The following is a 72,089-nucleotide window of genomic DNA, read 5'->3' as shown; positions in this document are numbered from 1 at the left end:
CCTGATTATTGGCTTTTTTTTTTATGCCTTTTGATGCCGAAAGCATCATAAAAATTCTCATAATTTAATTTTAATTTATATAATAATTTATTTGACCTTTTAAAATTAATGAAAAAATGAACGTTGATTATTTTTGTGGACGTAAAAGTTAAAATAAATTTTTTTTTATATATAAAAATGAAATGTCAAATAAAAATCTTTTATCAACAAAGGTGTAATTTTTTGTCAAAACTGGTTAGGCAGAGCGCAAAAACAACTTTCTAATAATTGGGTGGGGATTTTAGATCAAATTTGGAGTGTGTTAACATATGAAATTAAATTTGTTGGAAAATAGAGAAGGTTTTCCTTGATCTATCTTTTGAACATTTTAAGGGGGAGATATCAAACCCAAAGCAGAAACGCTTCAACTAAGTATGGGTTTGATATTATGAATCCAAATTGGATTTGATTGGAATTTGCAGCTGAGATGATAATCCTAGGAAGTGCTTTTGCATCTATCTTTGGTATTAGACTCAAAGCAAAATTCTCTTAAGCTAAACATCAAATTTTAAACATTGAGATTCTTCAAAAATTTCAACATTTTTACATATTTGAGTTGAATGTTTTATTTAGAATTAAAACTATATTCGGTAAATGTTATGGGTTAAATTTTTAAATTAAGATCTAATTAAATAGAATATTGTGTAAACTTTAAGAGTGAAATTTGTTACTATACTAATAAAAATGTATAATGGCTTATTTGGTGTTCCAATCTTACAAAAAAAAAATTTAGCCTTTTATTTAATTTTTCGCCTCTTTTAATCCTTAAATTTGCATTGTTTGTCAAGTCATCTCAAAATGGATGGAAAAATTAATGTTTGTTAGCTTTGTTGGCATGATATCCACGTGGCAGCCTACGTGTATACCATATCAATAATTAATTAATTTTTTTAAAATTAAAAAATAATTATTTACTGATGTGACATATAAGTGGACTGCCACGTGGATGCTATGTCAGCAAAGTTAACAGATGCCAACTTTTATTTTTGAAAAAGAAACAAACATCAAAATTTTCATCCATTTTAGGGTATTTTGACAAAAAGATCTAGTTTAATGGTCAAAAGAGGCAAAAAATAAATGAAAAGTTAAAATGATTTTTTTTGTAAAGTTAGAAAGCTAAATAAGTCTAATAAAAAAATTATGTGTATTTGACAAAAAATATTAACACACTGATTAATTGCCCTTAATTGTTTACTCTCGAAACTAACAATGATTAAATTGGTCTTTTTACCTATAAGGACTAACAACATAATTTTACCCAAAAATTATGTATAATAAATTATTATATACATAAATCAAGAATTTTAGTACAACTTCTATTATTAGTCCCTGAAGCATGCGTAAATTGTGGATTTGGTCCTTACACTTTAATTTGATCATTTTTAGTCTCAGTACTTTTCACATTTAAAATTCTCGTTTTGACCTAAATGATAATAGTTAAATATGTTTAGTTAAATTTTGCTACTAGTCTTATAATCGGCATAAAGTTATAGATTTAGTCCAAATTGTCCACTTTGATTATTATTAGTCTCTATACTTTTCCAACTTTCAAAATTTCAATCTTGACACAAATAACAAATGTTAAATCCATTAAGGGTATCTTTGGACAACATAGAGTAATTGAATGAAAATGTAATTACTAAGGTAGACACTATCTTGTAATTACAAAAAACTGTAATTCTATAGACGTGTTTGGTTGATAGAGTGTAATTTCATCGTAAGTCCTTATGTTAAGTTTGGAAGTATAAATTGTAATTACCAATTATAATTACACAATTACATAATTTATTTTTAAAAATATTAATTACTTTAAAAATATCATTACGATAAATTTTTTGAAAACAAGTAATAAAAACAAAAATTAAGTCATCATATGTAATATGTTAGTCTAAAATTGTAGTTAATAACACTTTTATAACATGTAAAAAATTTATAATATAGTTTTTGGTCATAACTTTATAAATTTTTAAGATTTAAATAATATAAGGTTTTGTTATAACTTTATAAAATAGAAATAATTAATTTTATAATAGAATTTTAATATTTTTACCATAATCATCTCAAAGACTCATACATGTTCATGCTTGTAATATAATTTTTATCATTTAAACTTGCATAAAATTAATTTTTAAAGTTAAATCATGTACGAGTGTTTGAAAAGCCATGAGGTGATTGAATTTGAATGTAATTACTCCACTTCTCATCCTCGCTCTAAGAATTGACAAGTATTATTGGCTACTCTACTTACACCCAATTCAATGGGACTCTCTAATTATAATATTTATCCAAATATTTCATACTGTGTAATTATAAACAATTACACTTAGATTCGATTAGTAGGTGAGTTTTCAAAAACTAACTGTTTTTTTAATGAATTATATATAAAAAATAGCAAGCTACCATATAAGATTTTGAAGAGAGTAGAATTCAACCCTGTTATGTATTTAAAACAATACACCAAAATTTACCAATATTAATAAATTTGAAAAAAAGAAATATTCATTAGGTACATATTTAAAGTATATAAATGCTTCTCCGAGTAATGTAAGTTTAAACCAGTTATTCCCCTTCCTAAGTTCTGATTAGCAATAAGGTCTTGATTCAGTCTACTCCGCAGAACAAACATTGCCATTTTCAACTAAAACGCACCCTTAAAAGAACATCTTGTCGTTTTATGTCGAAACAAAATAAAATTCATTAATCTTTTGATATCATCATTGAAGCATGAAGCAGTAACAGACAATCCAATGATATAGCAAAATTGGATCCGGTCCCAAATTTACTTCGAAATCATCGTTACAGTTGTTTGGACAACTCGATAATAACTATTGAATTTCGAACTGCTGGTGTTGCCTACCTTCAAGAAATGGGGATAAATGTCTAAAAAAAAATGACAAAAGAGATACTATAGTAATGACAGGTGATCGACATAATCGAAACGGTTCATTTCCTTGTTATATAAATCCGGGAGAAAATAACGTTTTTTTTCCATAGTCAGATACTTTTGCAGAGGGACGGAAAGTTGATAAAAAAAGATGAATAAAACTGCGTTTTCTATGCCTCCAAATCTAAACCCAGATCAAGCCAGCCCAGACTGGATGAACAAAGGTGACAATGCATGGCAACTCACAGCAGCTACTCTTGTTGGTCTTCAAAGCATTCCAGGGCTTCTTATCCTTTATGGAGGGTCAGTGAAGAAGAAATGGGCAGTAAATTCAGCTTTCATGGTGCTTTATGCTTTTGCCTGTGTTATTTTGTGTTGGGCGGCTTGGGGTTACAGATTTTCGTTCGGTGACAAGATGATTCCATTTTGGGGGAAACCCAACTTTGCGTTGGATGGGCACTATCTAATGGAGCAGACGTTTCTAGGGAAATTCCCCAACGCGACAATGGTGTATTTCCAGGGCGTTTTCGCTGCTATAACTTTGGTTCTGATAGCCGGAGCATTGTTGGGACGAATGAATTTTTATGCTTGGATGCTATTTGTGCCACTTTGGCTAACCTTTTCTTATACAATTACGGCTTTCAGCATATGGTGTCCCGATGGGTTTCTTGCTAAGATGGGAATCATTGATTATTCAGGCGGATATGTCATCCATTTATCTTCTGGAGTTGCAGGATTCACTGCTGCTTACTGGGTATATATATCAACCACCATAACCATTTCTTACGCATTCTAGCAGCTATGAAATGAAATAATTGTTTTATTTATGTTGTAACAGGTAGGACCACGTCTAACCCAAGACAGGCAAAGATTTCCTCCCAATAACATCCTGCTGATGTTATTCGGAGCAGGTTTGCTGTGGATAGGTTGGACAGGGTTCAATGGAGGAGATCCCTACGTGGTCAGCGTTGATGCTTCCTTGGCTGTCATAAACACTCATATCTGCACTGCTGCCAGCTTGCTTACCTGGCTACTACTCGACATTGTGTTTTTTAGAAAGCCTTCCGTAATCGGTGCTGTTCAAGGCATGATCACTGGTCTCGTCTGCATCACACCAGCTGCAGGTAAGTATTCGCACAATTATATACATACACATAACGTTGCATTTTAGGGGTAACAGTACAAAACCTTAAAATCGGATGACATTTTGTTCACTTTACTCAAAAAATAAGTAAATTAATTTTTATATGTTAGATTAAATTGTAAATTAGTTTTTTTATGTTAAAATTTTTATCTATTTGTACTGTTAAAAATTGATGAGCTTGACGGAATAACAATACAGTGACATATGAGTGCGATGTGTACATCATATTAACACGTGCAGGGATCAATTTTTAACCCTAAAAATTGATGAAATTTTTATTAAAAAAATTAATTTATTCTTTAATGTAACGTATAAGATTTAATTTATTCATTTTTAAAGAGAGATAACAAGATCTTGTCTAAATCTTAATTTCTGCATGAATCTCTTTAATACTTTCATCACATTTTAGATGCACAAATTTCAACATAAAAAAAATCAATATAGATATATTCTAAAGGTTAAAAGGGTATATAAATCTTAAGTTTGGCTAAAACATCAATTAAACTTTTTCAAGAATTGTACTCAATTAAATTTTTCGTCAAATTTCAGCGGTTTAGCTTATTCCAAAACTCGTATCCACATGCATAATGTTTCTCAGTTGACTTTGTAAAAGGGGGTACTTCTATGCGTTTAGTTTGTTGACACAATAAAGAAAAGGATAAGATGCAAATTAAATTAAATGATGTAGGGGTTGTACAAGGATGGGCAGCAGTAATAATGGGGCTTTGTTCTGGCTCAATTCCATGGTTCACCATGATGGTTATTCACAAAAGATCTGAAATGTTTCAAAAGGTGGACGATACCATGGCTGTACTTCACACTCATGCCATCGCTGGCAGCCTGGGAGGCATACTTTCCGGCATCTTTGCCGTACCGAAGCTTAACAGGTTGTTCTACGGTACCTCCGGCCACTACATTGGCCTATTTTACGGACTAGCGACCAAAAGAACACATGACGGGTTTCGACAGATTGGAGTTCAGTTGATTGGGGTGGTGTTTGTGGTGGTTCTTAACATTGTGAGTACAAGCATAATCTGTGTTGTGGTGCAAATATTTATGCCTCTAAGGATGTCTGAAGAGGAGATGGAGATTGGTGATGAAGCAGCTCACGGTGAAGAAGCATATGCCATTTGGGGTGATGAAGAGGAGAAGCTTGATCCTAAATATGAATTGGCCAAAAGCAAAGCTGGTGGTCAAATGGAAATGGTATGATCATAAGATGCTTTTGTTTTTGTTTTCACCTTTTAGAAAGACGTACAATAATCCTAGAGAAAAATATGATGTATCAATAAAGGGTTTTTGGACTTCTGTTTTATCTTTTCTTTTTTCTATGGACTTTGTAATTGTAAGTTATTAATACCTCACAAGTTTTCCTGTGTTGCACTTTTTTCTTTAAATTGGAGATGCAGATTGGGGATTGGGTTTTATCTTCTATAAATTAAATTAATACGCATAATTACAATGAAATTAATATAAAATACGATAAATTTGGGCATAATTTATTTATATATATATATATATATATATGAATATATATGATAGAATTTAAATTTGATTAGATTTGAATATAAGACATTTAAATTTTAAAACTTTAACTTTATCATTTCAACTTAATTTTTTAAAAATAAATTAAACTTAATTTTATTAATGATAATTGTGATGGAAAATAATTCTTCAAAACTTTTGAAATATCATATTGAATATTGATTTTAATTATGTTAAACTAGTTTGTACATTGTCCAATACACTGGGTAATTTTGTTTGTTTACATATTTACCCAAAATTAATCTTTTAATTATGAAAATGGAAGACATATATTATAAAAGTATTCAAAGTGTAGAATACATTAGGAAAAGAAATATCTTTACCTATATGTTCATAACAATTGATAAAAATATATAAAACTTTTGTATGAACAAAATTAAATTCATTACTATGATATAAAACCTAATCCCATGGCTCTTAGTTATTATTTTAACTTTATAATATAATGTTGGAATTGCTTTTTGGTTCATGGAATGACCTCATTGTCCATTTTTGTTGCTCATTACTTTCATAAATTTATTTGTGTGATAGTGAGTTATGTAGTTGGTAGTTTTTTTTTTTTTATGAGGAATTACTACTATAAATATCAATTAAGTTTTAGGTTTTTAAGCACCAAAAATCTAAAAATAAAAAATATTCTATCTAATGAGGTTTTCGAGTGCTTAGGAGATTTTGACAATTTTTAGTTTTTCGTACGGTTAAATTTGATTACCTCGCCGGTAGTTTGATGTGCTTAACAATGGTGTCATAAAATTTAGATTTTGGCATTTGGTTCAGGCAATGGCTGGAGGTATTTATGTTCGATCTTTTTTGTTGCACTATATTGTAAACCGTTATTTTGCTTACATTTATTATCCGAGCATGGTTAATCTCTACCTTGTCCGATTTTAAAAGTTTGTAAATTTCTCAAAATAATGATGCCATGTTTCTTTAAAAATAAATTTTAAATTTTTTGAGAATTTTATTGTAAATTTTGTGCAAAATCATTGGATTTTATTAAAGTGAAATTTCTAAAATTAATTATACTATAAATGATTTGAGTGAAAAATTTTAGAAATTTATTGTTTTTATATGCCTCAAGTAAATGGTTATCGTGAATTATCTAGATATTAGTTACATAAAATTTTTAGGTGCATAAAATTTTTAGAATTATTGCATAAGGTATTTAGTAATAAAACTTTACAATATATGTCTAGGGATCCAAATAATTTTATTTGATTAGAAAATTAACCACAAAAAAATTAATTAAATTATTTATTGTAGTAAGGATCTCATAAGATTTATAGACATTAAATGTTACGTAATGACTTTAAGGATTTATATCTAGCTAAGTGATTTTCATAATTTTATTTAGTTAAAGATTAGTCACAACATCTTTAGTTAAAAATCACATACAAAAAGCATAAGTATTATATCCCATTACATAATTTATTAAGATAAAATTATTGTACGACTTTTCATAGTTACCCAGAGGAATTATGAAAATTAATTTAATAATTTTTATCAAAAGTATAGTAAATAATTCTATCATAAAATGTGTCTAATTAAATTCAGCCCACGACAATTTTTATGTCGAAGAGATTCATTATTTACATAATTTACATTGGTAAATTATAATTTATGTTTGCCTCAATTTTTTGTTAAGCATGTATGGTCATTTATTTTGACGTTTTACAACCTGTGAATATGTCTAATAATAGAGTAGATATCCCTGAATTAACTAGTGAGAACTTTAAGTTCTAGAAGGAGAGTATTCTTCTCCAATTAGGGTGCTTGGATATTGACTATGCCAAAAGGAAATCTAAGCCACATATTCTTTATGAAAAATGGGAGCGATCTAATCATTTAAGTATCATGTTCATAAAGAGTAAGATTCATGCTAATGTTTGTGGCTCAATTGAACATTATGAGAATATCCAAGAATTATTAATAGCTATTGAAAAATATTTCAAAACTTCTCAAAAGTCATTAGTCATCACCCTAAGTATGATGTTCACATCAATGAAGCTCACTACCATGAAAGGTGTATGTGATTGCATCTACAAGATGAATGATTTAGCAACTTGGTTAAGGACACTTGAGGTTGAAATGTCTGAATCTTTCCTGGTGCACTTTATATTGAACACTATTCCACCTCAGTATGGGCTATTTAAGATATCCTACAATACACATAATGATAAGTGGTCTATCAATGAACTTTTGACCATGTTTGATCAGGAATAGGCTAGACTCATACTGGAGATGGGAGAGAGTGCACTAACAGTTACTCAAGGAAAGAAGACGGTCCAAGTCAAACAAAAGGGAAGGCCAAAATGCAACCCCAAACTGACATAAAGAAAAAGTCCAAGTGTTTTTTCTGGTAAAAAGAATAGACACTTAAAGAAGGATTATGTCAAGTTTAAGAGTTGTCTTGAAAGAAAGGTAAATCAATCTCACTTGTTTGATGTTAGTTATAACACTTGGTGGATTGATTCTGGTTCTACAATCTATATCTCAAATTCCTTACAAGGATTAAGAAACCTGAGGGAACTAGTAAGAGCTGAGCGACATATCTATTCAAGAAATAAGATGAAGTCACATGTGGAAGCAATTGGAATATGCGAATTAGTGCTTAAGAGTGGTTAATTTTATAAAGGACTTTTTATATTATCAGTTTTTCTAGAAATTTAGTTTCTATTTTAAGACTTGCACCTTTTCGGTATTGTTTTAGTTTTTCAAACAATGGTTTTAGTTTATTTTATCTGAACTTGTTGGAAATGATGTTTTATCTTATGGCCTTTATTATCTTAATTTGCAAAATAATGGCACTTATAATGTTATGCACGTTCAAACTAGTACTAAACGTTGTGTTATCAATGAAGATTCTTCTATTTTATGGCACCAGATATTAGGACACATCTCCATTGAAAGGAATAAGATATTAGTAAATGATGGGGTGCTCAATACTTTATATTTTATTGATTTCAATACTTGTATAGATTGCATTAAGGGCAAGCAAACTAACAAGTTAAAGAAAGGTGCCAAGTGGAGTTTGACCATATTGGAAATCATTTATTCTGATATATATTGTCTAGATATAGATGTGAAAGGTCAGAAATACTTCATCACCTTCATAGATGATTACTTACGATACATGTATCTTTACATGCTTCATCACAAAATCTGTAACACCCTTAGCCCTTATCCATCGCCGAAACAGGGTTACAGAATATTTCAGACTTTACAGATTAAATGCGGACAATTCACAACCTTTATTATACATATAAAGAATCAATTATATAACACTCATATTGTCCCTTAGATGGGCCCTCGAGGCCCAATATACACCTTAGAAGTGAATCGGGACTAAACTGGATACTTAAGGAATTTTTCCCAAAATCTTAAAAAAAAATTTAGAAGCAGGGGACACACGCCCGTGTGGACGACTGTGTGGCTTACATGGCCATGAGACACGCCCGTGTCTTAAGTCGTGTGGGCACTCGATGTGAAGCACACAGCCATGTCCCAGCCCGTGTCTTTACCCGTGTAACTCTCTAACTTAGGTCACACGGCCAATCACATGCTCGTGTGCTAGGCCTTGTGCAAAAACTTGGGCATTCTATTTCAAATTTTAAGGTGCAGGGGACACAGCTACATGCCCAGGTGCCAGGCCGTGTGTCGCACACGATTGATTCACACGCCCGTGTGGAAGAAAATAGGCCATGTTAAGGCCACTTTTCTCACCCTTTTTGATATCAACCTATACACAACATTTCAATACATCAAATAACCCCAAACAAACAATCAACACAAGCCAAAAATCATGTTTTAAACATAATATAACATCACAAAACTCATTTATCTAAACTTACCAAAATAATTCCATTCATAGATTTACCAAAATCTACTACTAATTACATGCATAAAGATTATATATATGTCATTCACAACCATACTTCAAAATTTGGTTCTTTTACAATCCAAACCTATACATGCCATATAAACCATGGAATGAATAGCAAAATCTACAAGAACAATCTAGATAGTGTGACTAATGTGTTGATCCAATCCTTCGAACTTCTTGAAAATCAAAAAGAACATTAAACGACACAAGTAAGCTTAATGAAGCTTAGTAAGTTCTTTGGTTTTAAACATAATTCTTACTGAACATACTATAATAATTCATTTAGGTAAATCATTTCACAAACAATTCTTGCCAATCACAGCTTTGATTGATGAATTCACTTATTTGAGCTCAATATCAATAATAACTTAAATTCTTCCACAATAATTCCATATAACACTCACCAATCCTTGTCAAATTGAAGAACGTTTTACGGATTTGAGTACATCGTAAATAGAAGCTCGAAGGCTGCACAAAAGCATATAAGTGCTAAATCAAAACTCGTAAGGGTTAAACGGAAGCTCATAAAAGCTGGACGGAAACCTATAAGGGTTAAACTGAAGCTCAAAAGAGCTGAATTGAAACCCAGAAGGGTTAAACTGAAACTCCTATGAGTTGATTGAAGCTCATGAGAGCTAAATGGAAAGAAAACACAAGAGTTCGCAACAAATGCTGAACCTCGATTTACTTCGGTAATTTTATCGTCAATTCCTCTTTGGCACTGAACGATTGTACTCAATCCTGTGTTCCATTCACTTCGAACACTTAATTAAATTTCGTAAATTTAATAATAATTTTATTTTCAAAAAAATGCTACAAATAAATACAAAATACCATTTATCAGTTAACATATAACATTAGAATTTAACCATACGAACTTATCTAAGCTAAATTGTAAGTTTCTAGTAGTTAGGGATTATTCTGCTAATTTCTCAATTTCTCGTTGATCTACGGGCTCTTCATCTAAATTATAAAATTATTCATTCATTAGCATATTTTTCAATTCTAATTCACTTCACAATTAATACCCTTCAATTTTTGAAATTACATAATTACCCTAACTTTTACAGTGTAATTTAGTCCTTTATCAATTAGCCCATCAAATAAGCTAATCTTTCTCAATTAACATTTTATCTAAATATTCTAAGCTATTACAAAGCCTTTGATAAATAGAATTTAATACAGAACCCTCAGGTTTAATCTTTTTTACAATTTGGTCCTAAAATCAATTTCCCTTAAAATCACTTGATAAAATCATCACATAACAAAATCAAAACTTCAAATCGATGTTAATTCGTCATAAACATCTAGAACTCATCATTGGTAACTTTCAAAATTATCCATAAAATCAAAAAATAATGAAATTAAGTAGTTGGACCTTATTGAAAAAGTCTTAAAACACAAAAATTTTAAGAAAAGAGAAAGAATTGAACTCACATGTAGCAAAATATGAAAACTAGCTTCTTAAGGGTTCTTCAATAGTGTTTTTGGCTGAGAATTTTGAAGAATTGTCTAGATATTCAATTACATCTTAATTTTTTTAACTATTAGGTTTTATTTCATTTCTAATTTTACCTCTTGTTCACGCTAATTTTGTTATTTCTTATACACACATGCTGTCAAAGCTTTGTAATAAGTGTATAATTGCCTTTCTAGTCCTCCTTTATTGTAATGCCCCAAATTTCTGTAATTTTGGCTTTTGTGGAATTGTAGCATAGGAAAATATCTGAATATGTTTTTGCATGAATTTGCATAATATCTGTCTGTTTTTGTGTTTAGGTGTTTTGGGGGTGTGTTAGGGAAGTCCCAAGTTCAAGTCTCAAATTGGGTAAAATTTTGGGTTTTTTTAAAGTAAAGCTTGGCTTTTGGTTAATGGGCCTATAGGAAATTATTGGTAAAAACTTAACAGAATTGGCCTGCTGGTCTAGTGGATAAGTGGCAAGGGTTTATACTAGAGGTCCTGTATTCGAATCCTGGCTTAGGCATTATTTTTGCCACTGAGGCCGTGATAGAATTGGAGGTAAACTAAAACACTGAAATGGTAGGTTTATCAGATTTTTCTGAGTAGTTTCCCCGAAAGAACTCTCGCTGCCGAAATTCTCTTCTATTTTTCCCCTCCACGTTCTTTTTCTTTTCTTTTTTCTGAAATTTCCCTTGCCTTCCTCCAATTCGTTTTGATTTCATATTAACGGGCTTCTGCGATTCATTGACGTTCTCTTCATTGGTAAGTTCTGCTTGTCGTTCATAAACATTGTTTTGATTAAGAGATTAAGGGGGAACTTTCTTTGGGTGTTTAGGTACTAATCAATGAGCTGTTCTTCGTTCCTGAACAACGAATTTTTAGCACGTCGTATTCGCTGGTTTTCGCTCGAGGTAAGAAATTTAACGATTCCAGGGCAAAATACCTCGTGTAGTTTCAATAAAAAATTATTTAAGTGACTAAAATGGGTCTTGACATTATCGAATATAGGTTCTAGAGTGCTCGAGATTGCGTTAGGCTTCAATCGAAACCAAGTGTGTACTCTATCGATCTAAAAACACGTTTCGACGAAAGCCGAAAACGCTACTGTTGACACCACACGGGTGTGTGGACTGCCCGTGTAGAGGCCATGTGGCAAGACATGGTCGTGTGGTTGACAAAGTAGGCCGTGCACACGCCACACAAGCACGATGGACATGGGCGTGTGGGGTTGGCAAAGCCATGTGTGAGGTACGAACTTGACCATTTGGACAGTGTGGGCCACACGGGTGTGTAGGTCACACGGATGAACCACACGGGCGTGTGGGATCTTGGGCTAGGCTGTGTTATCCATACGAGCAAGGCCAATCTAGGCCGTGTGAGACACATGGGTGTGTAGGCCCACACGGGCAGGGCATACGGCGTGTGACCCCGATTTGTTTGAAATATTCTGCAAGGTTGCACGGGTCGCCCAAGTCAACTGTAACCTGAGGGTCGGTAAGCATTACTTAGACCCCTATACTTTGATTTGATACTAAGATGTATATAAAAGCATGATAATTAAAGCATGTGTATCTGTTCTGATTTGATGATGTTATGATTTGATATCTGCACATGAGCATGCCATATTATCTATGTTGCATTGCATTGAGTTAAGTTTGCTGTTGAAGAGAAGGAAGGCTGAAAGGCTACTAGCCTATCATCTAGCAGCTATGCTGCATATATCTGATACGTGTCGTGTATGGTACCACTTGGTGTCTAGGGTTGGATGGGTTGATTCTATCTCCATACTTGGTGTGTAGGTCGATTTTATCTTCACATGGTATGTTAGGTTGGACGGAGATAGTGTGCAGGGTTAGTGGGTATTACTGTTTTGATTGATATGCATGTATGTCTGTATTGGCTAAGGCTCAAATGTATCTGATACTGTTCTGAGTGGGCTAAGGCATACACTGATTCTGTTAAGAGCTCAGGCTCGATTATGACTGGTTGACTGTTATCCGTTTACATGCATGCTTTACTGTGGGGATGTACACACTGAGTTTGCGAAAACTCACCTCTTATTTTATTTTTCTGTCAGGTAATCCGCAGTAGTAGGTGGATTGGTGCAGCGAAGGGCTCGACGGTGACCACTGCTTCATACATTCTGGTTTTAAAGGTTTTTAATGCTTTTGTTATTTTAATTGTTATAGTTGGGAGCAATTATGTAATTTCATGTTTCAGACTGTTTGGTTTAAGTTCAGAATTTGAAATACTATTTATGGATTCTGGAACTGCAACTGCAACTTTAATTGTTCTTAAGCTTCCGCGAACCAAGAAATGTTCTCAAGCAAATCAATCAATATATGTTTTCTGAGTTAAGTAAAAGGTGATCACTGGAACGGTTTTTGGGTAAACATGATTTTAAATACGTTCTCTTGTGACTTCACCAGATTTGGCCATAACGTTTAGGCCAGAATTGGGATGTTACATTTAGTGATATCAGAGCCAGGTTTCAAAACTCGACTGTGGATTTGGGTTTTAAAAAAAAAATTGGTTTTTACAAAATGATTTGTAAAATGATTTGAAATAATTTGGATAACAAGTATGTGGTACTCATAGCCTCCAGCACTGATCCTGTAAGTTTTCTGAAACTCTGATATGAACTGTTTGAAAGCATGCCTATATTGAAATTTTGTCTGTATCTGCCAAAAACACTATGTAGGTGTGATGAGACTACTGTAGGTTACTAAAACACTATAGGTAGTGTGGACTGAAATTGTAGTGAGACTACTTCTCGTGATAACTGACTTTGAAACTCTGATACTGTTCTGCATAAAATATCTGTTAATTATTATCGGAACTGTAACTAATTTGCATAAAACTCTTAATACAGATTAATTCGTTAGTTACGATGAGCACACATGGTACTCATGAACAGGGTATCAGAGGCTAAAGTAGAGGCCGTAGAGGGATTCAAGCTGAGACCTTCACATCTGATACGATTCCTAATCTGGAAACTAGCGAAACACTGGTTTCACCTGTTACTGAGACTGGTGCTGAGTTTCATGACCGTGCAGTTGGGGACGACGCACTGTCCCAGGCTATGCTATGAATTCTGGAGAGGGTTGTTGGTGCCAATATAAGATCTGGAGGCCGTGGGTCGGTTACGGAAAAACTCTAGTCAAATGGGGCTGAGATATTCAGGGGCATAACTGGAGTTGCTCCGAGTGTGGCCGAGTACTGGATGGAGGCTACGGAGCATATCATGGATGATCTAGACTTTTCTAATGAGCAAAAACTCAAGGGGGCTGTGTCATTGTTGCGAGATAAGGCGTATCAGTGGTGGCTGACCGTTAAGGAGGGCACTCAGCCCGATCAACTGATTTAGGATCTATTTAAGACCACTTATCAGAGTAAGTACGTAGGAGCCAGCTACATTGACGCTAGGTGACGTGAATTCCTAAATCTCACTCAAGGTGACCATTTGGTGGTCAAGTATGAGGCTGAATTTCTGAGATTGAGCCGTTATGCGAGGGACATGGTGGCGACTGAGTATGAGCGCTGTGTTCGATTTGAAGATAGTCTCCATGATAGCCTGCGGGTTTTGATTGCTCTACAGATGGAGCAGGTTTTCTTTACCTTGGTCGAGAAAGCCAAGATTACCGAGGAGGTGAAACACTTTGAGCGTCAAAACCATGAGAAGGGGAAGGCTAAGAGGGATTCTGAGCCTTCGAATACTGGGATGAGGCCTAAGAAAAAGGCCAAGACTGATGGGCCTATGAGAGCTGGGCCTTCTATTGTTGTTTCTGTTAGGGTCTCATTGTGTCTGCTCTGTAATAGACGTCATCCAAGTAAGTGTTGGAGGGCTATTGGAGCTTGTTTGAGGTGTGGTTCGACTGAGCACCGTGTTAAAGATTGTTCAATGAGGAGTAATTAGATGCAAGTTCCAGTTGTTGAGATTACACAACTGCCGACAGGGGTACAGCAGCCACCTAGGGGCCGGAGACAGGCTAGAGGGTGGTAACGGTAGGGGTCGAGGTCAGAGAGTACCAGGCAGAGGTGCTGGGCTGCCTGAGGTGAGGCAGGCTGCACTTTTCTATGTTGCATATCGTCGTGAGGATGGAGATGCTCCAGATATCATCACGGGTACATTTTTAACTCTTGATGTACCTTATGTTGCACTAATAGACATAGACTCTACACATTCCTATGTTATATGTTTTGTGTCTAAGACTTTGGGAATTCCGCATAAGAGCACTTCTAGTGAGATTTCAAAGGTGAGTCCATTGGGGCAGTCCATTAGGGTTAGTAAATTGTTTAAAGACATTCTGTTGGAAGTCCAATGGATGATATTTTTGGTTGATCTGATAGAACTTCCGTTTGGGAAGTTCGACTTAATTCTAGGCATGGACTGGTTGATAAAGCATCGTGTAAGTCTAAATTGTGCTGTTAAGAGGGTTGTTTTGAGGATCGAGGAGGATAGCGAGATAGTTGTGATTGAGGAAAGACAAAATTATTTGTCTAATGTGATATCTGCGCTAGTGGCAGAGAAGTTGGTGAAGAAAGGATGTGAGGTGTTTGTTGCCTACATCAGTGTTTTTGATTCTATGGACTCTTCGGTTAAGGACATCCGTACTGTGAGGGGCTTTCCAGAGGAATTACCAGGATTGCCTCCACGTCATGAGGTAGAATTTGGTATCAAGTTGATTCCTGGTACAGCTCCATTGTCTATCGCTCCTTATCGAATGGCACCAAAGGAGCTGGCAGAACTGAAAGCTCAAATTTAAGAGCTGTTGGATCGTGGGTTTATTCGTCCCAGTGTGTTTCTATGGGGAGCACCTGTTCTGTTTGTAAAGAAAAAGAAAAATACAATGAGGATGTGTATTGATTATTTTCAGTTGAATAAGTTGACGATTAAGAATAAATACCCACTTCCGAGATAGACGATTTATTCGATCAGTTCAGAGGGGTTTCTGTGTTCTCCAAGATCGATTTGTGCTCATGTTATCATTAGTTAAGGTTAAAGAGGCCGATATGCATAAGACGATATTTAGGACTCGTTATGGATATTACGAGTTTTGGTTATGCCCTTTGAGTTGACTAATGCTCCAGCGGCATTCATGGACTTGATGAACCGTGTGTTTCAGTCCTACTTAGACTAGTTCGTAGTGGTGTTTATCGACGACATCTTGATTTACTCTAAGTCTGAGGACGAGCACAATGAGCATCTCAGGGTTGTTCTGCAGATCCTTCGTGAGAAACAGCTTTATGCGAAGTTCTCTAAATGTGAGTTTTGGCTTTGGGAAGTAATCTTTTTAGGACAAGCGGTGTCTGCTGGGGGGATTCATGTTGATCCTCGTAAGATTAAGGCTGTGTTGGACTGGAAACAATCGAAGAATGTGTTATAGATCCGCATTTTTCTGGGACTGACAGGATATTACCGACGTTTCATAGAAGGGCTCTTGTTAATCGCAGTGTTGTTGACTAAGTTACTGCGTAAAGGAGTTCCTTTTGTTTGGACTGACGCACAGCAGGAGAGCCTCGAGAAGCTTGAGACAGTTTTGACTCAGGCTCCAGTTCTGATACAGCGTGAGCCTGTTAGCGACTTCGTGGTTTATAGTGATACGTCACATGTGGGTTGATTTCCGTTTTGATGAAAAATGGTAAGGTAGTTGCCTATGTGTTTCGACAGCTTAAGACTTACGAGGATAATTATCCGACGCATGATTCGTAGTTGGCTGCAGTTGTCTTTGCATTAAAGATTTGGTTATCTGTACTGTGAAAAGTTTACCATCTACACTAATCACAAGAGTCTCAAGTATCTCCTCACTCAGAAGGAGTTAAATCTTGACATTGTCGAATATAGGTTCTGGAGTGCTTGGGATTGTGTTAGGCTTTAATCGAAACCTGGTGTGTACTTTAATTAATCTGAAAATGCATTTCGGTGAAAGCTAAAAATGCTGCTGTCGACGCCACACGGGCTTGTGGATTGCCCTTATAGAGGCCGTGTTGCGACACACGACCGTGTAGTCGACGAAGTAGACCGTTCGCACGCCACATTAACATGATGGACACGGGCGTTTGGGACTGGCGAGACCGTGTGTGAGGCACGGACTTGAGCATTTAGACCGTGTGGGCCACACGGGCACGGACTTGAGCATTTGGACCGTGTGGGCCACACGGGCGTGTGGGTCACACGGATAAACCACACAGGTATGTGGAATCTTGGGCCAGGCCGTGTGATCCACACAGGCAAGACCAATCTGGGTCGTGTGAGCCACACGGGTGTGTGGGCCCAAACGGGCAGGGCACAAGGGCGTGTGAGCCCGATTTGTTTGAAATGTTCTGCAAGGTTGCACATGTTGCCTAAGTCGACTGTGACCTGATTGTAGGGTCCGTAAGCGTTATTTAGACCCCTATACTCCAATCTGATACTAAAATGTATGAAAAAGCATGATAATAAAGCATGTGTATCTGTTTTGATTTGATGATGATGTTATGATTTGATATCTGCACATGAGCATGCCATATTATCTATGTTGCATTACATTGGGTTGGGTTTGCTGTTGAAGAGAAGGAAGGCTGAAAGACTACTAGCCTGTCATCTGGAAGCTATGCTGCATATATCTGATACGTGCTGTGTACGGTACCACTTAGTGTGTAGGGTTGGATGGGTTAATTTTATCCCCATACTTGGTGTGCAGGGCTGGGTGGGTCGATTTTATCCCCACATAGTGTGTTGGGTTGGACGGAGATGGAGTGCAGGGTTGGTGGGCATTACTGTTCTGATTGATATGCATGTATGTCTGTATGGGCTAAGGCCCGAATGTATTTGATACTTTTCTGAGTGGGCTAAGGCCTACACTGATTCTGTTAAGAGCTCAGGCTCGATTATGACTGGTTGACTGCTATCCGTTTATATGCATGCTTTACTGTGGGGATGTACCAACTGAGTTTGCAAAAGCTCACCTCTTATTTTATTTGTCTGTCAGGAAATCCCCAACAGTAGGTGGATCGGTGCAGCAGAAGGCTCGACGGTGACCATTGCTGCATACACTCTGGTTTTAAAGGTTTTTAATACTTTTATTATTTTAATTGCTATATTTGTGAGTAACTATGTAATTTCGGGTTTCAGACTGTTTGGTTTAAGTTCAGAATTTGAAATAGTGTTTATGGATTTTGGAACTAGAACTTTAATTGTTCTTAAGCTTCCGCGAACCAAGAATGTTTTCAAACAAATCAATCAATATATGTTTTCCGAGTTAAGTAAAAGGTGGTAACTGGAATCGTTTTTGGGTAAACACGGTTTTAAATACATTCTCATGTGACTTCACCAAATTTGGCCATAACGTTTAGGCCGGGTTTGAGGTGTTAGACTTATTATTTACTTAAGCTATTTAATCACTATTTCTCTTAATTAGCAAGTTTTACACCTTTTTCAATTTAGTCCTTTTTAATTAATTAACTATCAAAACATTAAAATTTTTTAACGAAATTTTAATATTAGCTTAATGACAATCCATAAATATTTATAAAAATATTTACGGCTCGGTTTATAAAATCGTGGTCTCGATACCTCATTTTCAAAACCACTTAACCTAATAAATTCTTCTAAAACACAAATCACTAATTCAAAAATCTTTCTAAAATCACACTTAACTCGTAAATAATAAATAATAAAATTTTAAAACTCACTCATTCAATTTAGTGGTTTCATACCACTATTTCCGTCACATCTAAAAATTGGATTGTTACAAAATCGAAGCATTAAAAGCTTTTAAAAGTTTGCAATGTTGAAGTAGAGAAACAATGCAATAAGAAAATTAAGATTGTGAGAATTGATGGAGGTGGTGAGTATATAATGATAGATACGCTGAGGATGGACAAGCACTTGGTCTATTTTCAAAGTTTTGTCAAGATAACAATATAGTTGGCCAATATACCATGCCTGACTCAAATGACCAGAATGGTGTTACGGAAAAAAGAAGTTGAACTTTAATGGACCTAGTGCGAAGTATGCTTAGTAGCTTCAAGTTGCCTAAGTCTTTATGGGTTGATCCTCTCAAAACGGTTGTGTATATATTAATCCAACCAAGGTTGTCCCAAAGACACCCTTGTATTGTTCAAAGGTTGGAAACTGAAATTGAGACACATACGCGTATAGGGATACCCATCTCAAGTAAAAATTTATAACTCACAAGAAAAGAAATTGGACCCAAGGACCATTAGTGGGTATTTCATTGAATATGCCAAAAGGTCCAAATGATACAGATTCTATCGTTCATCTCATTGTAACGCCCCAAAAATCTCATATTTATACTTTGTTAAAATTTTAACATAATTGAGTATCTGTTTCAGTGGTTAAGTGATTTGGGTGTGTGTGTAAGGTTCCAAGTTTAAGTCTTTCATTTGGAAAATTTTGGTATTTTCCTGAATTAAGCCTTTAACTGGATCAGTGGGCTTATATTTGATTATAGGTAATTCCATATCACAATGAGTCTGCTGGTCTAGTGGTTAAGTAAAGTGTTGGTACCGGATGTCTTGTATTTGAATTCCAGCTTCAACAAGGGTGTTTTATTTTGTTCGGTTGGGGGACAGAGTTTTGGTTGCATCAAAATTCTGAGTAGTGGGATTAGATGGAGAGAATTTAGGGACTCAATATCATATCCCTTATTTTCTTTTTGTTTGTTGTTTTCTTTTTCCAAGTTCTGACGTTATTTTCTTTCTTCTCCCCTTACTCTACCGAGTTTTCTTGTTTCCCCTCTCATTGTCTATTTTTCAATTTCTTCTATTGGTTCGACATATTCTGCTCATTCGATAAGTATCTGCTCTGCCATCTTCTTAAGTTTTTGGTTAGCGTTTTAATGGAGATTTTGTGTTCATTCTCAAATAGGAAAGCACTTTGTCCATTTTTAAAGTTTCGTAAAGATAACAATGTAGTTGGCCAATATACCATGCCCGACTCACATGACCAGAATGTTGTTGAGGAAAGAAGAAGTTGAACTTTAATGGACTTGGTGTGAAGTATGCTTAGTAGCTCTAAGTTGCCTAAGTCTTTATGGGTTGAACCTCTCAAAACGGTTGTGCATATATTAAATCGAGTTCCAACCAAGGCTGTCCCAAAGACACCCTTGTATTGTTCAAAGGTTGGAAATTGAATTTGAGACATATATACATATAGGGATACCTATCTGAAGTAAAAGTTTATAACTCACTAGAAAAGAAATTGGACCCAAGGACCATTAGTGGGTATTTCATTAGATATGCCAGAAGGTCCAAATAATGCAGATTCTATCGTTCATCTCATTGTAACGCCCCAAAATCTCATACTTATGCTCTGTTAAAATTTTGACATAATTGAGTATCTACTTCAGTGGTTAAGTGTTCTGGGTATGTGTGTGAGGTTGCAAGTTTAAGCCTTTCATTTGGCAAATTTTGGTATTTTTCTGAATTAAGCCTTTAACTGGATCAATGGGCTTACATTTGATTATAGGTAATTCCATATCACAATGAGCCTGCTGGTCTAGTGGTTAAGCAAAGTGTTGGTATGCCAGAGGTCTTGAGTTCAAATTCCAGCTTCAACAAGGGTGTTTTATTTTGTTCGATTGGGGGACAAAGTTTTGGTTGCATCAGAATTCTGAGTAGTGGGATTAGATGGAGAGAATTTAGGGACTCGGTATCATATCCCTTATTTTCTTTTTGTTGGTTGTTTTCTTTTTCCAAGTTCTAACGTTATTTTCTTTCTTCTCCCCTTACTCTGCCAAATTTTCTTAGTTCCCCTCTCCTTGCCATTTTTTATTGCTTCTATTGGTTTAATGTATTCCACTCTTTCGATAAGTATCTACTATTCTATCTTCTTAAGTTTTTGGTTAATGTTTTAATGGAGATTTTGTGTTCATTCTCAAATAGGGGAAGCTTCAGAGGTTCATAGTCGTTCATAGGGATATTAGTGGTGTGGAAGTATTGTTGTTCGTTTGAAGGTAAGTTGTGGTTGTCGAATCTTTTGAATAACTCGGTTGGAATCGGTTTAGTTTGTTGTTTGTAGCATTTAATTCGGAGACTTTTGGTTGATTTTAGGTTCTGGAGTGCTTGGAGTTCGATTTAGCTTCACATGAAACCAGGTGTGTATCCAAAACACCAAAAATGGGGATTGGCGAAAAGCTGAAAAAGTATTCTGTCAACGCCACCCGGTGGTAGACCGTGTGATAGAACAAAGGCGTGTGGTCGACGAGCCAGGCTGTGCATGCAAGACACGGCCGTGTGATGGCCAGGTGAGCCGTATGTGACACATGAGCTCGACCAATTTAGGTCGTGTAGGCCACACGGGGGTATGGGATTTTGGGCTAGGCTGTGTGGGCCACACGGGTGTGTGGGCCCACACGGGTAGACAACATAGGCGTGTGAGCCTAATTTATTGATTTCTTTGCTAATGTTGCATGGGTCACCCGACACAACTGTGAACTTACTGTGGGGTCGATAAGTAATGATTTGACCCCTAATTGACTAAAATATATATATATGAATGTTTACTGAACATGATTATAATACTGTATTGATTATATGCATGACATTATGTGATAACATGCCATGACTATATGTTGCATTGCATGGGGATAGGATGATATATGTGGAGGAAGTGTACTAAGAGGCTTTAAGCCTAATATTCTGGCAGTACAGCTGCTACTTAGTGATGGCTTCAAGCTTAATACTGGCAGCTGAGCTGCAAACCACTGTTTAGTGCCGCGTACAGTACTTTTTGGAGTGTAGGGATGGGTGGGTTGATTATATCCCCACATAGAGTGTAGGGTTGGAAGGAGTTGGAGTGTAGAGGCTGGCTGGGTAGGATTTGATATTGCATATCTATTATTATACAGAATACTGATACCGGAATGGGCCAAGGCCCTAATGTAAGACTGATTCTGATACCGATATTGAAAAGGGCTTAGGCCCAGACTGTGTTTGTCTGTATGTATGCATGGGGATTACACACTGAGTTTTCGTAAACTCACTCTTCTATTTTGTCTGTATAGGTAATCCTCAGACTTGACGGATCGGCGCAATGGAGGACTCGGTGGTGGCCACATGACCCCTTTTGACACTATCTTGTAGTTATCCATGATTTTAAATTTTATTTTACTTGGGTATTTTTATGTAATATGGCCTCTATGGATTTTTTGTTTAAATTGGGTTTTATACTATTTAACGTTTATGACTGCTACTAGTAGGTAAAAATTCGGGTTTTCAAAAGAAATGTACATTTTTAACAAAATACCCTCGATGACGTGAACTATTTTAAAATGCTTCCGCAATGTATAATGTTTTGGAAACCAACGACTGTACAAAAATCATGATTCTAGAATTAAAAAGTGATAATGATAAGTTCTAAACGGAAAAACAGTTTTAGCAAATAAGACTGATTTCATACGCACTTCTATGTAACATCGCCAGATTCAGCCATAACGTCCAGGCCGGGTTTGGGGTACTACACTCATCGCACTAGAATTGTGAAATTGAGAAATACAAAATTTTTTAAGAATGACTCAATTAGTGGGAGCGATCTGTCTTGGGGAATGATTCCCTTAGGTCAATCTTCCACTTCAAGTGAGAGATTGATTATTATACATAATACCCCCCAAGCTCAATCGGGTGTTAAACAACCAGTCAATTAAAATTGACAAGCTGCAAAAAACACCCTAGTGCATCAAATTATTCAAGAAAACCCATAAATTATTGAACAACCTTTTGAACAACATGATCCATAAGAAAATGTTGGTTCAACATTAAAAAGATCTACTAGAGAAAGGAAATCAACAATTTCTAGTGACTATATTATGTATTTGCAAGAGTCTGACTATAATATTAGAGCTGAGAATGATCCTGAGTTATTTTCACAAGCTATGAGTTGCAAAGAGCTAGAATTGTGGTACAATACTATTAAAGAAGAGATGAATTCTATGAAAAGTAACTGTAATACCCCAAAACTAGGCCTAGAAGTTTAAATCGAATCTCGGAGGTTACATTGGCCACCCAAAGCGGCGGAAATAAAACTCTGTTATAAACATGGAAAATTCTTCGCTAAACCATTATGCTTTGTAATTTTAGTGAGTTAAATGTAACATAGCTATCTTTTGAAACAACATTTAATAAGCATTTAAAAGCAATTAGGAATAAATCAAACTAGCATTCTTGAACAGTTTCAAAATCCCTTAAATTTTGCCAATTATAACTCAAATTTCAAATTAGGGTTTGTGTGGAAAATATATTATTTTCTCAAATACATATAAAATTGAAACAACAACAGAAACCAAATTTCTTTTAAAAAAACCGTGCACGAAACTTTTGAAATATTGTCCACAACTGAGAACACATAGTTTAACAAAAAGTCCAACCCTAATCCATACCACAGTTTATATAATCGCCTTACAAATAATTTAAAACCAACCATATTAAAATTATTAAAAAAAACTTAATAAAGTCGATCAACACCAAACTATCCCTGAGACCTCCGATGTGCCAAATTCAGAGCTTAACCACACGAGTTACTTGAAAGAAAAGATCTGAGAGGAGGTGAGCTATGTGAGCTCAGTGTGAGCCTGAAATAAAAAATGAAAGGCAATTGACAAAGTATCGAAACAAATATTTCCAATATGCACACGCAGACAGTGAATGAACAACTTATACCAATAGTCAGTCTCACGAGTAGTCTGTTAACAAACATAACATAAATTTATTAATCCAAACACACCAGATACCAAAGACATGTTGGATGGTTCAAACTATTATGCAATTAACTCCACAATCATACAAACAGACGTATACCAAATGTGCAATAAATGTAACAGAAATAATAAATTCCACTCATCCAGCCAAACACACTCCGTCCCCCCTGCACACCACATTAGAGCCATGAAAGACCCAAACACCTTATGCACCACATAAGACCATAATAGGCCCATCCACCCTACACACCACAATTGTGGAACTAAGCTACCCAAATAATAATATGCAGCTCAGTTGACATACGTTTAAAATAATGCGTAAATTGCTATACAGTATTACTGCAGTTGAACTGCCAAATCAGTCTTCCTTCTTTTCACAATCAAAATCCAAGAATTTTCATACAACTGCAAAATGCACGCTAAATGCAAACAATCACATAGAAATAAAAATACACACATTCGGTCGATCAAATTCAGAATCAGATATGCTTGTATTCAATTACTAAGTAATATCACGTTAACACTTAAACATATAGCTAAACTTAATCCTATGAACTCAAATACACACATGAGTCCAGGTTGTAGCAGATTCCCAAACACAGTTACCAAGGCTTAACCGAGGGTCAGATTACACAGAAATATTAAATGAGTCAATTTAGGACATAGAACAAAAATCTGCAAAATAGGGCCACACGGTTGTGTGGAAGTATCTAGGCCGTGTGAAAGAAGTACATAGCTGTATGGAGAAGACACACGCCCATGTGACCAAGTTACATGGCCGTGTGAGTAGCCCGTGTAATTTATTGTGTATTTTATGCAAAAATAAGCAAAATTAAAAGCAGAGTAGACACGGCTGTGTGTCCAAGGCATACGCCCGTATGGCTAAGGGCATGGATGTGTGTCCAAGGCACATGCCCGTTTGAAAATTGAAAAATTCCCCAAATAGTAGCCACACGGTTGTGTGGCAAAAGAAAATGTCAAAAACCCTAATTTCCCAATGTTACACGGCCGCGTGGACCGCCCTTGTACGGCACAGGCCCATGTGGCTACCCGTATGGTCATGAAACCACACCGAGATAGGCTAAAATCATAGTCTCGCAATGGCAACGCAATCTCTAATCTCTAATGGTTTAAAAACACACCTTAAAGCGAAACTCTGGGCATCACGAACTGATCGATTCACCTCCACCAGCCCAATTCGACATCTAAACAAACGAAGAATGAAAACATAACAAAGACTTACAGTAGTAGTTTACAATGATATTGAAACCCAAGAGGAAAGGAAAGAAAAAAAAACAAAAGGAAGAAGAGAACTCAAAATCAAAAATCAAAGTTTGACAATTCAGAAGAAGGGAAACAAAAACTAACATGTGAAGAGAGAGTGTGTGTGGTGAGACATTTTAGGGATTTTTTTTCTATGTTCAACAACTTAAGTAAAAATAAATAAAAATAAAAATATAACATATTACCTGAAATAAAAATAATAGAATTTTCTCTCCACTCATAACAAGATTCGAACATCGGACCAAGAGTAAGCTAAACATCTAACCATTGAAGCATATGCTCATCTTGTTCTAAAAATGCTTAGAGAAACATAAAAACCCACTTGAAGCCTCTAACTTACACAAAAACTTTAATCCATCTAACCCCTCAAACCGGAATGTTACAATTATAGGATTTAAGTAATTATTTGTTCATGCATTAAAGTGACGTGATCAGTTATGAGATTTTAAAGTTTAGTACACTGGTGCATTGAGATCAGAGTTGCACAATGGGAGTGTAGTGGTGAGCTTTTGTATTTAGGCGTTTGTCTTGTTTGTAGGAAATTTCGGGGATGAAATTTCTTTAAGGAGGGGTGAGTTGTAACACCTCAAAATTTGGGGTTCGAAGTTTTGATGTTTGTAGTTAGGGTCAATGGGTAGGTTGGAAAATTGAGTTTATTTTAGCGTTTTAACGTTAGAACAAGCTTGCTGGTTCCGTAGTTAAGGGTATAGTAGTTCATCTGCAACGCCCCAACTTTTTATTTCTCATTTTGTAAAAAATTTGACACAAGTGATTATCTGCTTTAGTGGTTAAATTTTCTGGGTGTGTGTGTGAGGTCTCAAGTTCAAGCCTTTCCTTGAGAAAAATTTGTTATTTTTGGATTCAAACCTTATCCTTGATTGGTAGGCTTATATTAAATTGCTTGTAACTTCATATGAGAATAAGCCTCCTGGTTCAAGTGGTAGGGGTATTGATGTGTTAGAGGTCTTGTATTTGAGTCCTTACATTGGGTTGAATGTTAATCTTTTTGTCTCTATGGACCGTAAGAGTTCTAGTTGTACTGAAAGTTTGAGAAGATTGAGTTAGTGGGAGTAAATCAGGGGATTAGTGTCATATTCTAAGTTAAATTTTATTTTGTTACCTTTCCCAAAATTTCCTCTGTTTTTTTACGTTAGTTCATGTTTCCCTACCGTCTTCCTTTCTTTTTCTTTTCTTTAGCGTTGCCTCCTTTTGATTGATGTCGTACTTTAGATCCTCTTCATCTTGATATTCATTGCGCGACCTTGGTAAGTGAATCTATGGCATGTTGTTGCTGGCATATTTCAATCACAGAATGGGATTTGATTTTCTTGATTGTGGCGGAAGGGTGAGTAATTAAGAGGCTAATTTTCTGTATTCTTGTGGATTAGGAAAATGGGGTGAGTAGTAAAGTTACTTTCGAATAGCCTAAATCGCACTAGAGACTATTCGTTTCATCAGTAAGTCATTTTTGTGATTTTGGGTTTTTTTGTTTAAGTCATTGCTAAAGTGGCATGGGATTGCTATTCTTAGGTTTTGGAGGGCTCGGGGTCGCTGTTGCATCTTTTTCGAACTAGGTGTGTAACCGAAACATAGAAAAACGAGATTCGACAAAGTTAAGACACCCCACTGTCTACGCCACACAGTGGTGTGATCGACAAAGGCCAAGCCATGCACAAGACACGATCATGTGAGGGCCAGAGTATGGCTGTGTAGGCTACACGAGCTAAACCAAACTAGGCATGTGGGCCACACGAGCGTGTGGACCCATACGTGTAGTCCACACGGGTATGTGGGTTTTTGGGCCAAGCTGTGTGACACACATAGGCAAGACCAATCTGGCCGTATGGGCCACATGGGCGTGTGGGCCCACACGGACATGTGGGCCCATTATACTAAAATCTTCCGTATGGTCACACAAGTCATCCTAATCGACTGTGGGCCTACCGTAGGGTTAGTAAATGCTATCTAACCCTAAAACCAAGTGATCTATAAGACTGAAATATGGTTATGAGCATGCTTATGTTTGTTTATTTGTTGTCTGTTTATAAAAGCATGTTAAGCATGATTTTTCTGTTAATTCTATATGTATGTTCTGTTACTGTTATAGGGGTGGGATGATATTTTCTAGAGGAAGTGTTCTGAAACGCAATTTACTCCTATTATCTGGTAGCATGGTTGCATTATATCTGTTGTGTGCCGCATTAGTACAACATGGTGTGTAGGGTTGGGTGGGTGTTTTAAACCCCACAGGGATGACCGAAGATGGTGTGTAGAGGATGGGGGTAGGATTCTTATTCTGATTTATGTAATTGTATCTGTAATAGGCTCAGACCTGAGTCTATATCTGAGTGATTTTGATTTTTTTATTGTGTGCATGCTTAATTCTGTGGGGTTACACACTGAGTTTACGAAAACTTACCATTTTCTATTTATTCTATACAAGTAGCCCACAAAATTAGGCAGATTATGCAGCGGGGGACTCAACGGTGACCACCTTTTCATAAAACTGTTTAAGTTTTCGATTTATGATTTTATTTTATAGTTTGGGTTAATGTTTGTAATTTCTGGGACTCTCTCTGGACTTTTTGATTTTTAACTATAGTTTTGGTTTGTTTATTATCTGCATGCTTTGACGAAATATTTTTATTAGTTAACGATTTCAAAAACAATCTGAGTTTTAGAATTAAATGGTTTTTCATAAGCTTTCGCTGTAAAACACATTTTTAAAGCAGATTAACTAAGTAAATAATGATTTGTCGATGGTTCTAAGCAAATATGAAACTGATAACTAAGAGGCTTATTCGTGACGACTACGTTTTCAAAACCTATTCCTTGTAACGTCTAGGCCGAGTTTGGGGTGTTACATCATTTTTGGGTCTCGTGTTCGAATTCTTAAGAGTGTTTTAGAGGAATTAATTTTAATCTAGTGTATGTGCTTTAGTGGTTAGATGTTCAACTTACTCTTGGTCCGATGTTCGAATCCCATTACAAGTGGAGAGAAAATTCTATTTTTTTATTTAATGTAATATGTTATATTTTTATTTATTATTTTTTAAAAAAAAATTGGTTTCCTTTGTTGTTTCAAAGTTTATACATATTTGAGAAAATAATATATTTTCCACACAAACCCTAATTTGAAATTTTGAGTTATAATTGGCAATTTGAAATTTTGAGTTATAATTGGCAAAATTGAAGGGAAGAATGCCAATTTGATTTATTCCTAACTGTTTTTAAACGCTTATTAAATGTTTTTTCAAAAGGCAACTACATTGCATTTAACTCACTAAAATTACGAAGCATAATGGTTTAGCAAAGAATTTTCTATTTTTATTACAAAGTTTTATTTCAGCCACTTTGGGTGGCTAATGTAACCTCCAGGATTCGGTCTAAACTTCTAGATCGGGTTTTGGGCTATTACAGTAACGATGTTTTGGATCTTGTGTCGTTTCCTGAAGGCATAAAAACCATTTGATGTAAATGGGTCTTCAAAATAAAAAAAAAGACTTAATGGGAAACATAGAAAGATATAAAACTGGACTCATTGCGAAAGGATTCACTCAACTAGAAGAGATCGATTATACTGAGACTTTTAGTCCTATATCTAAGAAAGATTCCTTGCGCGTTGTGTTAGCATTATTAGCTCATTTTGACCTTGAGTTGCAACAAATGGATGTGAAAATTGTCTTTCTCAATGGTCACCTAGAGAAAGAGGTATACATGAAACAACCTGAAGGGCTCTCTTCTAGTGATGGTGAAAATTGGGTATGCAAGCTAAGGAAGTCCATATATGGATTGAAACAAGCCTCCCGATAGTGGTATTTAAAGTTCTATGAAGTTATGTTTTCATTTGGTTTTTTTAAGAATATTATGGATCAATCCATATACCAGAAGGTCAGTGAGAGTAAAATTTGTTTCCTTATTCTATATGTAGACGACATTTTACTTGCAACAAATGACAGGGTATGCTGCATGAGATGAAACAATTTCTTTCTAAACTCTATCTCAAGAAACCTATATCAAGAAAGTTTTAGAAATATTTCGAATAAAAAATTGTTCACTGAGTGTTGCTCCTATTATGAAGGGTGATAAGCTCAATTTGAACCAATTCCCGACGAACAAGTTTGAGAGGAGCAAATGAAAAACATTCTATATGCTTCTGTTGTTGGAAGTCTGGTGTATGTTCTACTCTGTACAAGACCTAACATTGCATTTGCAGTTCATTTTTTAGGAAGATATAAGAGTAATCCAGATATTGACCACTATAGAGATACAAAGAAATTTTTGAGATATCTTAAAAGGATAAAGGGCTACATGCTTACATACAAACGATCAAACAATTTTGAGGTGATTGGCTACTCACTTTGCCAGCTTTGTTGATTCACGTAAATCAACAGCATGTTACATTTTTATGTTTATCGCGGAGCTATATCTTGAAGGAGTGTCAAGCAGACCTTAACTGCTGCTTCCACTATGAAGGCTAAGTCCATTTCATGTTTTGAGGCTACCTCACATAATGTATGATTAAAGAGTTTCATTTCTAGGCTTAAACTTGTAGATCAATTTCTAGGCCGTTGATGATATATTTTGACAATTCAGCTGCTATCTTTATGGCTAATAACAACAAAAGTGGAAGTCAAAGTAAACATATCGGCATTAAGTATCTATCCATAAGGGAATGTGTTAAAGAAAAGAAAGTGGTCATTAAACACATTAACACTGAGCAGATATTAGCTGATCCTTTGACTAAAGGCATGCCACCACACAAATTAAAGGATCATCTTGTCACTATAGGGCTTGTTCCCACCTCGTAAATTTTCGTTGTAAGAACGATTATAAAGAAACTCTATTAATGTAACACCCCCTACCCGTATTCTGAGCCTAGAATAGGGTACGAGGCATTACTGAACTTAATATGATCAAAAAAATCAGCCATAATTTTTTTTTTAAATCAAAAACTTTCATACATATGTTTAACGTCCTTTATATGGGCCTACGGGGCCCAAAACATACATTCAGCGTCATTCAGGACCAACCGTAAACATATGAAACTTTTGCAACACTTAGAAAATTTTCACACTTTGAAGAGTCACACGCTCGTGTTTTCAACCTGTGTAACTCTCTGTTTATAACTTCATCACCCTTGTCAGTCGTACACTTCATATAAATAACAAGAAACGTGTATGGGCTTAATTCTAATTAAATTTCTCATATATATACACAATTTCACGTTATGTAATCATACAACATATATCAGCCATATCTCTGTAATCTAAATATATTTTCATAACAACTTATCTTGATTTCATACTATTTCATATTTAAACTTAAATAACCAAAGTATTTGAAATATCATCTTTATGCAAATAGTACACATGAGGTATATAATTCTATAATCATGAATAAACACATTTATCAAACATTTTCCATATTCATATATCAATGTCTCATGTCTCCATATATCAATAACCGTCATTTTCTTGAATTCCGAGTTCAATTTCATAATTATTTGTCTCGTGTTCAATTTATTCCATATCGAAATTTTATACATTAAAACATTTGAATTATCAATACATATGGACAGTACATTCAAGATGAACAATCATATAATCACAAATGAATTCATTTATCAACCAAGTTCTATACTCGTATCTTATCAACTCGTACTTCCTTGTATCACATAATTTCATGTAACACTTACCAAACTTTGTCAAATTAGTGAACGTCTTACGGTATTGAGTACTTCGTTTTCTCAATGCCATAGTTCAACTATGGTCTTACACATCTTCACATAATGATGCCATAACCCAACTATGGTCTTACACATATTCATATATCGATGCCATAGCCCAGCTATGGTCTTACACAAATCACATATCTCACTGATGCCATATCCCAGATATGGTCTTATACAGTAGCATATATCACACCGATGCCATATCCCAGATATGGTCTTATACGGAAATCACTTGTCACTTGTCACTTGTAGCCGAAGCTACCACTATTCACTGATCAGGTAGCCGGAGCTACCATTTTTCATCGATCGGTGGCCGAGCTACCACTTTTCATCGATCGGTAGTGAAGCTACCACTTTTCACTTGTCATTTGTCATTGATCGGATAAGTGCAGCCGAAGCTATCACTTATCACTTTCACTTTTCCTTGATCAGATAAGTGTAGCCGAAGCTATTACTTATCACTTTCATTTATCCTTGATCAGATAAGTGTAGCCGAAGCTATCACTTATCACTTGTTGCCATGGTCCAACCATGGTCTTTTCCTTCAATTCATCTTGTCACTGAACTGAAATGCTCAATTTAATCATTTATTCAATTTTCATGCTTTTACATTATTCACGATTTTATCATCAATACATATGAAATAACACATCATGAAATTCATAAAATTAACAAATAATCACTAAAATTTAGCCATATAAACTCACAAGTTCAATTTTTGTATTATAATGATAATCATAATTTCATAATAAATATTCCAAATAAAACATTATATCATTTCTAATCCAACACTTATCGATTATAATCGGACATGTGATTAATTTATACACGAGTCATTCATATATTTTTGTTTATTTTCCTCTTCCTCCTCTCTATCCACATCCTTAGTTTAAACAACACACTTGTAGGTAATATTATCCATAATTTTCATTATCTACTTATGTGAATATTCAAGCTGTCCATTTGTGTCATAGTCACTAAATTATTTTTATCTTGAGATACAGAACTCAAAATTAAGATCCATAAATTTTTATAGAAACTAGACTCATATGTCTTCTTACCATAAAATTTTCATAATTTTTGGTTGGGCCAATTAATACAGTTTATTCATTGAAGTCTCCCCTGCGCTGTTGTCTAACAGTTCCGACCCTTCTTCACTAAAAATTAATTATCTTCTCGTACAATATTCTAATGATGTCCTAGTTTGCTAAACATATAAATTTAAGCCTCTAATTATTTTTATCCAATTTTTTGATGATTTTCCAAATTCAGAACAGGGGAACCCGAAATCATTCTGACCTTGTCTCACAAAGTTATTGTATCTCATGATTTACAATTATATTGCTTAAACAATTTCTTTTATAAGAAACTAGACTCAATAAGCTTTAATTTCATATTTTATTCATCCTCTAATTCAATTTCTATAATTTTTGGTGATTTTTTAAAGTTAAACTACTGCTGCTGCCCAAAACAGTTGTAGTGCAAAATGTTGATTTCCATTTTACCCCAAATTTCACAATTCATACAATTCAGTCCTTGCTCAATTAACCCCTCAATTAAGATAATTTTCTCAATTAATACTTTTTATAGACATTATAAGTTATTTCATAACTATTGAAATTCATAATTTCCACATAAAACTCTAACTTCAAACTCTTTTACAATTAGGTCCCAAACATTCACTTTCTATTCAATTCTTTCAATAAAATCAGAATATAAACAATTTAAAGCTCTAATTCTATGCCAAATCATCATATACTCCAGCACTCATCCATAACAACTTCAAAAATTAGACGTGGAATCAAAAACTAATGAAATAGTAAGTTGGACCCAATTGTAAAAGTCCAAAAACATAAAAATTTCAAGGAGAAAACAAGAATTAAACTTAAATGAAGCTAGAGTATGAAAACCAACTTGAACCCTCCTCCATGGTTGTTTTTCAGCTGATGAATATGAAGAGAAATGAAGAGAACTCTAGATCTTCCAATTTAGTCCCATTTTTATTTAGCCAATTTTGGCAATTTTCCAATTTTGCCCTTATTTCACCCATTTCCTGATTTTTCTCAACTATTGCCGCCCAAAATTTCTCCTTTGGGCTTATTTACACTTTAGATCCTTCCTCATTTGACAATTGAGCTATTTAATCCTTTTAGCAACTTTTACACCATTTTCAATTTAGTCCTTTTTATTTAATTAACCACCCAAACGTCAAAATTTTCTGACTAAATTTTATTACTACCTCACCAACACTCCATAAATATTTCTAAAAATATTTTTGGCTCGATTTATGAAGTCGAGGTCTCGATACCTCATTCTCGACCCAATTTACCTAATTAATTCTTTTAAATCACCAAATTCACTAATTCAAAAATGCTTTTATATTCACATTTGACTCATAGGTATTAATTTATTAAATTTTCAACTCACCCTTCGGATTTAGTGATCTCAAATCTCTATTCCCGGTACCACTGAAAATTAGGCTGTTACAATTAATTTTGATGTTTTTCATATTTTTGTGCGCACATTAATTTGATTATTTCGAGAAATATCACTAAAGTTTGGACCTAGAATAAACATTGGATTTATTCGTTAAGAAATTTGGACTAAAGTTTTGAGACATGATATATTATTATATATGGAAGATACTACTCAAATTCTAAAAGAAAATATCGGCATGATTCGTGCATTATGTTTCGACTTTAAGTATTCATGGGCAATACGAACCAATTGGGATAATGTTGGAACTTTTTTTGTTCATGGGAATGACCCTATGTTTTGCAGCCCACTTTTGTTGCCCACTACTTTCACATGTAGTTGATTTTTTTTTATCGAGAACTACCACTATAAATACCAACTAAGCTTAAGGTCATGAAGCACTGAAAATTCAAAAAAAAAAATCCATCTAGTGAGGTTTTCGAGTGCTTAGAAGACTTTGGCGGTTTTCAGTTTTTTGTACGGCTATATTTGACAACCTCATCAATTGTTTGACGTACCCGACTGTGGTGCCACAACATTTGAATTTTGGCACTTGGTTTAGGCAATGGCTAGAGGTATTTATGTTCAATCCTTTTCGCCACACTATATTGTAAATCGTTATTTTGCTTACATATAATTTGTTGATGGTAATTATGATTGCATAAATGAAGTTTTTAGAATTAGTATTTATAATTAATTGAAATTTTAAAAGAATATATTTAAAATAAAGCCTTAATAAATCAATCAAAATATTTTTTTCATAAATTTAAAATTATAAATGAAAATAAAGAATGTGTATAAAAATATATTATCCTAAAATATTATCTTAATAAATTTTAAAATTAATTATTAATTTAAATTAATTACAATATAAATTTAATCAAAATGGATGAATTTGGACAATATATAGTAATTAGATGAAAGTATAATTACTAAGGTATTAATTACATCTTGTAATTATAAAGAATTTTAATTCCCTAAACATGTTTGGTTAATAAAGGGTCGTTTCATTATAATTTCCTAAGTCATATTTAGTAATATAAATTGTAAGACTTATTATATAGATTGACCCCTAAACTTGACAACTTTTCTTAAATTGGCTCCTAGATTTTTTTTTTTTGGATCACATTGGTCCTTAAGGTTGGCATGCATTACACAATTTGGTCCCTATGGTTAACAACATTAGTTTTTGAACATTTAGATGATATTGGCCAAATTAGGATGTGACGTGTGGACAAACAAAGAAACATGTGCCTTCCTCTTTAATAATTCTAAAAAGTATAAAAAAAAGTAAAAAATAAGTAAATAAGTATAAATTTTAAAAAGTAATTAAATATTTTAGAAAAATAAAAGAAATATATATTATAAAAATAAAAAATTTAATATTATTATGAATATCTTATTAAGTAGATGTCCATCATATTCAAGATAAAGTTTTAATGTACTTTAAATTCTAATAATTATTAGAATTAGATCTCTACTTCTTTTATACTTCTTATGCCTATAAATAGAGACTATGATGAACCATTGTAAGCACTCCTTTTGATCAATAAAGTACATTCTCTATTGCTTTCATTTTTTTTGTTCTTTATTCTTTCCATCTCTATTTATTTTATAACATGATATTAGTACGATATTGCTCAAAGTTATAGTTCCTTTTATCGATGATCAAATTTATCCTTCATGATTTCCAATATCTTTGAGGACAAGATGCAAAGTTTTTACAGGAAGTTTATTTTATTTAATGTTTCATATCTGATTATTATTTTTCATTCTTCTTTCATTATACTTTATCATTATTTTGATTAATTCATTTTACTTTTTGTTTTTAAGGATGGTGAAAGATTTGATATTGTTATCTATATGAAATCGGAAATAAGATCCACTCTCAAAGTTTACTTTTTGATATTTGCTTGGAGATGATCCATTTCTCTTCATTACAAAGCATGTTTATAATCACTACTTCTCATCCATGGTAATGTAAGTCACTAATCAACTTCTTTTGAAATTTGATTTGATTTCTATTAAAAATTTAATTTATATAATTCACTGTCCATATCTATATGAATTTATAAAATTCTTCATGCACTTAGTTATTGGGATTTTTATGTAGGGATAAATAATTTTTTATTTTTAATAGAATTGATTGCTTTAATTTTATTTTAATTAAGATATATGATTATTGTGGAATGTGAGTAAAAATACTTACTTGTCATGAACTTTGGGATATTCACTGACTATGATAATTTCATATCATTGTAAAATTTGAGATGAAATTATGTCATAAGAGGTGGAGGTTAGAAAATATTTATGTTTAAACTTTTATAGCTGTAAAGTTATTTTAATTTGACATTATAATATTTTGTATTTTGTTGTGGTATGATATATAAAATATATACTATCTAACCAAAATGATTTATTAGTGACATGAATTTATTATTTGTTATGTTTAATATATATTTTATTTATACCTATTCATTTTATTTTTATATGAATAAATAAAATTTTATTTAAAATAAATTAAGCATTCATTAAAGTTCTATAATAAAATGATTATGTTCTCTGAAGAGCTAACATTGCATCAAATTGTAAAAAGTTCTTTAAGAGCTTATATTTTAGCTCCTTATGATGCAAAATTTTGCAAAATGTTATATTATTTTTCAAATCAAGAAGATATATGTTGAATAAAATCTTCATGTGTTTTACATTAAAATCATATATATAAGTAACATGAGATACTCATGTATTTGTATTATATATATTCCTAAAGGAATTCATTACACTATATGATTGAAATATCTAATTTGCTCCTACAGTAGCAGTATTGTGAAAATGACTTTAACAATATTTTTGAACGATCTCATACCTTTTAGTGGCTAAACAAAATAATAAGTTACTAATGAAAAACTATGGAATTATTCCCACTAGTTTTGCTTCATTCCCTAAAGTGAATGTAGTAGTACATAACAATTATGAAAAATGAAAATATAGATATCATGATTGTTATTGTAATTGAGGATGTGATTGGAGACTATTCATGACAACATGAATAGATAGATTTTGATTTGAAATCCACGCATGTTTTACGATGGTGATTATGAAATAAAAAATCAATAGAGGCGTTTAGAAGTCTATCCTACTAGATTTATTGCATTCCGTGAAGTGAATGCAGACATAAAGAAAATAAAAGATATAATCATGGACCACTAAAAGTGGGAACATAGTAATAAATAAGAGAACAATGAGAGTTCTCAAGATAACTCTTCAAAGGGTGAAAATAACTTATGTAATCAATGCAACATGAAATATTATTGGCCACATATGTGGTATATGCCTAAATATTTTGTTTCTATTAATATTCTTTGAGGAATGATATGAGAATTTAGTAATAAATTCTATCATTATAAATAGAAAGTATTTATCTTATTTGGTACGAAACAAACAAATATTATTCTAATATTTGATAGTACAAAATTAGTCGAAAGCTCTAGAAGAGCTAATATATTAATATCTTGTGATGGTTAATCCATTAGTTTTAAAAGATATTTATAATGGATCTTATATTGAGATCTGGATGAGGAAAATATTATATTTCATATGAATCACTATTGCTATAAATATCTATTTTGAAAGGATGAAAAGAGAGGATTGAGTTATTAATTTATATTTATTTTATAATCTTTGTGATTCTTTTGTCATCATCTCCATTAAGGGTTGGAAGCAAAATATTTTACCGTAAAAGATCTATTTATGAGCAATAAAATATGATAATTCTATTTAAAGCTCATTCTGGTTGGATGCACATGAAGTTGCAATTTTTTTTAAAAAAAATTTGAAGATTTTGGCATATTCCCTGAAGCGAATATTGCATATAATTGTTTGGAAATTATATTTACTTTGTTGACTTAGTGACATTGTAATATTCACATTGATTTAGACATTTCCAGTAGTAAATTTCACAATAGCACTTATAAGTGGATACAAAGTAAAAAGGAATGATAGTAAAATTATTAATTTGCTACAATTTAGTACAATTGAAACACATATTAAAGTAAACCAAAAGTTTACTGATACAAATGCATTTACTACTTGGCGTGACCAGTTAGACCATCTTGGATCATATATAATGCGAAAATTAATTAAGAATTCATATGGAAAATTATTAAAGAACCAGAAGATTTTTTAATTTAAAAGAATTCTCATATATTACTTGTTGTCAATGAAAATTGATTATTAGAAACTCACTAGCTAAAGTTGAGATTTAATGTCTTACATTTCTGAAACGAACATGGGTTCATTCATCCACCATGTGGATGGTTTTGATATTATATGATTTTGGTATATGTATCTACAAAATAATCACATATGTGTTATTAATTTGCAACCCGTCATTTGCAAGATTGCTTGTTTAAATAATTAATTTCGTATCATGCAATTACGACAATTCATCTTACTAATACTGATGAGTTTATATCTCAATCTTTTATTGATTGAGTTTGAAAAACTTTCGTAAAAGTTTGCGCATAATGGTTTAGAGAAATTATTGATTGAACACATTTGATTAATGTCTAAACTATTACTTATGAGAACTAAACTTCCTATTTCAACATAAGATTATGTTGATTTAAGTGTTGTACGCATCAAGCCAATAAGTTATAAATACTCCCCATTACAATTGGTTTTTGACCAAGAGCTAAATATTTCTCATCTTTGAATTTTTGTATGTGCGTATATGTTCCAATTACTCCACCACAACGCACAAAGATAGGTGAATCCTCAAAAAAAGTTAGGAGTATATATTAATTACAAGTTTCTTTATATTATTAGATGTTTTGAATGTATTTGAGATTCAATTATGATATGATTTGTGATTACAATTTTAATTTGATAGTTTTCCCATCATTAAAAGGAGAGATATAATAACTTGTAATAAGTTAGGGGGAGAGTAATTTGAACTAGAAGTTCAATAAGGATAACTCATTACAAGTTAATTGTTAGATGTATTTACAAACTTAATGAAAATAACCAAGTGTTATATACCATCTAATATTTTAATTTGAATCAAAGTCCCAGTAGGACAACCAATTAGAATAAATAATTGATTGATCAGTTCCAAAGATGAAAATTATTCTAGATGGTCATATAGTAGAGGCGGGTGCTCTACAAGAGACCCAAGACATAACTAATAAGTAAAACTTCAAAAGAAATTTAGGTACCCGAAACTGAATTTTAAAATAATGAAAATAAGAGATCTCGATAAGTTATGTCAATTCAAGGAAATGTGGAACTGAATAAAAAAAGTGGCCAACAATGATTTTGCATGCTATATTATTATTGAAATAATGAAATAAAAGGAAGATCTTAAATAAATCTATTGAGAAATATAGATATGGTATAAATTGATCAAAATAGAAATACGCAACTCAAGTACAATTAAATTCGTAGAGTTTTTGGACCAGTAGTCCAAATATCTGAAGGTATAAAGCTAGTGAGAATGCAATTGAAGTAGTTTTGCAAAAAAACAGAATAAAAATATAAAGTTTTTCGCTAAGTCCTGGTATTGATTATGAAAAGATATAATATATCTTATTAAGTGAATATCTATCATGATCAAGATAAAATTTTAATGTACTTTAAATTCTAATAGTTATTAGAATTAGATCTCTACTTCTTTTATACTTCTTATGCCTATAAATAGAGACTCGATGAAACATTATAATCATTACTTTTGATCAATAAAGTACATTCTCTATTGCTTTCATATTTTCTTCATTCTTTATTCTCTCCATCTCTTTTTATTTTATAACAAATAAATATATAATTCAAAACATAAAAATTCAAAAATAGTTAAAATTACAAAAAAAAGTTCATTTTTGAAAAATTCAATAAAAATAAAAGAAAAAGTTACAATTTTAGAAAATTAAAAATCTTAAAAATTAGAAATTAAAAATTGACCTGTCAATGTCGATCAATTTTTGAATATTTTTATTTTATTTTCTAAAATTTTAACTATATTTTATTTTTAATTATATATTCAATTTTTGAATTTTTATAATTTTCATATATTTCTTATATTTAAATTTTTTTACATTTTTAATATATATTAATTTTTAGAATAATTAAAGAGGAAAAGATATGTCGCTCCCCTATTTGTCTACGTGTCACCTTCATGTTGGGCCACGTCACCCAATTGTTAAAAAACCTAATGATGTTAACCATAAGGACCAATGTGATCCAAAAAAAATCTTATGGCCCAATTTGAAAAAAATTACCAAATTCAGGAACCAATCTATATATTAAACCAAAATAGTACCATAATTTTATTAATTCCTTAAGCATGTGTTAAAAAAAAAAAGAAGGTTTCTTGAGTTTTAAAATAACAAAATGTATATGTAAATACAACCACAAGTGAAATGATGAAAGACTTGTCATCAAATATTTTGTTGATATTAATCCTAAGTTCATGAAAATTTAAAGAATAAAGAGTATTACGAGAATTTAACCCAAGTGAAGTGAGAAAAGATTTGTTAAAATCTTTCTATGAAATATCCTGAGTTCATGAAAATTTAAAGAATAAAAAGTATTACGTGAATTTAACCAAAGTGAAGTGAGAAAAGATTCGTTAAAATCTTTCTATGACATGAACTAAATAATCCTTTTTTTTTTCTTAAAAATAAATAAAGAGCATATAATTTGCACCACATTTTCTAAAAAAAAAAAAAAAACTTGTACTTAAATTCTAAAATGGGTTGATAATTTCCAATGCTGTTAAATACTAACCGAATTTCTCGCCCAAAACCCAGAAGATATATTAATTTCTTTTTTCACAAAATGATGATTTGAAATGAGATGTCACCAATTTATTATTATCATCAACCTTCACATATCACAGAATTAGTGATACTACAAATGGTAGTCAATCTTTTGATTGTGCATTTTATAGTAAAATATTAAACAAGTCATAGCATATTTGTCGCAACTTTTCATTCCATTATCAGTCTTGTAATTATCTTTATCATAATAAATTCAACATTTATTTCCAAAATAGGTTAAAAAAAGTTTAAGGAATTTGTTTTTAAAAAATTATTTAGTTATAATTTCTTCATTCTCATTTTTATTGTTATGTTAAAATTTGGAATTTATATAATCAAGTCAATCCTAAATTTCATATACACCGTTTGAATACTCAACATTTTGAACAAGCTTGGGTTTCTTAAAATGGAATTTTGACACAGTTCCTCCAGGATTCAGCGCTTATCAGTTTCTTCAATTTATTTAGATAGAAATTTATACAAAAACGCCTTCGACAGCTCGCATTTATTTAGAAATTTTGTACAAAAATGCCTCAGACCGCACACTCAAAACTCCATCAAACAAAGATAAACCAGAATTCCAGTGAGCAAAACAGAACATAGCATACATTTAACAGTTATAAAATAGTAGCTGTTGGCTGCCATTGTTTCCCTTTTTCAACTTCTGTTCATATCTCCCAAGCATACATATTTCACCTGTGCATTAACATCGAGCATTAGTTATATAGCAAGCTACCTACAAGCAACAATAATTTTTAGAATATATTTGTTTATGTATAGAGATATGCAGTAAGATGAGTTATATAAGGTATCGCACTCACTTCAAGATATTCATCTATCCCGTACTTGGAACCTTCTCGTCCAAGACCAGACTGTTTTACACCACCAAATGGTGCCACCTGAATTGAAACAAATAAACAATAATTTATATCTAGAACAGTTGTGTATATTAATCGGTTAATAGATGCAAATATGACCCACCTCAGTTGAAATGATTCCTTCATTAACACCAACAAGTCCGTATTCGAGAGCTTCTGAGACACGCCATGTTCGTTGAACATTGTTTGTAAATATGTAAGCAGCTAACCCTGAATACGCACAATAAAGTATGTATTCTAATAAGTTGAACTGTATAATATTATTCTACGAGACGGTACATAATAAATTTTGAAAGAGTTTTTTATTGAGATTTGATTGATTAGGTTTGGTTGGCAGATAGTTATGAAGACTCACTAATTGAATAAAAGAAATGATAATAACTAATTTAAAAAGAAAATTGACCAGTTTATTCATTAGGATAGAACTACAGCTTGAAAAATGAACCTGCTTTGGTGTTGTTTGCCATGTGGATAGCTTCTTCCTCAGTTTTGAATCGCAAAATAGGTGCCACTGGTCCAAATACTTCCTCGCTGAGGTAATACAAATTTAATCACATCTCAAAAAACTAGACATATATATACAGTGACACAGTATAGCAGCAAAGTTGAAGTGGCAAACATGACATAGCATACACATGATGAAATTTAATTTTATCTTAAAAAGCTGCATATTCAACCTTCAATGTACACGAAGCATAGTAACTCAGGCACCAAATTGAATTTAAACACTTCACCACTTCCACAATGCAGTAAATGTACTTGTTAGAATTGGCAAGGATAATGACAGCATTCATGCAAATACAAGCTATACTCGGGATCCTAATATACTCCATCAGGATTGTTGAGCATACCCCAATAATCAGCACTGTTGTGCAGAATCCAATCAATTATCCCCAGTAAAATACTGAGAATTGAAGATACTTTTAACCAACTATCAAAGGATATATTACTATGGTTATCCCAATGCTTCAACTTAATAAGTAATTAACCTGAGAACCGATGTGGGAAAAACAAGGAAAGAATCGAAATAAACAAAAAAAAAAAACACTACTAATCTACAAATCCTCTTGCATTCCAACTCCTAAAGAATTATTATGACAGGTGTTTTTGCTACAAAAGATGAGAGAATAATTTATACTTCATTGAAATTTAATGCATGCTTAAGCCTAATTCTAGGCCAAGTTTCCTAGCAAACTAAGGCCTAAAAGGGCCCAAGGAAAGAGTGCTTGGTTTGGTCATCCCAATAAGAGAAAACAAGCATTAAGAAAAGAAGTCAACATCTGCAAAATAATCCTAGAAAATAAAAAGGTGTCCAAAGAGTTCTATTCAAAAGAATTCTACAGAATGTATTGCAATCCAAATCCTTAAAAATCGTGGTTACTAGCAGTTTTTGGAGCAAAAGGATAAAAACGATGTGGTTTATTGAAAATTAGCACACGGTTAAGCACTTGTAACCCAGTTTTTCCAGCAAACTAAAACCAGAAAAAGCCCAATGAAATTTGACCATGTTGGGCTATCAACTAATACAAAAGAAGCCCTAAACTGCTTATTTCAAGCAAATCCTACAAGAAAAAAGGTGCAGATGGAGTTTAAATTATCTTCATCTAAGCCTCTGAATAAATGAGGCAAAAAAATTGGAGATTTGCAGTCCCTGTTAATTAGTCAGTTTATGACAGCTCCCAGTCCATTTATCTTGCCGCAGTTTTTCGTATCATTAGTTATTTCAAGGAACTCTCTCAAGGGCATTCTATTTGCTAGATTTCTGAGACGGAATGTTATGTAACAAAATGCTGCAATCTCCAATGTTTTAATTTAGTTTTAAATTTCTGTTAATTTCAGTTAATGATTTTGTATTAATGAATCGCTGCATAGAAGGCCTGTCTAAAATGTACCGTTTTGGGGTGTTTTAACCATTTAGTGAAACGGTGCAGATTGAGGGCAGCATTTATTACAGCTGCCAGGTTGTTACTCAATCCGTTATGCAAAAATACAGTGGAAAATTCTTATCTATTCTCTCCATTTTCTCTCCTCTTCTCTTTCTCTTCTCTTCTCTGTAAAACCTTCTTCTCAATCCATTCTCTATTAAGGTATCAGAGCCACACGATCTTCATGGCCAACGTCGGAGTTACCACACGTTTGTAGAAGGAAAGAGCCAACTGCAAGCAGAGTTTTCTCAATTGGATGCCAAGCTCGATGCTCGTTTCAAGGAGATGCAACCTGAGGTTAGAGGTGGGGTTTGATCTGAGCTCCAATCTTTACTGGAACAATCCCTTGGGCAAACACCACCAGATAAGGGCAAGGGAGTTTTGGGAGAGCCCCCACCAGGGTTCCGTCCCAAAGAGTCTCTACTTATGTCTCTGTTTCAAATTTGGGACACTTGGGTATGGCTTCTCGAGCCAGCACCATTGACATGTCGGGCAAAGTTGTCAAGCTAGATTGTCCTCAGTTTGATGAGGAAGATTTTAGAAGATGGTGGTCAAAACTAGAGCAGTTTTTTGAAGCTAAATCATTACCCGGCCATGCTAAAGTACGAGTGGTGATGTTGCATCTGGAAGGGAAGGCACTCAACTAGCATCACTTTTTCACTCAAAGGTAGGAAGGGATTCATCAGTTGACATGGGACATATATGCTAGGGGTTTATAGGAGCATTTTGGATCCAGCACATTTTTGGATCTGATGGCTAAACTGGTCTCACAAACAAAAAGGGACTGTTGAGCAATACCATGATATATTTGTAAGTCTTCTCAATCAGTTACACTTACCTGAAAGATATGCTTTGAATATCTTCATAAGTAATCTTAAAAGTGAGATTGGTCAGTATTTAAGGCTTGTCAAACCTCAAACGTTGGTGGAAGGGTGCCAGATAGCTAGACAGGTCAAGAGTACTATGTTTAGCACATACAAAAAGCATAATGTGGTCGGGGGTGGAGGTTCCACTAAACCTCTTTTCTTTGAGTGTTAAAAGTTCTACTTCTGTTCAATCCCCAATGGATGTTGGAAAAGCTCTCTACAAATTTCAGTCCTACAAAGTCACTGTCACAAGCTGAGTTGAAGAAAAGGAAAAAAAAAATGCCTATGTTTCTGGTGTGCCTCCAAATATACACCAAGTCATAAGTGCATTAGGTCCCATTTGTACCCTTGGTAGAGACTTCTTTGGAATCAGAAGGTGATGCTAAGACTTAGCCAATAGAGGTTTTTCAAGACTGCCTTAAGCAATTAGAGACAGTGGATCAAGACATTGAACCAACTTCACCCATTCCATCCATACATGCTCTCAAAGGATCCCAAGGTATGTAAGTTAGTGTTATGGGAGTCTCAAGGGCATCAATTTGAAACTGATTTCATGGTTTTATCAGTCAAGGGGTGTGATCTGGTACTTGGAATTCAATGGTTACTTTCAGGTTGTATGGAATTTTGGTGCTCTCACTATGCAATTTGAGTATCAAGGGCACTTATGCAATCTGCAAGGGATACTACCAAGGGGTCTACAGCTACTGTCAGGTTCCCAGATGTCTAAATGTCACAATATGATAGAACAAGGACCAAGTCCCATGCGATTAACCTCATATAGCCAAATATTAGTTGCCATGTCCTCATCACATTGTCAAGAACTGGAACAACTGTTACTCGAGTTTGAGGATGTCTTCCAAATGCCAAATGAACTAACCCCTCACAGATTACATGATCATAGGATTCCATTGGTGGATGAAACTTAGGTTATAAAGGCAAGACCTTATAGGTACCTTCCACTTCAAAAAGCAAAAGTTGAAAGGCTCGTCAGTGAGATTGTTGGAATTCCTAAGATTAAGGACAGAAAACTTACCTTATTACTAGGAGTTCCCTTGTAAATAGAAACTAATCTCAATCACTGATTCTTAGGAAGTTACTATTTTTTAGGAATTGTTTTCCTTGTTTGTGTGAATTCCTCTCTTTATAGGTGTAAACTAATTAGCAGAATGAATATAATCTTTTTCTAAGTTTCTTCATGGTCTCAGAGCTTTAGGATTCATTCGATCCTGCTCATTCGTCTCTAATCTCCCTTTCTAAAAATCCTTCCAGTTTAGTCCTCCTCCCATGGGTGACTTCAATGAAACTCTGTCTGAAACTGAAACTTCACAAATAATTCAGAATGTCAATCAGGGAATCAATCAAGGTGAACTTAATTCCTCCCTTATAATCACCAATCATCGGCTAGATGGGAAGAACTTCTTGCAATGGTTTCAATCGGTCCTTATGGTGATTTGTGGTCGTGGCAAATTAGGATACATCAATGGAGAAATTCCACGACCAACCATAGCTGACCTGACTTATGCCACTTGGGAACTCAACAACTCGATTGTAATGGCTTGGCTAATTAATTCGATGGAAGGCCATATAAGTCGCACCTACCTCTTTTTCAAAACTGCAAAAGACGTGGGATGCAGTCAAAGAAAACTACTCGGATCTTAGAAACGCCTCCCAAGTATTTGAGATCAAGCTTAAGTTAAAGGATATCCGACAAGGGACACTCGAAGTAACTCACTACTACAACAATCTGAAAATTTTGTGGCAGGAACTGGATAGGTACTATGAGGCAGATTGGGGTAAAGGCTTGGAACACACCAAGTTTATGACTCACCTCAACAATGAACGTCTTTATGAGTTTCTAGCAGGACTGAACCGTGAGTTAGATGAGGTCCGTGGCTGAATTCTAGGCAGATCACCTCTACCAACCATCGATGAAGCATTTGCAGAAGTTAGAAGAGAAGAAAAGCGCCATCTTGTCATGATGGGAGACTCAAAGGAACCTAAACATGTGACAACTCTTGGCAATCGGTCTACTAAGACCTCTGCCCTCATCTCCAGAGGTCCATAGCCACAAAAACCACGTGCTGGAAATGATTCTGGATCAACCAGGCCATAATGTAACCACTGCAACCGTGTTGGTTATACAAAGGAAAAGTGCTTCAAACTCCATTGCTATCCTGAAAAAAAACAGAAGGATAATGAGACTGCCCTGTTATCCTCCACTACTGCAGATGATGTTTTCGATGTTCGCCTAACCAAAACCCAACTTGAGACTCTCCATAAGATGCTTGGTACTTCCACTGCTCATGGATCTCTAGCCACCCAAGGTACTGCCCTCAATATTGCCTTTGAATCAAATAATCAATCCTCTTGGATACTCGATTGGTGCCTCCGATCACATGACGTAACTCCACTTTGTTTCACACCTACACCCTTGTCATGACAAGTCCGAATCCGCATAGTGATGGTTCTTACTCACCGTGGTGGAGTAGGAGAAGTACAAATAACAGAGAATTTTTCTCTCGATAAAGTCCTACATGTCCCAAACTTGTCTTGCAATTTACTTTCAATCAGTAAACTTACTAAGGATGAAAAACTTCTTACTGAATTTTCTGCAATTGGTTGTGTGATACAAGAACAGAAATCGGGGAGAATGATTGGCACTGCTAAAGTTGATGATGGACTATATGTTTGGAATAAAGATAGCACACAAGGAGGATTGGCTCTATCCACTTCAAAAGAGGACACGATTATTTTATGGCACCGTAGGTTAGGGCATCCAAACTTTTTGTATTTGAAGAAACATCTTCCGCTGTTATTTCGAAATAAAAGTATTAATTCCTTGAAGTGTGAAATTTGCCAATTATCCAAACATACCCGTGTGCCATACCCATTAAAACTATATATCCAGTCCCAACCATTTTCATTAATCCACAGTGACCTATGGGGAGCCAGCCGAGTGAAAAATATTACAGGGGCTAGGTGGTTTATAACATTCATTGATGATCACACTATGGTATGTTAGGTCTATCTCCTCAAAGAAAAATCTGAAGCACCCAAAGTATTCCAAAATTTTCACTTAATGGTTCGAACCCAGTTCAACTCTACCATACATACTCTCCACACTGACAATGGGAGAGAATACTTTTAACTCTATCCTAAGCCCATACCTTTCTGACCAAGGCATCATACACCAAAGCTCTTGTCCTGACACTCCTCAACAAAACGGGATCTCCGAGAGAAAAAATCGACATTTCCTTCTGTTGGTCGAGCCATAATGTTCACCATGAATGTTCCAAAATACTTGTGTGGAGAGGCTGTCCTCACTGCCTGCTATCTCATAAACCGAATGCCATCAAAAGTCCTCAATTTCCAAACACCTCTAAATACCCTTCTAAAGTCCTTTCCTCTATTGCGTGTTCCTAGTCTTCCAGCCAAAATATTCGGTTGCAAAGTTTTTGTCCATAACCATCAACCAAATCAATCCAAACTTGATCCTCGAGCCCACACCTGCATCTTCATTGGATATTCCCCCACACAAAAAGGCTATAAGTGTTACTCACCAACCTTGCGCCGAATGTTTGTCTTTCGAGATGTTACCTTCTTTGAAAATGAACCATACTTTGCAGCATCTCATCTTCAGGGGGAGACTTTCAATGAAGATGAGACCCTTAATACTCTCCTCATTATACCTCATGATCCTACAACTACTATCACAAGCAAGCCTAACAACCAAGGTGCTATGGTAATCCCAGATTTAGAGACTGTTTCCCCTGTGCAACAAGAAATTAGCCCGATCATTCCCAATAACAATACCACCACCGAAGTACAACAGCCCCCTAATCAAGGAAAACAGCAAAAACAAGTTCCCGAAATATAGGTTTACTCTCGACGGAATCGTTCTCCTAAAACTAATACAGCAATGCCAATTGCATCCCCAACCGAGGACTGTTCTGAAACAGAAGTCTCACCTCCATCACCATCCATCTATGGGCACAAGGAGCTGCACTCAACACCCTATTTCTCGATTTGAATCCTATGGAAATTTATCTAAGTCTTACAAAGCTTTTGTGACTAATGTTGATTCTGTAAAAACTCCAAAAAATATAGAAGAGGCTCTTGAATCAGCTGAGTGGAGACAACTATGATGGAAGAAATGAAAGCCCTCAAAAACAATGAAACATGGGAAGTCTCGGATCTACCTAAAGGAAAAAAAAACAGTAGGATGCAAATGGATCTTCACTATGAAATTTAAACCCGATGGCCGTATTGACCGATACAAGGCTCGACTTGTGGCTAAGGGCTTTACTCAAACTTATGGTCTTGACTACGACGAGACATTTGCACCAATTGCCAAGCTAAACACCATTCGACTCCTCCTATCTCTTGCTGCCAACCTTGATTGGCACTTGACTCAATTGGATGTAAAAAATGCTTTCCTCAACAAAGAATTAAGTGAGGAAGTGTACATGGATTTTCCACCCGGGTTTGAAGAAAGCAAGGGCCAAGTGTGTAAGTTGAAGAAGTCCTTATATGGGCTGAAACAATCTCCACGGGCGTGGTTCACCGATTTGCAAAAGCTATGACCAGCAGAAATTACATTCAAGGCGGTGACCACACCATGTTCTACAAGCACTCGAAAAAGGAAAATGCTGCATCCTCATCGTTTATGTGGACGATATAATATTAACCAGGAGATGACTCAAGCGAAATTGTGAGGTTGAAAGAATTCCTTGGTACAGAGTTCGAGCTTAAAGACTTGGGGAATCTTAAATACTTTCTTGGTATGGAGGTAGCAAGGTCCCAAACAGTATTTCCATCTCCCAAAGGAAATATGTTCTTGATTCTTGTCGAGTTGGTTTGATGGGCTGCAAACCAGCCGAAACTCCTATGGAATTTAACCTTAAATTGGGAACTGACGAGGATGGAGAAGGAATCGACAAGGGAAGATATCAACGACTAGTAAGAAGACTCGTCTACCTATCTCACACCCGTCCAGACATAGCCTTCAGTGTAAGTGTTATCAATCAGTACATGCATGCCCCGAGAGAGAAGCACCTGGAAGCTGCATATAGAATATTAAGGTATCTGAAAGGGACTCTGGTAAAGGCACGCATTTCAAGAAAAGCGCCAACGAATGTGAAGTCTACACCGATGCGGTCAGGCGGGTTCTGATAACGATAGGCGCTCTACAAGTGGCTATTGTAGTTATGTTTGGGGTAACCTCGTGATGTGGAGAAGCAAAAAACAGTCTGTTGTAGCACGCAGCAGTGTAAAGGCAGAATATCAAGCACTATCTCATGGTATATGCGAAGGAGTTTGGATACAAAGACTTATGGGGAACTAAAAGTGCCTTACACCAAGCCTATGAAGATGTCTTGTGACAACCAAGCAATTGTCAAGATAGCACATAATCACATGCATCATGATCACACCAAACATGTGGAAATAGATCGCCACTTTATAAAAGAAAAATACACTCGGGAGAAGTGTGCATCACCTACCTACCTACTAGACAACAAGTTGCGACGTATTAACTAAAAGTTTGAGCGAAACATGTTTGAAGAACTTATTGGCAAGTGGGTTTGATAAACATCTACACTCCGACTTGAGGGGAGTGTTGGAATTCCTAAGATTAAGGACGAAAACTTACCTTATTACTAGGAGTTCCCTTGTAAATAGAAACTAATCTCAGTCACTGATTTTTAGGAAGTTACTATTTTTTAGGGATTGTTTTCCTTGTTTGTGTGAATTCCTCTCTTTATAGGTGTAAACTAATTAGCAGAATGAATATAAGCTTTTTCTAAGTTTCTTCAGAGATGCTAGAAGCTGGGGTGATCAGGGATAGCAATAGCCCTTTTTCTTCATGCATTGTGATGGTAAAAAGGAAGAATGGAAGCTGGAGGTTGTGTATAGACTACAGACAGCTCAACTAGCTCACCATCAAGGACCAATCCCTTATTCCCATCATTGAGGAGCTTTTAGTTGAACTTGGAGCAGCCACACATTTTTCTAGATTGGACTTTAGGTCTAGTTACCAATGCTCCCTCTAGTTTTCAGTCTTTGATGAACACATTCAAGAAACTTCTCAGAAAATCAGTATTAGTGTTCTTCGATGATATCCTTGTATGCTCCAGAGGTTAGGATGAGCACCTGAAGAATGTGAGAAAAGTTTTATAGGTATTAAGGAGTAACCAGCTATTTGCTAAGTTGAGCAAATGTAGTTTTGGCACAACTCGAATAGAATACTTCATATCATTTAGCAAGGCACATTATCCATGGATGAATCCAAGGTTGAGGGAGTTCTGAAATGGCCTATACCACAAATTGTCAAGGACTTGAGAAGGTTCCTTGATTTACTAGGGTATTACAGAAGATTTATCAAGCATTATGGGGTTATGGCTAGACCTTTAACTGCACTGTTGAAAAAGGATGTCAAGTGGCAATGGAATGAAAAGGTTCAAACAGCTTTTGACCAACTAAAGCAAGCAATTTGCTAAGCACCAATGTTAGTACTTCTAAACTTTCAAGAGGAGTTTTGTGTGGATATTGATGCATGTGACTATGGGATTGGGACAGGGTTACATCAAAAAGGCAAACCAATAGCATTTTTCAATAAGGGTTTGAGAGTTAGGCACCAAGCTCTATCCATTTATGAAAAAGAAATGCTAATTGTATTACTAGCAGTTAAAAAGTGCCATTCTTACCTTGTTGGGAGACACTTTCTGATAAAAACAGATCATCAAAACCTTAGATTTTTATCTGATGACAGGCTATCACACCTTACCAGTATAAGTGGGTAGCAAAAATGTTGGGTTATGACTATTCTATCTCTTATAGGAAGGGAACCTTGAATACCGTGGAAGATGCCTTATCTAGGAGACCACATGAGGATGAAGGACAGTTGCTTCAATGCGTAGCTAGTACCCTTTGGTCTGAATTGTCGACTGAAATTGTTGATTTAAGGTTGTTAGACACTAAAATACAATAGTTGGTCTAGGAGGTACAAGCCAAACAAACACTCAAAATACACTTAGGATGGTGTAGTGTTAAGGAGAAAGGGCAAGGTTGTGGTAGGGAATAATCTAACCTCAAAAGGAATCTCTTTAACTATTTCCATGCTGGTCTAGTAGGTGATCACTCTAGGGTCCATGTTACAAAGGCATAGGTTGTCTAGCCTGCTATATTGGAAGGGGTTATTTAAAGATGTAAAGCATTGGGTTAGAGAATGTTCTATATGCCAAAGGTCTAGGGCAGACCTATCAGCATATCCTGGCCTTCTCCAACCCCTCCCTATTCTTGAATGAGCTTGGGTTGCTGTTAGTACGGATTTTATTGAAGGCTTACCAACTTCTAAAGGAAAAAGCACCATATTGGTTGTGGTTGATAGATTAACCAAGTATGGTGACTTCTTAACTCTCTTTCAGCCCTTCAATACAGTACATGTAGCCCAGGAGTTCTTGACTCAAGTTTACAAATTGCATGGAGTTCCTGAGCCCATTGTGTCTGATCGAGACAAGATATTTATTAGCACCTTTTGGTAGAAGCTATTCAAACAGATAGGAACCAAGTTGCAATTGTCCACTGCATACCATCCACAGATAGATGGTCAAACAGAAGCTTTGAATAGGTGTTTGGAAGGTTATTTGAGGTGCATGATAGGTGAGAAGCCGAGTGAGTAGGTTAGTTGGCTCCCTCTAACAAAATGGTGGTACAACACCACAGACTAATTTGCTATACAGACCACTCCTTATGAAAGACTCTATGGCCAAGGACCTCTACTGCATCAACCCTATTTGGCTGGTACTTTACAAATGGCAATTATGGACAGAAGCTTGCAGCAAAGGGAGGAAGCTCGACAGTTGCTCACGTTCCACTTAAAGAGGCTCAAGAAAGTATGAAACAACTTGCTAACTGAAGGCGATGTGACAGAGAGTTTAATATAGGAGACCTTGTCTATTTGAGGTTGCAACCCTATCGACTACATTCTCTAAGGAGGGTGGTGAACCAGAAATTGTCGCCCAAATACTATGGACCCTACCCTGTAGAAGCTAGAGTTGGACAAGTAGTCTACAAATTGACCTTGCCAGCAAGATCAAGGCTCCATTCTACCTTCCATGTATCGCAGCTACAGGAATACATTGGTAATGTTCCTAGCTCACCTATGCTACCTTTAGTGGGACCTGATGGAGAACTTCCAAAAGTACCAATGAAGATTTTGGACAGACGTTTGGTCAAAAGAGGGAATCAAGCTACAACATAAATCCTCATAGAATGGGCCAATATTTTTTCTAAGGACTCTAAATGGGAGAACTTCAATGATTTTTGCCGAGAGTATCCAATATTTGATCCTTGAGGACAAGGATAGTGTTCGAGGAGGAGTAGTTGTTATGGAACATGTTGTAGTCTACAACATTTTAATTTAGTTTCAAATTTCTATTAATTTCAGTCAGTGATTTTATATTAATAAAACGCTACGTAGAAGGCCCGTCTAAAACGTATCATTTTGGGATGCTTTTAACCATTTAGTGAATGGTGCGGATTGAGGGCAACATTTATGACAACAGGCAAGTTGTTACTCGATCTGTTATTACTTCCTATTTAGCACCTATTAGGCTGAAAGGACGATTATGCAAAAAAAACAGTTGAAAATTCTTATCTATTCTCTCCGTTTTCTCTTCTCTTCTCTGTAAAACCTTCTTCTCGATCCATTCTTTATCAAGGAATTCATGAACAATAGGTGACAAGTATCAATTTAGTAAATATATGATAAAGAAGAGGAAACCTCGATTACCCAATTACTTAACAAAATAATCATGTTGAAATACATTGCTACTAGTTAGAAATCTTTCTTTAAAAAAAATGAAAGCAAAAGAACTTATGTTAGCTTTCTCACAACTAAATAGAAGTTTATGTTTTGATAAGCCTTAATATAACATTTAGTACTTGAACTTACAGTTTTTCCTAAATTAGTATCTAAGCTTTTATTTACCTAATTTGGTACCTAGATTTGATACATTTTCACTAATTTGGTTCCTAAACTTTTTTGGTCTAATTTGGTACATAAATTTTTCAAACATTATACAAATTACGTCAATATATTAACAATGTAATTTATTTTATGAGGTGACAAAAATAATCACTATATGACCAATATGTGATAGATGACATGAAATTTCTTTTTGTATTCCAAATATTCAATTAATTTTAGTTATTTTTTAAAATTTAACATAATCAATTTTTTTTTATTTTTGGTTTTAAAACTTTTTTTTCAATATCCATTCATTAAGCATAGCTTGAAGCACAATATTTGAACATAGATTTCCTTTTATATTGATGATATTTTTGTCGAATTGAGGGCTTGGTGAAGACTAGGCCATAGTTCTAAGCATGCGGTCCCTCTTAAACTACCAATAATAGTCAAAATAATCTCAACCCCAATGAAGAGTGAACTTTGAGCATATTATTTAGTGAAACAGAAAAAACTCCAAAAAAGCGCAATCATTCCTACATTAAATTTCTATGTCATCTGCCACATATCGATCATACATTAGCTATTTTTGTCCCCTCATAGAAAAGCTTAGGTACCAAATTAGGAAATAGCATAAGTTCAAGTACCAAATTAGGAAAAAGTGCCAAGTTCAAGTATCGAATTGGACAAAAAAAAAAACCTTGGGTACCAAATTAGGGAAAATGTCAAATTTAGGTACCAAATGTTATATTAGATCTTTTAACTAACACATTAAATAAGGGAGTTAGCGAAGCCAAAGTCTCAATAATCACCATAGAGTAAATTGTGAACCCCACAAGACTAGAACTTTGTCTAAATTTTGACAAGCATAAAGCTTTTGGCAATGTAGAAGCAAGGCATAAAGACAAATCCATTACCTCTAAAACTCCACAACCCCCCCCCCCCCCAAACCTTTAAAAAAGAAAAGCAATCTTGAAAGGAAAGAGAATAAAGGCTGTTAGGAAACATTCCTTGAATTTTCCTTAAAAGGAACTCCTTAACTTTTTTCACTTCAACCAAACTTGAGAAAATGGTTTCTAGAATTTCGCTTTCCTTTCCTTCCAATTTCCTTTAGAGCAAAAAAAAAAAAAAAAAAAGGAAAAAAGAAAATACTAAGGCTGCCAAAGAAGGCAATGAGGCATATTACTAGAGGAAGATGAACCACAAGAAGCCAAGGCATTATAAATAAATAAGAAACGATGAAGAAGAAAGAAGCCTATACTACAATTCAAAGTAAAATCTCCTTGAACAGTGCTCATTGATAAACAAATTAAAAGCATCATCCATGGGTTTTTGATTTCTTAACCAAAAGTGCAAGGCTGAAGGTAAAACATAAAAGAAGGTACGTAGGTATGTAGGTACATAAGTGTATATGTATGCATGTAACTTAGTACATTTTTTCTTGTTCTAATTTGGATTGAAGGCATATAAAATGGCTATACTTAACATTAATTTCCACTTATAGGAAGCAATAAACTCATTTAAATTCTTCTTAAGATTTTTCCATCTTAGAAAACAAAAACATGGAAATTATAATTTTCCCCAAACATTTGTTTAAATTATTTAATAGTATGGCTTAGGCAAAGCATTTATACTAGGGTCAGACCATATATAATACTATCCAGCATAAAGCATGAAAGTAGCTACAATCATGTCATATTTAGTAACAAATAAGAAATAACATGTCTTTGAGGACGTACCTAGCCAATAGCATCTCACTCTTGACATCAGTAACAATTGTGGGCTCATAGAAAGTCATTCCAAGGCTATGTCTTTTACCACCAAGAAGGACTTTTGCTCCCTTTCAAAAAATAATTATCAGAGATGAGATAATTAAGTATTAACAGAAAAATATTCTCTTGGCAGTCACAGCGCCTCACGGGCAGTGATAAAACATAGCAACATTTACCAAAAGAGGGAAGGAGTGGTAGGGGCAGAACTGAGGAGACACTAGAGTTCATGCTTATTTAATCAAATATTAAAACTAAATATGCAGCATCAGGTAGTTAAATGTTTGCAAATACAGATGCATCACCATTCCTAGCTACAATGAGATGATTTTGGCGTGATCTGAAAGAATTGCAACTCCTAATAATACAAAAGTCATATCTCAACCCCTTGTCACATGCATATTATTCAACATCTGATCAGCAAATCCAGAGTAGGATACTATGACAACTAGTAGCAGACTGCTGTAACATACATTCCAAAGCAGTAAGCAACAAAAATATAAGAATGAGCATGAGACACATAAGAATGTTTTTCCTGAAGTTTCATTGCATTCATATTAAGGCAACAAAAACCTTTAACATTAAGCTGATCTAAATTCCACGGTGTATTATCTAACATATTTTGATTCTTAATCTAGGGTTTTTAGGAGCATGGGATTTTAATCATATGGGTTTTGGGCCGAAAAACCGAAGGGAAGGAAATAAAACTTGAAAAATAGTGAAATTTAGAAACCTTTAGAGGCCTAAACCAATTTCAACCAAAAAATAGGAAAATTTTTGGTAACTTCTGCTATTTTCCTCCTCAAATTTATTTACTTAACTGAATACTTTGAGTTATCCATCATTATAGTGAATAAATGATCAAGCACAGTTATTTGAACCATACAAGACAATGACTTATTCCATGTTTTGGATATTAGATCTGATGGTTCAACCACTGATTCATTCAAGTCAATGTTGGATTCATAAAAATATTTTAAAATGTTGTGATAGTAATCTTAAGGATTAATGTATCGTGATTCTAGGGATTGATTAGCACAAAATTAAGATAAATAGGCTATGTAATCTTTACCTTTTCTTCATTATATATTTGACTATTAGTATTAATAGGTTTTGGATTAGGTTGTACAATTAAGTTGAATAATTTTAAGAGTATAAATTTCCCTTTTCCTATCTATTTTCCTTCTTTTTTCTCCATCTTTTTCACAGCTGTTACAGCCAAACAGTAGCTCAAAGTAGCAGCCCCTCTTCTTTCTTCTCATTCTCTTCTTCTTCTCTCAATTTCACATGGCATCAAAGCCTACCAATTCTCACCACCCCTTTTGCCCAGCTTCAATCGACCCTGCGGCTGAAAGCCCATCGCCGAAAACCGGACATGTGGCAAGCTTTTGCCTTTCTCCCACGTGCCGGTGCATGAGCGCGTGTGAGACCCTTTCTAGCCACCGTTCATTGCCATGGATCTTCGTCAACGTGCACTCCTCTCTGGACCACAATGGATCCATCAAGTTAAACCTTTGTTCTCTTCAATTTCTAGTTCTCTAGCAATTACTATTGTCAAACTTCAAGGTGGCAATAATTATATTTCATGGGCGGCTTCAGTTGAACTTTGGTTTACAGGACAAGGTTTCAAGGATCACTTAGAAGATGTTGATCAAATTGATGAAAAGAATAAAGATACCTGGGCCAAAATTGCATTCGCTTGAGCCAAAGCTACTCACTTTGTTTCAGTCTTGCAAAACTTATTACAAAGTGTGGGCTAAGGCTAAGAATCTGCACACTAGTGGTATTCGACAAATTTATAAAGTTGTCTAAAATCTCATTAATCTACAACAAAATTAGTAGGATATGGCAAACTACTAGGGTCAGGTCGAAACCACATAGGATGAGTTTAATGTTCTCACGACGCTTTCTGAAAGTGTTATTGATCAGGAGCAGCAATGGAACAAATTTTTTATGGTACTTGCTTTGATAAAACTGCAAAAAGATGCAGCCTCAGTTCAAGACCAAATCCTTGCCAGCCCAACCATTCCTACCCTTGACAATGTGACGGCTCTATTGCTCTGAATCTCCTCAAACCAAACCCAAGTTGAGGCAGAATCCTCTGTGCTAGCAATACAAAACCCGGCCAACGAGGAGATAACTGAAGAGGAAGAGGATCTCGACCTAATTGTATGTATTGTGAAAAAAGTGGCGACATACGTGATACATATTGAGCTCTACATGGCCGACCTTCTCATAATATTCAGCCCATTGTTCATTTAGCCTACGTTCAACGAGATGGACTTCTTTTGCTTAGAATTGCTCAAGGGGCCAAATTATGATGAATATTGTATTGTAAAAAATGTGGCCACATACATGATACATGTTGGGCTCTACATGGCCAACATTCTCATAATATTCAGCCCATTGTTCATTTAGCCTAGGTTTAAGGAGATGGACTTCTTCCACTTACAATTGCTCAAGAGGCCAAATTATGATGAATATTTACAATATCAAGTTTCCAAGCAACAATCTTCAACCATTCTTAATACTACACCTTCAAAACCCCCCTTTAGGTCTACTCCAGACAATCCACTATACATCCTCCTAATAATCCTCCTGCAAGTACTGAATAAGTGTGTAATCCAAGTGATTCATCTCCTCAACTACCATATTCTCCATCTTCGGTCATGCCTCAAGTAGAACTTCAAAAAGGTATATGTTCTTTTCGTAATCCTTATCCTATTTACAATTTTTTGAGTTGTCATCAATTATCACCCTCATATTATGCTTTCACCTCATCTTTATCCAATGTATCCATTGCTAAGACTCCTAGTGCAACAAAGGCGAATATTGGATCGCAACAAGCTATGGCGAAAGAGATTAACACCCTTCATGCTAATCATACTTGGGATCTTGCTCCCTTACCACCAGACAAAACTATTATTACTTGTCGATGGGTGTACACAGTTAAAATTTATTCTAATGGAAAGATAAAATGGCTAAAAACCCGTTTGGTTGCACGAAGTTATACACTAATTCCTAGTCTCAATTATAGAAAGATTGTCTCTCTGATTGCTAAAATTGCTTCGGTTCGATTACTAATTCTCTCACTACAATGAATTATTAGAATTTTTATCAATTTGATATTGAGAATGCATTTCTTCATGGCCATTTAAATGAAGAAGTCTATATGGAGCAACCATCAGGTTTTGTTGCTCATTGTTGCTCAGGGGAAGTCTAGGTTAGTGTGTCAACTACGAAAATCTCTTTATGGCTTGAAACAACCTCCCAAGGCTTGGTTCGAGCACTTCAGTGTTGTTATTCAAGAGTTTCGAATGAAAGTGAAGTAGACCATTCAGTCTTCTATCGTCACAATAGTCACGACAAGTGCATCTATCTAGTTGTATATATGGATTACATTGCTATTACAGGAGAGATAATCATAAAAGCATTTCACACCTCAAGCAACACCTTCTCAATCATTTCCAGACAAAAGACTGGGGAAAGTTGAAATACTTTCTTGGCATTGAAGTGGCTCAATCAAAAATAGCCATCACTATCTCTTAGAGAAAAAATGCTTTGGATATTCTAGAGGGAACAGCAATGTTAGATTGTAAACCTATGGAAACGCCTATAGATCCTAATATCAAGCTTGCTCCAAATTAAAGGAAGCCTCTAAAAGATTCTAGCCAATACCGAAGGTTGGTTAGGAAACTTAATTACCTAGCCATCACTCAACCAAACATCTCCTTTGCAATGAGTGTGGTTAGTCAATTCCTTCAGAATCCGTGTGATAGTCACTGAGATGCGGCAATATCATAAGAGTAAGAAACAAGGTCAAATTGTATCCAGATGTTGATTGGGCAAAATCTACTTCAGATAGACGGTCCACTTCAGGATATTGTGTTCTCTTTGGAGGTAATCTAATATCATGGAAGGGTAAGAAAGAAGATGTTGTGGCACAACCAAGTGTAGAGGCAGAATATCGAGCAATGGCCTTAGTTACTAGAAAGCTAATTTGGTTAAAACAATTGCTTTAAGAAATGAAACGGGAAACTATAATCTCAATGAAGTTAATATGTGAAAATCAAGCAACACTTCAATACAACTCGAATCCAATGTTTCGCGAGAGACAAAAACACATAGAGATTGATTGTCATTTTGTGAGACAAAAGATCGAGTCTAGATGCATTGCTACCAGTTTTATTAAATCAAATGATCAGCTAACAAGTGTTTTAACTAAGGCTCTCAGGAACCCTTAGATCGAGTACAAATGTAACAAGCTATGAGATTCAGACTGGTATGCTCCAGCTTGAGGGGGAATGTTGAGATAGTAATCTTAAGGATTTAATGTATCATGATTCCACAGATCGATTATCACAAAATTGGGATGTAAATAGGTTGTATAATCTTTGCCTTTTCTTCTTTTTATATTTGACTATTTGTATAAATAGGTTATGTAGTAGGTTGTATAATTAAGTTGAATAATTTTCAGAATACCAATTTCCCTTTTCCTCTCTTTTTCCCCTCTCTTCCTCCATCTTTTTATTGGCTGTTATGGCCAAACAGTAGCCCACAGCAACAGCCCCTCTTTCTTCTCATTCTCTTATTCTCTCAATTTCATATAAAATATTAAAAAAAAAAAAGATTATCTAAATAATTTTAGAATCTGTATAAACTAAAATTGTTCATTACCATTTTACAAGATTAGAAAAGAAAACAAATCCCTTTACAAAGAAATTTGACTTTTCATTTTTTTTATAATGTATGTTTGCTTTCACTTTTAAATGTTGAAATAGCTTTACAAGAATATTTTTTGCTTTTGAAAATATGAAAGAATCAAGTGTTAGCATCCTTGGATCAATTGCATAAATGTTCCAATTCAAGAACCACCCAAGTCAAAGCTCATCAGACTGCTCCAGTTCTAATAAATACAGTTTAGAGACCCATCACATCTGTGTATATAATCTTTTAAGCATTATATTCTTCTCTTATTTTTGTTTTTTCTTCTTTATTTACTCTTCTTTTTAATTAAAGACTTTCTTTGGAAACTTTAAAACAATTTGTACAAAAATAATCAAATATAAAAATTATCATCTTATGCTTTTAAAAGTTAAAACTGAAAATATATTTAACTGTGTAAAAAGGATAACTAATAAAATAAATTATACCAAACTTAACCCTGTGAAAGCCATAGGCAATCAATTGCTATAGTTTTAATTGGTATTTTTCTAGATGTTTCATGTCTAATCTTAATTCCTAACATGTTGCAGCAATAAGTTAAGAGATTAAACTATGTAAGTACTGATTAAGAATACACATATATAAAAAACTAATTAAGAAGAAAACAAGTGTAATGAAAATGAGCACGAAAAACTATAACTATGAATTAAAAGGGAACTAATAAGCATAAAGAAAATTGATGGCTAAATGCTACAAACTAGTCTTACGCCAATCAGACAAGACTTTACTGAGCACAAAAATGCATCTAGATTTTTAATTTTATTTTTTAAACTGTGATTTTGAAAATATTTAAATTTTAATTAAATTTACTATAAAGAATGCCATTAATGAACAAATTAATCAACTCATACATCATCTAGCACCTAATGCCCTTAATGAACAAATTAATCAACTCATACATCATCTAGCACCTACCCAGTACCCATGTACCATTTTCCAGCTTTAACATTCGTCTGATTAAAGTGGTTAAAATACACATTCTTAGTTAATGCAAATATAGAATATTATATATATATATATAACCTAACAATTCTATCAAAGAATTAGAACATGCAATACAGTCTGTAGCTTCTCTAAGGTGGTTTTTGGGAACTTGGATTTCAAAAATAGAATAACTTGTTTGACAAACACACAAGTGCAAAATTCATGATTATTATTAAAGTTCATGGATGTGTAGGATGCCTATTGAGTAGAGAATTTGGAATCCCTATACAAATTTAAGAATTTGAAATTCATGTTTTTAGACCTTTCAAATTTATAATAATGCTGAACCTCAACTAATTTACATATGATATAAGCATATATTTTTCACAATTTATAGAGCAAATGAAATCCAAATCCATATCTTCAAATTCATGTTCCCAAACATAACATAAAATAACTGGCAGTCAGAGTTAGACAGGACAGGTAAAAATTCAAACCTTTGACATCGCATCTTGAATGAATGTCTCAACCTGTGAAAAAGAAAAGAAAAATCCAAAGCTAAAAGATCATAAGAAATCCACTAAAAATAAAAGAATCATAGATAAGTTAATTGATAAAAACTGGAAAAGGAAGCAAAGTAACCTTTTGCACTGCAGCTTCATTAATTAGTGGACCCTACATAGGTAAGTATAGTAAAACAAAATTATTATCTTTAAGCTAAATTCACTTGTTAGACTTAATTAAAAGAAAAAGCTCCGAGCAACTTAGCATTATTACCAACATAACTGCATATCTTTACAAATCTTATGATTTGTTTACAATACCTCGAGAAAAAAGTTCAATACAATTTTCCATAAAATATTATCCTTATAAACTAAAGACTGAGAAACATAAAATGCATAGGCTCACCACGTATAAATGTAAAGACCAATTTGGCAACAACAATTAATATATGAACCACAAATGCATGGCTTAGGCTAACTACCTGGACCACCCCTTCAGTGAAGCCATCTCCAACTTGCAGCTTCTGGACAGCTTTTGAAAAAGCCTCTGCAAACTTCTCATAAATACCTGAAACAAAAGGTAAATAAAAATTAAAGCAACTATATCTTCTTGTTTTAGAATATCCTTGTATAATTAAGGAAAATACTGGCCTGTGGGTTTACAACTCAACTGCTCACATATCAGAAGTACAAAAGGAAACAATGTTATTTGTTTGTTTTCAAAAGGAAATAATAAGTATAATAATAAGTATTCCACTATATATATTTTAATTGAAATGTTAACAGAAGCTATATTTATTAGTCATTTTTTAAAATATAAATTCTTGATACTAAATGTACTTTTATCATTTTTATTCTGTAGAAAAAAAATTACTAAATTTTCATTTGGCTAATAAATAGAAATTAGAAAAAAAATCCTCAGACATGACAACAGCAAATATTTTCTAGATCCAAATGCACCCAAAGTCTCTCAATATGGGGAAACATAAAAAAAAAAAGGAAATTGCTTACAGATTTCCATCAGAATACATTTACATCCATACCTTCTTGCACAATTACTCTGTTCGCACAGACACAAGTCTGTCCACTGTTACGAAATTTTGCTGCAAGCTGCAAATTGCATGGTATTGTAAATGAGGCAACAAAGATAAGAGTGCATACTCAAGTTAAGAATCAAATGAAAGGTACTACTGGACAGGATAGTAGAATGCATATTTACAGTTAATTTTCATGCATCATGAAAACTGAACAAGTCTTGTTAGCTTTTAACCAGCCTGAGTGTCAGTGTTTCTTTCAGTTGCAATCTTCTCAGATTATGACTTTGGGAAATAAAGGATCCTGGTCAGGTCAGCTTTAGATTCCAGGTTGATTTCGGGTTTCTGTTTCAGATTGTTTCAGCTCATGTCATTTCAGCTTCGAATCATTTAAGCTTTGAACCCTTATCGGGCTTGGGCACTTTTAGCTCTTATAATTTTTCATATTAATTCATAGATCTTTTGGTCAATCCAACTTGAACCAGGCTGAATTCAAGTGGTTTTTGGATTCAGGTGCGGTTTTTTCCACCACTACATGGACCAATACTGCAATGACAGATTCAAGAACAACCCTGAGAATTAGGAAACTAAAAATATGATCCTATAGCTAACCAAATTCCTCTTGCTCAGGCTGGAAGAGGAGGAAGAAGAAAAGGTGTAAGCTATGAAACACAAGACAATCGATACGGAGAGGAAGTTGGAAAAGTAAAAAGGAAACAAATAGATGTCAAGGAACTTTTTTAAGTACAATGAGAAACAAAATCATATGCTTGAAACTTGACATAAAGTGATGGTACAAAATCATGTTACTACTATCGCTATCCAGAATGGCAGCAGCCACACAACCAATTACAAGTGGAACTCAGGAATATCTAGGATGAGAATGCTATTGATGTCAATATATATCAAAGCTATTCTATTGAGTAAACTTACTGTTCCTTTAACTGCCACATCCAGGTCTGCATCATCAAATACAATGCAGGGGGCATTACCACCGAGTTCAAGTGATACCTAGAAAAGTTCAGAATATAGACAGTCAACTGCAGGATAATTTTCAAAACTACACTGATTTGGTGTACATATCCATTTCATAGGATAACCATACCCTTTTGACAGTCTCCGCGGCACCAGCCATTAACTTCTTCCCGACTGCAGTTGAGCCTGTAAATGTGATTTTTCTTACCTGGATAAGTAATAAGAAGCAGGAATATTTAACGTTCTTTAATTTATACATCCATTAATTTCTAGAAAGGAATCAGTTTCAAGTTAAGGGTAGAAGACCTGTGTACTTGCAAGTAAAGCATCACCAATTTTAGTAGCATTCCCCATAACCACATTTATAACACCCTACAAGATTGAAAGGTAAAATCTAATATGAAACAAATGAAGCAACATGAACGAATAACCAAGGATATTGCCCTGGAACACCAAAAGTTACAATGGAATATAAAGCATGATTAACAAGAATATGTATTCAAAGACTAGTATATGTTGTTTCATGTTACAGGAATTTTGACCATAATTAGCAACATAATTGTTACTCACTGTTAGAAATTAAATGGGCAGAGGAAAAGAAGAAAGATCAGTGAAATTTTCTCACTTTTTCATATCATTAGAGAAGAATTTACAACCTATTTAAACACATACAATAAGAAAAAAAAAAAAAGGAAACTAAATATTTAATTAGCTAAAAATCTGCTTGTCTAATCTCTAAAAATCTGCTTAATTTGTTAATTATTCAACACTCCCCCTCAAGCTGGTGCATCTCATATTGGTGCATAGATATTACACATGCCCAACTTGCACACCAAATTATGATACATTCTGTTAGTCCTTTGGTGAGTAGTCAGCTGTCTGTCTGTCCGATATCACATAGATTAGTCTCAAAGCTCCAGTAGTTATTATCATATGAGATATGAAAAGTCAGAACCTAGCTTTAGAAATGTTATTATTATATGATGAAACATTGGACATATACACATTCACACACATTATATATGTGCATGTGTATTCATGCAAGTATATTGTATGTGACTATCTATGCAAATAAATCTCTAGTTTGCAAATGGACCTAAGATATTTCAGTCATTACTTAATGATCACAATTGGTTTCTTGAACAAGCATTAAATTACCATTTCTAAACAAGCTTTCAATTATGATTACATGCTACCCAACAACATATAACTTGATGAATGACAAAGCCTTGTAAAAGTACAAAATGCATATAGAACTACCGGTGGAATTCCTGCTTGAAGGGCAAGTTCAGCTGTTGCTAAAGCTGTAAGCGGAGTAAGTTCGGAAGGTTTTACAACCACTGTACAGCCACATGCAAGGGCAGGGCCGACCTGATCCAGCCATGAGAAGGAACCTTTTAGCTCTTTAGCCGCCTGAGAAAATAATATGACCGAAATTTCTATATATAACACACACCTTTCTGGTGATCATTGCCAAGGGAAAGTTCCAAGGTGTAATTGCGCCAACAACACCAACAGGCTGCCAAAAAGAAATGAAGAGAGTCAATACTGCATGAAAGTAAAAATACAAGAAATCTCGAACTACCTTTCAGCACTTGGCACGAAAAATATACAACAGCTTTGAAAAAACCCTAGTCACCAAAAATAACTCTATATAACTGGTTTCTAGTGCATTGGCGCAATAAGATAGCTTAATAACATCAACAGTTGGGAGGACAGTCACTAAAAAGGCAGGAAAGTCATCCTCATCTGTTAATTCCCCCTGTATGTACCTATCGAGTTTATTTTGCTGAGAATAACTCCTTAAACCCTCAAACTTTTAGATACCAGAGGGTCTTGTATAAATAGGATGATTACGTCATGCGTATGATCAGAAAGCTGATTAATGAGATACTCTAGTTTATTCATAATGCTTGCCTCTACAGGGTGTTAGCTAGCATTTTGAACAAAAGCCTATTTCATACATGACTATCATGAGGGTAAGGTGCTCTTCCCTTGTTGTTTGGGCAGAATCAATACACCACCCCATGGTTTGGAAGTGGCATTTGGGTTCTGATGAACGAACATGAGCTAAAAGTATTAAGCCATCCTTCTAATTGTTGAGAGTGATTGAAAAAACAGGATCAGCAGTCTCGGACGGCAGATACTTCACTGATTTATGAATTTTAAATGCATGAGGTGATTCCCCCAAAAGGATCATCAAAAATTCCCATATGACACAAAAATGCAATCCAAACTTAAGAAGTCAAACTACTAAATGTTTATAAAGGAAGTTTTGGATAGAGGAAGTAATTCAACTTCTCTCATCTTTAGTTCATGTTTTTCTTATCATTTTCCTTATATGAGAGTTTTTTTCTAGTACAAAAGGGCATCACTTATATTTTCCCTGTACAGATACAACATTGCACAAAGTACAGCAGCACTCTTAACAGTCATGTGAAAATAATTTCCCCTTCAATTATCGTCAACATACCAGATTCTTTGTTAGAAGACAATATCAAATAATAAGGGGAAATTCATTAAAAATTGTATGAGTAATCAAAATTTATATATTGGAAGAAATCAAGTGCAAGTGCCAGAGTAGCAGTTATACAGGACATAAACAAGACATATTTATCCTCACCTGCTTTAGAACAAACAGACGACGATCACCTAGAGTAGCTGGAATTATATCTCCGTAGATGCGCTTGGCTTCCTCTGCAAAGAACTCAATAAAACTGGCCCCATAGTTAACCTATAATGTGAGTCTTAGCATCAGAATTGACAGACGATAATGACCAACAGTCAAAGCCAGTAGCTCAATTTAATAACACTAAATTTGATTACCTCACCCAGGGCTTCTTTTAAAGGCTTTCCTTGCTCTAATGTTATTAGTTGCCCAAGCTCTTCCTTGTGGGCCATTATGAGATCATACCTGTTAAATACATGAGAAAGAAAAACTGTTTAGTTGGTATCTGAAAACCAGAAATCTATATTTAATTAAGCAAGCCATAAGCAGAAAATGACTAGCTTAGACTAACCAAATGACTAAATTCCGGGTACTAGCCATTCAAATAAGATAAGCATTCAAAGTTCCAAGCAACAAAATATCCTGCTAGTCTAGAACATTTTATCTAAAAGCAGGAGATTGTACTCCAAAACTTCGCTAAGAAAACATCTTTCATAGTTAAAAACACATACTTCAAATTCTAAGTGCACAAATTCTAAGTGCCCTCACCTATAATAGTTTATCAAAATACCTCAAGTTAAATGGAGCAGAAAGACATGGTTCTTTTCAAATAGGTCATCGTTTCAGATTTCAATACACATACACCATATAAAGAGACCATAGAACAGGGATAATACCATTTTCTAAGGTATTTGCTCCTCTCAGCAGCAGTGAGTTTACTCCAAGCTATGAAAATAATAAGGATCGTCAGTTAAACTTGATTTCAATCCCAATTAAACTTTGAACTCAGCATATGAAAGCTACCAACCAACAACAACCTCAATCCAATAGCTACATAATAACATCTATGCATAACATAATTAGGCCCAGCCGATAACATACATTTTGCTATTTAAGCTAAAATTTAACATGCTTCGTGCTATTTAATCAAATATTTCAAAAATCAGAAAAGTCAAATGTGTAAGCAAAAAACATGAAATGAGAGGGATTAGAAATGTTTATGACGTACAATTAAAAGCATCAGACGCAGAAGAAATGGCATCATTGGTCTCCAGAGTGCCCATAAAGGGAACCTCTGCTATAATTTCCCCAGTGGATGGATTGTTAACCTGGCGTGACATCCAAAACAAAGTGAAGTAAGACAAGGAAACACCAAAAGAAAAGAGAATATTGTGAAAATAAAGAAACCTGAATAGTTTTGGCATCATAAGCGTCAATCCATTTCCCTCCTATTAGACCCAGGGTTCGAAATATGGGGGATTTTTTAAGCGAAGAAGCAGCAGTACTCATCTGATGAAAACAAAAGGATCAAACAATGAAGAAGAAGAAGAAGAAGAAGAAGAAGAAGAAGAAGAGGATATGAATTTTACAGAGCCAAGTGAAGAAAAGAAGACCTGACGAGAGGCAGAGAGGCGGTGCGTGCGAGACAAGTGTGAGGTGAGAATCTTGGAAACTGCCAAAACTTGTAGCACCCTCATATCGTCTGCTGTCTTCCAGTTTCAGAGCGTTTCTTGCTTTGGGTAGTAGTATAATGATCTGTCTCTGTCTCTTTGCCACACTCTTGAGTTAAAAAGCCAGATGTTTGGTTCTTTCCCCCTCGCTTCCAATATCTTCACTCATCAAAAATAGATTCAATTCATTCCTGCTTTGCTTCTGTCTGTTATTTTATTACGTTTCAACTTTGACTACCTCTTTTATTGGGAAATTACGAAAAAACATGCCATCTTCCAAATTTATTTATCACTAATCACTTATCTATTTAGTTAATTACAACTATCCATGATTAAACTTGTACAAGTCACTAATATTTTCTTGTTACGCATTCGAATAATATTAAAGGATACTCATAAATTTTCATTATCGAATTATTTTTACTTAACTCTATTAAAGAATCTGAAATATAATTTCTGGATAAAAATTTAAAAGAAAATTGGATAATGTCACAAATTAATTTAGGCCTAAGTTTATCAAATATTTCAATGGGGATTTCCTCCATGGTGGCTGGTACCCTATCGATATTAATATCTGTTTTGTTAAAATTTTGGGGTTTATTTTTCATGTTTTAATATGTATTCATTCATACAGTTTGATACAACATTCTAAATTAGATTTTATTTATCTTAACATTTTATTCATTTATAAGTATATTAAAATATAATATAATCATTAAATAAATTATTTAACATAATTTTGTATATAAACATTTTTCACGAATGTATTTTATGTATATTTGCATATATATCTACTAGAAGTATTATCATACATGCATATGAAAATTATGTATTTAGAATACATAATTGTATTCAAATATAACATATAATAAATAATGAAATGTATGGTATGGAACTTATTGATACTAGTTTATCAATAAGAGGGAGATGGAGAGGAGATGTATTGTTGGTGGTGACAAGGAGGTCGGTTCACTTGGGTGAGGCAAAGCATCGAAGTAAGCAGAGGGTGAAGGTGGAGAAGAGGTTGTAGTGTGCTTAAGGTAGAAAGCTAAAGTGAGTTGAGAGCTGGGTGAAGAGAGATCCTTTGCTCATCGTGCCTTGAGGTATATATAGGGAAAGGATCCCATTGCCTAGTAGTGCCATGTCACCGACAACACAAGTGGTAGCCTGCTCGTGTTGTCTACCAAGTGATAGGTCTATTATGTGATGATTGTTGTCAAGCATGGTACTATTTGTCTTTCTCATTGGTGAAGTAGTATGAGGTTGTTAGGCATTAATGGTCCTCCCTCGATGAATGACAATAACCCGCTAGAAGCAAGTGGCCTAATGAAGGACCTACTAATGACGGGTGGCCAAGGATGAATGGCCTTCTTATGGAAGGTTTGTGGCATGCGAGTGACTAGTCATCTAGTGATTAGCCAGAAGGTGTAAAGTAAAGGGCCACCAAAGGTGCCTTTCAAGTTGCTTCTAGTGCTGCCACGTGTCCAAACCGGGGTAAGGGGTATAACAAATGCCCTTTAAATTAAGAGGTAAGCTATAAAGTGGCCTGCCTTGAGACCATCTGTAGGTAGTCTTAATAGGTGGTAGTTGTCATAGGTGAAGTAGTGAGTGGTCTATAAATCTGGTTCAAGGTTAAATTCCTTAAATTGAGTCATTTAAATTTTCAAATCGAGGACTTAGTGAGTTAAATACGAGATTAAGACATGGAATTAATTAGAAATTAAATCAATTAGATTATAAAATAAACAATACAGGGGCCAAATAGCAAAATGACTATCTAGGATCTAATTACGAATAGAACTAATCCTTAAATGGTAATTGAGCCAAGGACTTATTAGATAAACTACCATCATTATATGTTAGCTTAGTGGATGAGTATGGTTTTAACTAAAGGTTTCCACCAAATCATGATGAAAGTGATCATAACCATTGATTTATTTTTATTTCAATAGCTAATCAAGATTAAATTAATAAATATAGATAGTGGGAAGAATTAAAACATTGCTTCATCTTTATTTGTTCCATCTTCTTTCATCATCCAAAACAAAAGAAAAACCTAGTCTTTTATTCTTCCATTGTCGCAAGCTTCCAAGCTAAATTTTGGTGAGATTTTTCTCTTCTTTCTTTTAACATGAGTTGCATTATTAGCTAGTGGTCTTAGATATAAAGGACCGAAGTGTTAGATTTTCAAATTATCAAGTGTATATCTAGTTGTCATTATAGGAGTTTGATGAAAATTAAAGCTTGAAAATAATGGATTCATAAATTGTAACGACCCGATAGTTAGGGGTGTCAGAAAACATATTTTCGGGACTCTATTTTTGTAAACTGGACCTGTAAATATTTTTATTAAATATTTACAAGGCTAGCTTAGTAGCTAAATTAATTTTTGGAATAGTGAATTTTGTGAAATTAGGAGTTATTAAGGTATTGGGACTAAATTGCGTACGGGTTAAAAGTTGAATTATAAATTGAAATAAATTAAGGGGCTAAAGTAACAATTAAACCATTTAATAAATGGTTGTGTATGGGTGGTCAAATATGGTTAAATGTAAATGCATGTATATATATTATATATGTTATATTATAAAGTTAGTAATAATAATAAATAAATAAAATGAAAACAAATTAAAATGAACGTATAATAAAAGAAAGAAAAAGAAATGAAAATGGAGGCATGCAATTTTAACAAAGAAAAGAAAGAAGAAAAGAAGAGGATAGTCACGCACGGTTAGGGATTTTAGGGTTCAAACTCAAATTGGTTAGTGTAATTTAGTTTTTTTCTTGTAATTTTTACATTTTTGGAATCTCGGTACTTAGGGCTACCTAACCCATATCGTAGTTTTTAGTATTGCTCAAGATGTTAGATGTTGACATTGTTGAATAGTTTAAGCATTAGGGATTGAATAAATAGATTTTTAAGTTAGAAATAGAAAAGGACTAAATTATGGAATTAATTGTTGATTTTGAATAATAGGGACTAAATTGTGAAAAATTTAAAATTAAGGGGTCGAATTGAAAAATAGGAAGCTAAATGTGGTCTAGAGTGAAGTTAGTATAAAAATATGAAGTTAAATGTGAAGGTTAAAATTAGTCTCAGTTTAGGGACTAAATTGAAGAATAAGCAAAATATAGTGTGAAAATTTAAAATTAATGTGAAATTGAAATGTGTAATATTAATGTGATTTAATTGTTTTATTCCATAGCTAACATCGTACTGCAGTCCTCAAGTAAAAAGGGGAAGGATAAAATCGACGTCGAATAACTCGGAAATCACAGTTTGTGTTTCTATAATCCGAATTAAATAGTAGATTATTGCATATATAATTGTTTGCATATGGTAAGCATTTAAGGTGAGTACTTTAGTACTTTGGGATTAAATTAAACTCATAATTGAAATGAAATGGATTGATTTTGTATATTATGAAATATATTGATTATGAATATATGTGTATTGAGAAATATGTGATTATTATCAAATTGAATATATGCTTATATGTGATGATATACATTCATGAAATTGAGACATTGGTTGTATTGAAAAGTGAAATGAATCCCTATTAACTGTATCAGGTTGAGTCGGATATAGATGACACGCCATAGGATTGGAAGAGTTCAGGGATTACTTCAACCTCGAGTCAATGAGGCACTGGGTGCCAATTTGCTTCTGTATAACTGATGAGACACTAGGTGTCAATTTATATAGCGTTGGGTTCAATTATTACTTCGGATTTATTCAATGAAGCACTGAGTGCCAAACTAGTGTGTTGGTTGGATCCGTGTATCCGTTCAAGTCCGTGTCGTATTAATAGCGGAAAGTAAAATAATAATTTATGTGATTAATATTGAAATGACAAAGATGAGAAATGAATATGAGATGAGAAAATATTGAAATGAAAAATATGAAAAATGATTATGAGATGAGAAATAAAATATAAATTGATAAATTGATATGTGAAACTTGAATGAATTCAAGTATTGATGATAAACATAATATATACATATTTTTACCCTATGTTTAACATATTTATGGATGATTTTTCCTTAGTTTCATTGAATTCGATGCTCTTAATCCTTTAAATTTATGTTTTATACTTAGGTGAGCATAAAAAAGCAAAAAGAGCAAGAAACGGGCCAAAAACAGACAAATTGGGCCTAATTCAGTGTTTCACACGGCCTAAGCACTTCCACACGGGTAAACCACACGTCCGTGTGAGGCACATGGGTAGGCCATACGCCCGTGTGTCATGGTTGTGTCGACATTAAACCAACTCAGAATTGCATACAGCCTGAGCACCTTCACACGGGCGTGGCACACGGCCGTGTCCCTGTCGAGCCCAAGTCTAATTCTACTCGGAAAAGACTAATTTTGAGGGTTTTGAAGCATTCCAAAGTCTATATAAACACCCTAGAAGAGGATTAAAGGGGACACGCAAAGTGGAAAGCAGAAAATATTCAAGGATAGCCATCGGAATCAGCTCGAAAGTAGGATCTACTTCAAGACTGAAGATCTCCATTCAATTTCCCTAGAAGTTCTTTGGGTTTCTTTATGTTTTGTTGTTTTCCCAATTTTGAGATGTTTTCCATTATTATGATCTAAACTCTCTAAATACCTAAAGGAGATGAAACCTAAGACGGATCTTATTACTATTTGAATTATATGATAAATACTTGTTCTTATTCTTAATTGTGAGTTTTAATTCTTGTTTTGATATTTTAGGATATTAATTTAGGTTTTGATGTGCTTATTCAGTGGAGCAAAAGTCCCTATTTAAGAGTAGATCATTCATAATTAAGTGGAGTTGCATGCAATCCTAGAGATAGGACGACATAAATCTGCTGGATTAGAGTCAAATATAATAAGGGAATCCATAGATCGAGTTAATGCGACAATAAGGGTTTTAATTAGAAAGAGATTTCGATTAATCAACCTAGAGTCAGTTGTTTTTAGTCTCGAGAGAGATAATAACATAAACTAGGGATTTCTACGGATTAAGTCAAGTGAATAAATCGTCTAATTCAAAAGTAATAAGTGAAGTCTAGATGGATTCTTCCTTGGGTATTGTCTTCTCTATTGGTCTTCTAAAAAGTATTTTCCAACTTTAATCTCTGTCGTAATCTTAGTTAATTAGATAATTAGTTTTAGTTTAAAAACATCCTTTAATTCTTAGGTTAAATAATAAAAAGATAATAATTACTAGTACTTTTCGTCCTCGTGGATACAATATTCCCGGTCTCACCATAATTATACTACTGTTCGATAGGTGCACTTGCCTTAGTCAAATTTTTAGTTAGTTTCACGACCATCAATTGATCAAAGATATGAATCATGCCATTGCATGAGATGATGTATTCAAATGTTAAATGAAATGCCATTGATAAATACTTATATATTTGAACATGTGAAAATCTTAGTAAATGTGAATAAAGAATGAGCAAAAAT

General features: G+C 34.2%; 1 protein-coding gene across 1 annotated transcript; it reads right to left on the bottom strand.

Moving 5' to 3' along the window:
* Positions 1-40,394: 40,394 nt before the first annotated feature.
* Positions 40,395-66,882, bottom strand: LOC108482900 (succinate-semialdehyde dehydrogenase, mitochondrial). Its single transcript, XM_017786000.2, has 20 exons — positions 66,590-66,882; positions 66,384-66,485; positions 66,205-66,304; positions 65,873-65,921; positions 65,354-65,441; positions 65,151-65,261; positions 63,984-64,046; positions 63,788-63,898; positions 62,834-62,899; positions 62,658-62,735; positions 62,486-62,563; positions 61,562-61,628; positions 61,001-61,086; positions 60,658-60,690; positions 60,513-60,545; positions 54,337-54,437; positions 41,284-41,369; positions 40,942-41,048; positions 40,782-40,859; positions 40,395-40,656 (listed from the first exon to the last, which is right to left on the bottom strand). The coding sequence occupies exons 1-20, from the start codon at positions 66,671-66,673 to the stop codon at positions 40,618-40,620; spliced, it is 1,560 nt and encodes a 519-aa protein (XP_017641489.1). The 5' UTR covers positions 66,674-66,882; the 3' UTR covers positions 40,395-40,617.
* Between the last annotated feature and the right edge of the window lie 5,207 nt (positions 66,883-72,089).

The sequence above is a fragment of the Gossypium arboreum genome, chromosome 1, assembly GCF_025698485.1.
Source record: "Gossypium arboreum isolate Shixiya-1 chromosome 1, ASM2569848v2, whole genome shotgun sequence".
NCBI classification, from domain to species: Eukaryota; Viridiplantae; Streptophyta; class Magnoliopsida; order Malvales; family Malvaceae; genus Gossypium; species Gossypium arboreum.
The sequence above is the reverse complement of the archived record's forward strand: the minus strand, read 5'-3'. Positions and strand labels throughout refer to the sequence as shown.

Bases quoted from the DNA above. Each gene is read 5' to 3' on its own strand.
- LOC108482900 (XM_017786000.2), bottom strand. From the start codon at position 66,673: ATGAGGGTGCTACAAGTTTTGGCAGTTTCCAAGATTCTCACCTCACAC. The intron at 65,922-66,204 runs GTACGTCATAAA...TTATTTTCATAG, and splicing joins TGCGTCTGATGCTTTTAATT to CTTGGAGTAAACTCACTGCT. The intron at 62,564-62,657 runs GTATGGTTATCC...GAACTTTTCTAG, and splicing joins CCGCGGAGACTGTCAAAAGG to GTATCACTTGAACTCGGTGG.